Genomic DNA, 66,649 nt, shown 5'->3' with positions numbered 1-66,649 from the left:
TAAATTTGATATTATACTACTGTCTACTAACAGTCTGTGATTTTTTTTTTTTTTTTCAAATATTATTTGAATTGTTATTAGGTAAATTGTAGGTATATTGATGCTGCGCTGACATATAATGTTAATAAGATATACAACTATCTTATTAATGACGGTTTCATGACTTCCAAGATAACTTCATTTAAATCCCCATTAATCTGTTCCTTTTTTGGTAAGCATCTTTTACTTCACCCAGGAATGTCTGCTCAAGAATATCTGTAGGTATGCCTAATTAGCTCGAAATAACGATCCATAACAACTAGATTCTTCAAATGACAAATCTTTTTCATAAAAATAAATTACTTAATTATCAAATAGGCAAAAACTATGAAAAAGAAACAAATAAAATTGTTAGTAACCTTGGTGTTAGATCAAATGAAAATGGAATTATTCGATTTCTATAAACCCCAAATAAAGATTTAAGGAGGTCTCAAGAAGTTTTTAATTAAGAGGTGCATTCCAAAGAGTAATTTATTTCAATGACAGCTTTTTGAATTTAAAAATTGGGCCAGTATTACATAATTTAATTGACATTTTGAAAGTCAAATATTTTCATACTGACTCACCGGTACGTATTAGGTCTTTTCTCAAATTGTTTACAATAAATATGCAATGCTTTTTCATTAATTTTAATTATACAGTTTACAAATATGTAAAGCTATTCAGTTTACTCCAAATAGGTAAAAGTAAACAAACCCATTCCACACCTTCCTCAATTTCAATACCAATGTGGTTTTGGTAGTATTTTTGTTTCACACCGAAAAACAATGTAACCACACTAACCTAACCTAACCTTGTTTCGGTTACCGTCTTGTACCTCTATCTTATTTAGATTTATCTGCCATAAGTTTGACCTGTCTGACCAAAACATAATCTGAAACCCCACTGACCAATACTCTTCCCTTGTATATTATAGTTACTCCAAATAGGTAAAAGTAAACAAACCCATTCCACACCTTCCTCAATTTCAATACCAATGTGGTTTTGGTAGTATTTTTGGTTCACACCGAAAAACAATGTAACCACACTAACCTAACCTAACCTTGTTTCGGTTACCGTTACTCCAAATAGGTAAAAGTAAACAAACCCATTCCACACCTTCCTCAATTTCAATACCAATGTGGTTTTGGTAGTATTTTTGGTTCATACCCAAAAACAATGTAACCATACTAACCTAACCTAACCTTGTTTCGGTTACCGTCTTGTACCTCTATCTTATTAAGATTTATCTGCCATAAGTTTGACCTGTCTGACCAAAACAGAATCTGAAACCCCACTGAAAGATAATCTGAAACTCGCTAGCTTAGTGTGAAGATATATTTTTGTATATAAAATATGAATAAAGACCAAAAAAATGCAAAAAATGTACATAAAACTAAAACAGTTCAGTGTTTTATTCTTTTTCCCTCTTTTTTCGCCTTTGAAACCGTCTAAAATAAATGAGTGGTCCGGTGCCAGACTTTGCCTAACCCACAAATTTGAAAATTTCGAGCTACCTTCATTAGGAGGAAGTACTAAAAAAGATCTGTTCCCAGCATCGACAACTATGTTTCCAAATGTCTGATGACATGAAATACTATGTTGCTGGAATACTACATTTGAGGGTTTTAAAATTTGGCCCAACTTTAGGTCTCATTATCTCAATTTGAAGAAACTGAGGGTTAGGTAAGTCTGGCACCGGACCACTCAAATGTCTATTTGACTAGTATGAGGTGATGAAGTCATACCTACGAATATGAAGTGATAAATGGTCCATTGGGTCGGTTACATCATGTACGGCCCAACTTTAGGTCTCATTATCTCAATTTGAAGAAACTGAGGGTTAGGTAAGTCTGGCACCGGACCACTCAAATGTCTATTTGACTGTTATGAGGTGATGAAGTCATACCTACGAATATGAAGTGATAAATGGTCCATTGGGTCGGTTACATCATGTAATTTGTCTCACATTGTGATCCTTTAGTTTAGAATAAGTAGGTACCTACCTGTACTGGGAAGAATAGCGAAAAAATTAGCTTGTCAATTTAATGGGTCCACATTTCACACATTGGCTATTGACATTTGCTGAATTGTCCAGTTTGTGGGTACTCAAAAGAACAAAGTTGTTCTCTATTACACCAATAACTGGGTAACCAGCTAATTGGATTTTAATAATATGTGAATGGTAGAAAATTTGCTGAATTGTCCAGTTTGTGGGTACTCAAAAGAACAAAGTTGTTCTCTATTACACCAATAACTGGGTAACCAGCTAATTGGATTGTAATATTATGTGAATGGTAGAAAAAAATAGCAGTGGGTGTTAATTTGCTGATTATCTTCGGAGATCTTGATCGATAAGAGAAGAACAGCACATAAAAAAGAAGACATACAAAAATCTCTAGCAAATAATGTAACTTTTATCAAAAATCAAACTGAACTTTGATAAAATCCATCTGACAAAGAATGAACTTAGATAATAATAATAAATAATAATAATATGAATAGCAGTGGGTGTTAATTTGCTGATTATCTTCGGAGATCTTGATCGATAAGAGAAGAACAGCACATAAAAAAGAAGACATACAAAAAATCTCTAGCAAATAATGTAACTTTTATCAAAAATCAAACTGAACTTTGATAAAATCCATCTGACAAAGAATGAACTTAGATAGTGTATCTGATCTTCTAAATATTTACCTATTGATTACATACAACTTCCAAAATCTCTAGCAAATAATGTAACTTTTATCAAAAATCAAACTGAACTTTGATAAAATCCATCTGACAAAGAATGAACTTAGATAGTGCATCTGATCTTCTAAATATTTACCTATTGATTACATATAACTTCATGTTCTAATAACTAAAATCAATTACTATCGTAAAAGACAACTTTAATTTATTTATTTACATACCTACTTAGAAAATAACTGTAGAACTCAATTCAATTTAATTGAACTTAGATAGAGTACCTACTTATCTGATCTTCTAAATATTTACCTATTGATTACATACAACTTCAATTGAGATTATTGAATAATAGCAACCAGTAATAGCCAAAGTTCAATCAAAAGGATTACACCAGTATTTAGGTAAGATTAGTAAATCGTATAGTACCTACCTACCAAGTATAACTTCAATTTAGATTATTGAATAATAGCAACCAGTAATATCCAAAGTTCAATCAAGAGGATTACACCAGTATTTAGGTAAGATTAGTAAATCGTATAGTACCTACCAACTGGTATATATTTCGATTTTCAAAGAGATGCCTAAATTGAAATTGAACTATGAAATTAAGATCATACTCTGACAATTTCTTTCATTATTGTCCTCAATATCAGCTGGATTAGCTAGGCCATTACTCCTTTGCAGTCACACTGGGTAAAACTAAACACCTATATGCACTTAATGCAGTTAGGTAAAACTAGACAAGAGGTTGTAGTGTAGCGCGTCTGCCTTGTAAGCGCTAAGTCAAGGGTTCGATTCCCGTCCAGGGCGTACTCTGACAATTTCTTTCATTATTGTCCTCAATATCAGCTGGATTAGCTAGGCCATTACTCCTTTGCAGTCACACTGGGTAAAACTATACACGTATATGCACTTAATGCAGTTAGATAAAACTAGACAAGAGGTTGTAGTGTAGCGCGACTGCCTTGTAAGCGCTAAGTCACGGGTTCGATTCCCGTCCAGGGCGGCTTTTATCTTTAACAGATGATAAGGTCTGTTCTCGGACCTTGGAAGTTACAGATCCATATATCAAACCACCTTTTTTAACAAAAAGAAAACTTAGACCATCAATTGGCAAAACCAAACTTACTCTATCTGTGAATCACTGTGGACGGATCCGGCGCTGCGGAAGCATGGGCACTGTTCTTGGAGTTGGAAACAAATCTCTATGGATATGATTTATGGTACGAAAAATTCGGAAGCAACATAACCAAAGTATTACATAATTTAATTGACATTTTGAAAGTCAAATATTTTCATACTGACTCACCGGTACGTATTAGGTCTTTTCTCAAATTGTTTACAATAAATATGCAATGCTTTTTCATTAATTTTAATTATACAGTTTACAAATATGTAAAGCTATTCAGTTTACTCCAAATAGGTAAAAGTAAACAAACCCATTCCACACCTTCCTCAATTTCAATACCAATGTGGTTTTGGTAGTATTTTTGGTTCATACCCAAAAACAATGTAACCATACTAACCTAACCTAACCTTGTTTCGGTTACCGTCTTGTACCTCTATCTTATTAAGATTTATCTGCCATAAGTTTGACCTGTCTGACCAAAACAGAATCTGAAACCCCACTGAAAGATAATCTGAAACTCGATGACCAACATACCAACATTCCTCCTAAGATGATTGTGTCCTTGTAAATTTTGCATGCATTTGAATAGTGTAGGTGGGTAATTGTTACTATTTAGTCCGTAGCCTTCGCAAAGTTAATGAGGCTTTGAAAGCTTTCATAGTCGATACGAACAATATGAATATTAAATTGGAGATTCTTCAAGCATCGGTTCAAGTGTAAGCGAGACCTTTACTATTCTTGTGAAAGGTTAAAAGTTAGGTGTAATAAAAATAAGGATCAGTTTCGAAGTATGTAACATTATGAATCATGTTTTACATTATTATTGATTGATATTATTGACTGCTTGTTAGCAAAGCACAAGAAAAGAAGATCTTGCAAGGTTGGATTTATGATTTACCTCTAGACAGATTGAGCAAATTGTCAGACAAAATAGAACGGATTGTAAAGTAAGAAATGCTACCGAAGTTATGAAATTAAAATCGGTAATAACTCCTTTTATTATTATTATTTACCAATTTTTCCATTTTTTTCAAATTTTTATTGACTGCTTGTTAGCAAAGCACAAGAAAAGAAGATCTTGCAAGGTTGGATTTATGATTTACCTCTAGACAGATTGAGCAAATTGCCAGACAAAATAGAACGGATTGTACTCGTAAAGTAAGAAATGCTACCGAAGTTATGAAATTAAAATCGGTAATAACTCCAATAGGTATATCCTTTTATTATTATTATTTACCAATTTTCCCTTTTTTTTCAAATTCGAGTTTTAAATTTTCATTGTCATTGGTACATTATCTACTGTTCAGTTAACAGTTCAGAGGTTAACAAAGATTTTAACATGAGATTTGTAGACTCGGATATTAATAATTCTAGAATTATTCTAGATAGAATATTAAATTTGTACCGTGTGGTTCTTGAAATCAATTTTTCAAAGATATCAAATCTAGGGTACCTACCTTGGAAAATGGCGAGTTTCGTAACTCACACAACTCGGACATTTTGGCAATCAAAGTTCACCTCTTCAACCTCAATTCGGTTCCTTCAGTTAACAGTTCAGAGGTTAACAAAGATTTTAACATGAGATTTGTAGACTCGGATATTAATTCTAGATAGAATATTAAATTTGTAACGTGTGGTTCTTGAAATCAATTTTTCAAAGATATCAAATCTAGGGTAGGTACCTACCTTGGAAAATGGCGAGTTTCGTAACTCACACAACTCGGACATTTTGGCAATCAAAGTTCACCTCTTCAACCTCAATTCGTAAAAATATCCGTAAGGTTTTCATTGAGGTTGAACCTCAAAAGTTATATGCGTTAAATTCAGTTTGCATAACTTTTTCAAACACAAAAAGCCCACTCCGAGGCTTAGGTGTAGGGGCAAACAGCCCTAAAGGATGGGTTAAGCTTATACGAATCTACGAATCTCTTCTCCTCCTCCTCCTTCTTCGTCGTCATCTTATCCTCCTCCTCCTTCTTCTTCTTCTTCGTCATCTTCATCTGCTTATCCTCCTCCTCCTTCGTCATCTCCATCTGCTTATCCATAACTTTTTGTGGTTTTTGTGCCAATTGAATTTAAAATTGTTTATTTAAAATCTAATATATAAAATTGAATATTTGTTTGTGTGTGTGTGTGTGTGTTTGTTTGTTCGAACTTTATGCCTGGCCAAACCGCTCATCCGATTGCTATGAAACTTTGTGAACTTATTGCTTGCACTCTCGTGAAGGTTATAGACTATTTTCCGGTTCGTTTTTGTTAAGCTACGCCGAGCAAGACCACTAAATGGATAAGTGACATGAACGGCCATAATAAATTTGACTAGATTTACCCTTGTCTCGACTGTTTGTACCATTCCTAAACAATGAAATTGTGTCGATAATAATTATTACAATCTCATGAAAGTACCCCAGTAGGCACGCGTCCTACACGCAGAAATTGATGGAAGGATTAATTTACAACACTTTTCTTCGTAAGAATTTGACGCATCCACTAAATCACCAAAAACGCCATTTACTGTAATGATTATACCTTATACCTGAAAGTAGTATCATGAACGGAAAATAGAAGTATCAAAGTTTATTTCATGTTTCAACACATTGGGTTGTTAACATACATCAGTAGGTATAGGTATACAGTAAAAAAACAAAACAAAGCAAAGAATGAGACGATAGGTAGGTACATCAGGAAACCTTTGCTTTGATAGGACCAAGGGAAAATAGCAAAGGATAGACCTACCAATATTTCCTTTCATATAGAAATAGGTCATGGGTTTGTAGGTATTTCCAGACAAAGTAAGAAAAAGTGTTCAAAATACCGGTTCAATTTGAACATTTCTTTTAAATAATGTTCAATAAATCCACCAGATGCCAGTAGTTGCTGTAGAACCACGGAAGTAAATGAATGAATTTATTCTTGAATGTGAATCTTGTTTGGTTAAATGTATGCCACAGAGCATATTCTTCAGTTTCGCGGCGTTTTATAGACATTAATATTTAGGACTTAACTCCCCCATCTTTAAATTTATGCGTTTGAAATATGAGTAGACACTAAACTAGAATCCTGATAATATGAAGAGTTAATAAAACATAGCTCCCAGAAAGAAGATTAATGAATACAATTTACGACCAAAAGTTCATTTGGGAACTAATTGATTTGATTTGCCGATTTTAAGTGTGTCCATCGAAAAATTTCAAGGTGCGTTTCAGCTAAAGGTATTTAAAATTTCAAGCCAGACACCTTTCACTTTAAGCGATCATCTTCCAATCGATACCCCGATTTTAAGTGTGTCCATCGAAAAATTTCAAGGTGCGTTTCAGCTAAAGGTATTTAAAATTTCAAGCCAGACACCTTTCACTTTAATCAAGCGATCATCTTCCAATCGATACTAAATTCTGACAGTAGGTCAGTCAGATGATATTCGTGTTTATTGGTAGCTACTTTGTTAACAATAATATTTCCAAATGGTCTGATTCTAAAATCACGTTGCACTTAGTGTTAAATCGATACCTACTAAATTCTGACAGTAGGTCAGTCAGATGATATTCGTGTTTATTGGTAGCTACTTTTGTTAACAATAATATTTCCAAATGGTCTGATTCTAAAATCACGTTGCACTTAGTGTTCCTTAAAATTACGAGGATCCTTTAAATTTTTCAATAGCCAGATTATGTCAAGGAAATTTTTATTGAATTATTTTTTGAGGAAATGTTAAAATGATTTACCGATTTTGGGAGTAGGTCTACCTTGCTCTATCACGTAGGTATTCAAGAATTCAAGTAGCGTAATTCAAGAAAGCAAGAAAAAAATGATTCAAAAGGCACCAAGCTCACTCACAGACAGCAAGAAATCCAACAACAGTAGATACATTCCTAGCCAGAGTATTAACAGTAGCTGTGAGCCGAGAGGAATTGTAAGTCACAAGTCCTTTACAATATAGTATTCAATCTTATCTAAGTACAAGTAGGTATCTAATTCCGATAAGAATAAGACGACGCAGCGTCAGTAAAAGGGTCAATATGATTATCATATCAAACATCAAGGTCCAAGGTCGATCAAGACCACGATTTCAAAGCTTAAAATTACGAGGATCCTTTAAATTTTTCAATAGCCAGATTATGTCAAGGAAATTTTTATTGAATTATTTTTTGAGGAAATGTTAAGGAGATTTACCGATTTTCACGTAGGTATTCAAGAATTCAAGTAGCGTAATTCAAGACTTCAACTATACACGTCATACTTACCTACTTCAGTTGAAACTCTGTGTAGGTATAGGTAAAGCTGTGTCTACACACAGTCGACGGTCGATCGATGTCGACTGAAACCGTCCACACTGCCTTGACAACATAGATTCACCTCGTCGCCATCAACTATGTGCGGACACAGCTTTACATCAGAAGAAGAAGTCTTCTGAGTGCATCTACAGAAACAGCAATTTATTAAGATTTAAATGTTCGCCTGGGACTCGAGCCCTAGACCTCCAGATTACAAATTCGACATTTTAGCTATGAGGTACTGCGGCTGGTTAATTTAGAAATAATAAAAACAAAACATTAGCAAACACTTTTGTTCAAAGCATTTACCAAACGTCCTAGACAATAATGTACGTATGAAATCCTACAAGTACCTACCCCAAATTCGACATTTTAGCTATGAGGTACTGCGGCTGGTTAATTTAGAAATAATAAAAACAAAACATTAGCTAACACTTTTGTTCAAAGCATTTACCAAACGTCCTAGACAAGAATGTACGTATGAAATCCTACAAGTACCTACCTCTTAGTGTTATGAAGATTGTTCACTGGTTAATAATTTGAAGTTTGGAAATTCAATTATTTATCCTAGCTAAAAAATTACTCTAAATACAGTTCCAAGAACAGAAACCTGAGATATAGTTACCTACATTTGTTTATTAAAATTACGTAAATTGGAGTACTGGGCAAAGAAATTATGAAACTTGGTAACGATGAACATGAAGAATGAGATGACCAAGAAGATTTTTTAAGAAGGTTGAATACAGAGCTCTGATCTTAATGTAGATGATTCTACACGTGACTTGAATATTGAACTTGGGTGATTTGTAATTAGTAGAATATTGATAGATAACTCTTTATAATTATTACTTATGTATTTAGAAGCTTTGGTCTTTCTTAGGTACGTATCTGTGAAAAGGCTCTCTGTTATAAGTAGGAACCTACTCAGAAATAGATGTGGTATTCTCCTTTGAATATCTTCCTATGGAAGTCAAAACATCTGAAACCAATTTTGGTTGGAATAAGCATTTATTATTATTATTATTATTTTTTCTATGAAATTTTAGATAGATAAACCTGCTCTTGGTCCACTGGAATATCTACTTATTCCTAGACTTCACAATGTCATTTTATCAAAGTATGTTATTTATAGTTATCTTTTCCAAATTGAACATTTTTGTTGAGAATTTATTCAAAAACACCTTCCAAGACATCAACTGGTTCAAATTTATGTTACTGAATTTTTTTAAATCTTTGGCCGATGAACGACAAAATGTTGACCTCCAAAATCTATTCTCTATGTTCTATTTGAACAGAAACTAATGGATATTTTTCTCAAGCTTTAAGATAAATACCTATAAATATTGTGATTTCTGTGACTTCTAACTCTACGGATGAGAAAATTGTTTTAAGAAACTACAGAAGAAACTTATAAATTAAAGAAAATAATGAAGATGTTTTTCGTAAACTTTGAACCCTGGAGAGTAATTTTACAATCAAGTAGGAGGGTATTTGTAAACTAAAAAAATAGCTTGAGGATAATTTGAAAACCTTTTATAGTTCTAAAAACCATAGTTTACACTTTAAGAACCTACCGAAGTATACAAATTTTTGCCACATACGAGTAAGTATAGGTACATAATTCATTTTAATTTGTCAAGAATACATGCTGATTTCAAGTCTTTGCTCTCATAAAAGTGTGGAATATCATTATTTATTTCTATTAAATCTGATAGTGTTGAGTGTCATTTTTAGAAAATCTTTCCCACTCATAAACAATGGTCAAAGTCTGAAGGCGGGCTCACGACATGAACATGAAAAGATCTAGATTTCGCCTGATGTCTTCTTTTGCCGGTCGCATTTGTGTGTTTTTCAATGAAGTTGTTATCTTGCAAAAAAATGGAAATTATTTTAACTGGAACTTCATATTATTTTAACTGGAATGCCCAACGTCCTAAATTTAGGACATTGTTTTTGTAGTCCTAAAGGCCCACGCTATTTTGGATGTTTGTAGTCAACAAGGCCCAGTGTCCTAAATTTAGGACACTCTCTTTGTAGGCCTAAAAGCCCAAGATTTTTTTATTTTTGAAACTTAGTTTTTTCAATAAAACTTGAAAAAAGAGGTGTTTTGAACCATTGACTCAAAACTCATTTTCTTCTATTTTCATTAGTTATGTCTATTTCATTAGCTCAAAGATTGTTCCAAATTTAGGACACTGGGCCTTTAAGCGTACAAAAAATTCTATTTTGAACAGAAAATTTGTAGTCACCAATTACTACCTATATTTTGCTTTATGCTTGTTTTTATTGTTCACTCTTACTTCTTTTCATTGGGAACATTAGATTCTATCTACATAAATATAGACCTGACTTTAGGAAAAACAATATCACATTTAATTAAAAGAAAATCAGTTCTTTATTGAAGAAAAATAAAATAAAAATGAACGCTTCTTATCACAACAAATTAATCACAGTGAAAATTCTATATAGAAAAAAATGTTTCATATTCTCACAACAGATCCATTATTCATGGAAGAATTTGAAACAGTTGTTGTTTTTATTCAGACATAAAACAACATTACACTTAGTGTAGATAATTCTGCTGCATGAGGACTATCAGGTTCAAGTAGTGATCTTGAATTTGAGGCTTGGTCACTAAGTATTGAAACTGGTTCAATAAATTCATCATCACTATCATTGAAGTCACTCAAATTGCCATTTTCTATCATATTTCAATTTTATCTGCACTAAGATGCTGTCTTTCAGCCATGATTAAACTCTGGAACAAAAGAAAATAAGAAAGATTTTATCCAAGTGACAAGTACAGTGAACATTGACATTTTCAATTAACCTTGACTCTAAATTATTTTCCCCCAAAGTTTTATCATTGTGAACTTCACAGGGGGAAAAGATGAGACTTCGGCATAACTTGAAATAGTTTCAGAATCATATCGTTCGTTGGGGTTTTATTTGCAATAAAGAATACCCAGTGGTGTATGATGTGGTTGATTGGACGTTTTTAAATCTTCATAATATGAAACAGTGAAACACCGCACAATCCTGGTTCAATTGGACAGCATAAAGCAGAAAATAACCATCCATATAAGGTAAATCTCCTTCCCCTTATGGATGGTTCTTTTCGGCCTAATTTTGTCCAATTTTCGAACTAATACAAGAGACCTCAATTATTTCTTTTTCTCCTGCATCAAGACCACGATTTCAAAACATAAAATTACGGGGATCCTTCTTCATCATTTCTATCTGCTTATCCTCCTCCTCCTCCTCCTTCTTCTTCTTCTTCCTCTTCTCCTTCTCCTCCTCCTCCTTCTTCTTCTTCGTCGTCATCTTCATCTGCTTATCCACCTCCTACTTCTTCTTTTCTCCTGCATCAAGACCACGATTTCAAAGCATAAAATTACGGGGATCCTTCTTCATCATCTCTATCTGCTTATCCTCCTCCTCCTCCTCCTTCTTCTTCTTCTTCTTCCTCTTCTCCTTCTCCTCCTCCTCCTTCTTCTTCGTCATCTTCATCTGCTTATCCTCCTCCTCCTTCGTCATCTTCATCTGCTTATCCTCCTCCTTCTTCTTTTTCTTCGTCATCTTCATCTGCTTATCCTCCTCCTTCTTCTTTTTCTTCGTCATCTTCATCTGCTTATCCTCCTCCTCCTTCGTCATCTTCATCTGCTTATCCTCCTCCTCCTTCGTCTTCTTCTTCGTCTTCACTCATGGTAACCGAGTATCTTGCCACACGGCCGCCATTCAAAGAATGCGGGAGTCCAAAGTTATTCCTTGATGTAATTAATGATATTTCGTGAATAAGCGAAGTGAGAGGCTGGAAAATCAATCAATTAATATAACTCATGGTAACCGAGTATCTTGCCACACGGCCGCCATTCAAAGAATGCGGGAGTCCAAAGTTATTCCTTGATGTAATTAATGATATTACGTGAATAAGCGAAGTGAGAGGCTGGAAAATCAATCAATTAATATGAATAATTAGGCACCTACATTATTTTTCTGAAAGAGTCGTTAGAGTCGGATTACAAGATTCTAGCATCTCAGCATGAGGCGCTAAGAAATGTAGTGGTTTTGAATCTGATGATCCTAATAAGCTTACTGATAATTCATTAGCTTGAAGCTCTATGACCTTATAACCTGAAACCCTTTTATTTCCTGATCACACATTATTATTGAAAATGTAGAAAATTAAGGAAAATATCTTCAAATACTTCTTCTCCAGCATTGACACAGTAAGACTTTTGTACACTTCACTGGTGCGGAGCAATCTAGAATATTATGCTTCTGTTATCTGGGCACCACAAGCTCAGGTTTACGTGTCGATGCTGGAGAGAATTCAAGCAAGATTTATAAGGTCTCTTAAGACTTTTGTACACTTCACTGGTGCGGAGCAATCTAGAATATGCTTCTGTTATCTGGGCACCACAAGCTCAGGTTTACGTGTCGATGAGGAATTGTAAGTCACAAGTCCTTTACAATAGTATTCGATCTTATCTAAGTACAAGTAAATGGATTTTATCCGGCTTATCCCAATGCCATCTCATATGCAATGCTGCGGGAGAGCCTGGTAATGGAAACATTGGAGAGCAGACGGAAGTATAATTACATAATCTTGTTATATAACATCCTGAACAACCGTATTGACATCCCGTCTGCTCTACAGCACATTTCAATAAAAGTCCCTATACCTGGACTACGGAGAAGAGAGGACCCTTCAATCTTTTCCTCAGGTGATATTCGTGGATCTGCATACTCCAAATCAACACTGCCCATTGCCATGGACATATTCAATAAACATGCCTCGGCCCTGGACATTGCTGACAATATGGGGGTTTTCAAAGAGAAAACCAAAGCTATCCGGCTTATCCCAATGCCATCTCATATGCAATGCTGCGGGAGAGCCTGGTAATGGAAACATTGGAGAGCAGACGGGAGTATAATTTGTAATTTGTAATAATGGCTTTTTATTTTTAACATTGTAGTTTTATAATAGTTGTACAAGTAGGTAAAATAATATCTAATAATAATTACACAATGTTGTTATATAACATCCTGAACAACCGTATTGACATCCCGTCTGCTCTACAGCACATTTCAATAAAAGTCCCTATACTTGGACTACGGAGAAGAGAGGACCCTTCAATCTTTTCCTCAGGTGATATTCGTGGACCTGCATACTCCAAATCAACACTGCCCATTGCCATGGACATATTCAATAAACATGCCTCGGCCCTGGACATTGCTAACAATATGGGGGTTTTCAAAGAGAAAACCAAAGGAATTCTCTACATCTGAGCAATACTCGAGATAAATGTATTATAACTTTATAACATAGTTAAATTATTGTAAAGTCATAAGTTAATTATTACCTAATACCTATTGTAATTTTCATTCTAAATTTTAGTATGTAATCTTCATTGACTTTGTAATTGCCTTGAAAGGGCGTGGAATCAATTATTAAAAAAAAATCTATCTAGAAAACATCTAAGGGGGGAAAAAACACAAATTAGAATGATATGGAATTCAAAAGGCAGCAAGAAAAAAATGATTCAAAAGGCACCAAGCTCACTCACAGACAGCAAGAAATCCAACAACAGTAGATACATTCCTAGCCAGAGTAGTAACAGTAGCTGTGAGCCGAGAGGAATTGTAAGTCACAAGTCCTTTACAATAGTATTCGATCTTATCTAAGTACAAGTAGGTATCTAATTCCGATAAGAATAAGACGGTTGTTTTCAAAAACTACAGAAGAAACTTATAAATTAAAGAAAATAATGAAGATGTTTTTCGTAAACTTTGAACCCTGGAGAGTAATTTTACAATCAAGTAGGAGGGTATTTGTAAACTAAAAAAATAGCTTGAGGATAATTTGAAAACCTTTTATAGTTCTAAAAACCATAGTTTACACTTTAAGAACCTACCGAAGTATACAAATTTTTGCCACATACGAGTAAGTATAGGTACATAATTCATTTTAATTTGTCAAGAATACATGCTGATTTCAAGTCTTTGCTCTCATAAAAGTGTGGAATATCATTATTTATTTCTATTAAATCTGATAGTGTTGAGTGTCATTTTTAGAAAATCTTTCCCACTCATAAACAATGGTCAAAGTCTGAAGGCGGGCTCACGACATGAACATGAAAAGATCTAGATTTCGCCTGATGTCTTCTTTTGCCGGTCGCACGGGCTCACGACATGAACATGAAAAGATCTAGATTTCGCCTGATGTCTTCTTTTGCCGGTCGCATTTGTGTGTTTTTCAATGAAGTTGTTATCTTGCAAAAAAATGGAAATTATTTTAACTGGAACTTCATATTATTTTAACTGGAATATACCTACTAATCTCTTCTCTATCTCTCATATCCTTAGAAAAGCGAATATAACGTTGAGTAGTTTGGCACATCCACTAAATTGAGTAGGCATCTTGCCTCCTGAAATACAGTTAATCATCTCTAAAAGTTACAATAGGTAATGGTGATCTCACTCTTTTAGACCATTTTGTCTTAGACCAGTTTGTTTTAGAGGTTGCTAACTTCAGAGTCAACCACCTCGCATAACGTTGAGTAGTTTGGCACATCCACTAAATTGAGTAGGCATCTTGCCTCCTGAAATACAGTTAATCATCTCTAAAAGTTACAATAATAGTGATCTCACTCTTTTAGACCATTTTGTCTTAGACCAGTTTGTTTTAGAGGTTGCTAACTTCAGAGTCAACCACCTCGGTCAAATGTTATCTTCATGAAAGACATCTGTATCGCAAGAGACACTGTCTTGTATCTTGCTGGTTGCTTGGATCATTATATCGACAAGGTCCTTTGGTCGATCCTGACTCCTGAGATTCTTGGTGACTTCCTTGCTCCTTAAAGCTGGTCAGGCTTTGTGAGCGGTGTGGAAAAATAATCAAAAGTGAGAGCTCATAAAGTGGGATATGAATTTGTAATTAGGATTAAAATTTCGCCCAAGGAACGGAATTTTATTCCTATTGTTAATCTCCACTCTGGTCGGGATTCCCAACTGGATTAAGAGATAATACTCCGCGTCGTGGGGGTGACGAAAAATTTCCTGCCATATGCCGTGACAGTCACCCATTTCTAACCCCTCTCAACGGTATTTAACTCCATTTTCCGAGAGGTTTACTCAGCGTCGCGTCGTAAAAAGTCGCTCACTGATTCTGAGACTTCTACCCTTGAACTTAAATGTAACACTGTCAATCACGTTTAGCGTTGCACCGGTTGTGAACTTGAAGATCACCGCTATATCTGGTACACAAATTTGTTCTGAAGATAGAAATCGTGTAACATAATAGGCAAGAATCACTCTCACTTTCCCGCGTCGTGGGGGTGACGAAAAATTTCCTGCCATATGCCGTGACAGTCACCCATTTCTAACCCCTCTCAACGGTGTTTAACTCCATTTTCCGAGAGGTTTACTCAGTGTCGCGTCGTAAAAAGTCGCTCACTGATTCTGAGACTTCTACCCTTGAACTTAAATGTAACTCTGTCAATCACGTTTAGCGTTGCACCGGTTTTGAACTTGAAGATCACCGCTATATCTGGTACACAAGTTTGTTCTGAAGATAGAACTCGTGTAACATAATAGGCAAGAATCACTCTCACTTTTGATCCTATAAGTACCAGTTTTATAAGCCATAATAATTATGTAATACCAAACTTGAACTATGCACTTGTGTTGAACTATCTTCCTTTTTTTCGAAATCGAGAATACAAGTTCAAGTTCAGGACCATCGGATCAGGTTATTACGAATCCTTGAAATGAATCTGATGAAGATTCTGTACAGGATGCGACGGAAATATTTGTACCAGGATGTATTGCTCTTAGGGGGCACTACTGATTTAATAAAGGGACACTTTAGGCCTCTTCGAGCGGAATAAAAAACAAGCACTGTTTAGAATAGGCTATGTAAAACTTTTAGGTCACTATTGTTATAACCTCTAAAGGCCCAACGTCCTAAATTTAGGACATTGTTTTTGTAGTCCTAAAGGCCCGCGCTATTTTGGATGTTTGTAGTCAACAAGGCCCAGTGTCCTAAATTTAGGACACTCTCTTTGTAGGCCTAAAAGCCCAAGATTTTTTTATTTTTGAAACTTAGTTTTTTCAATAAAACTTGAAAAAAGAGGTGTTTTGAACCATTGACTCAAAACTCATTTTCTTCTATTTTCATTGGTTATGTCTATTTCATTAGCTCAAAGATTGTTCCAAATTTAGGACACTGGGCCTTTAAGCATACAAAAAATTCTATTTTGAACAGAAAATTTGTAGTCACCAATTACTACCTATATTTCGCTTTATGCTTGTTTTTATTGTTCACTCTTACTTCTTTTCATTGAGAACATTAGATTCTATCTACATAAATATAGACCTGACTTTAGGAAAAACAATATCACATTTAATTAAAAGAAAATCAGTTCTTTATTGAAGAAAAATAAAATAAAAATGAACACTTGTTATCACAACAAATTAATCACAGTGAAAATTCTATATAGAAAAAAATGTTTCATATTCTCACAACAGATCCATTATTCATGGAAGAATTTGAAACAGTTGTTGTTTTTATTCAGACATAAAACAACATTGCACTTAGTGCAGATAATTCTGCTGCATGAGGACTATCAGGTTCAAGTAGTGATCTTGAATTTGAGGCTTGGTCACTAAGTATTGAAACTGGTTCAATAAATTCATCATCACTATCATTGAAGTCACTCAAATTGCCATTTTCTATCATATTTCAATTTTATCTGCACTAAGATGCTGTCTTTCAGCCATGATTAAACTCTGGAACAAAAGAAAATAAGAAAGATTTTATCCAAGTGACAAGTACAGTGAACATTGACATTTTCAATTTTTTTTGTCTGGATAAAGTCCCAGAGTCCTAAATTTAGGACAATGTTTAATGGCATGGTACACAAGTCCAACTTTCCAAACAAAGGTCAACCTACCACCCAAAAGCTTCAAAAGGTTCTTTATTTAATTAAAATAACAAGGGATACAATAATTTTTAAAAATTAATTCAAATAAAACTTACCCAAAATGTCCCATTCAGCAAACAACAGTCTTCTCTGATGAAAATTGAGAAAAAATATTGTTATGATTTACAAAATTTGAAAATTCCCTCCTAAAATATTAACAACAATGTTACCAACCTGAGGAAACAAAAAACATTTTTAAAAAAATTAATTCAAATAAAACTTACCCAAAATGTCCCATTCAGCAAACAACAGTCTTCTCTGATGAAAATTGAGAAAAAAATATTGTTATGATTTACAAAATTTGAAAATTCCCTCCTAAAATATTAACAACAATGTTACCAACCTGCTCTGATGAAATTGAGAAAAAAATATTGTTATGATTTACAAAATTTGAAAATTCCCTCCTAAAATATTAACAACAATGTTACCAACCTTAGGAAACAAAAAAAAATGCACCACTGCGAAGCCAGCACCATCTAGAATAATAAAAACGTGACAACTTCGAATGTCCTAATTTTAGGACGCTGGGACGTTAAGCATACAAACTCCAAAATATGGCTGGGCTTTTAAGCCTACAAACCCAATGTCCTAAATTTAGGACACTGGGCCTTTATGACTACAAAGTATAAAAACTGCTTGGGCCCTTAGAGGATAATATCTAACGGTCGCTATTATTATATTTATTTATTTCATGGTGCTAACGTTCATTGTTTAAAAGTTTTAGGTACACATCCTATTCTGTTAAGAGCATATTTATATTTAAACGAATGATGGAATCTTTTGAAAATGATCTACATCTGAGGCGAATAAGTCCTTCTCGAGTCCTAAAGGACAAACATTTTTCACAAACTTTGAATATTACTGTAGATTAGTAAGGATATGCGACAGCTTTCTATCAATATTGTCTGATATTGAGTAGCTACTGCAAGTTTACCATAGATCCCAAAACTTTCTTGCTGACAATTGAATGGCAAAACCTTAAAGTGTGTCCTGGGGCACTACTGATTTAATAAAGGGACACTTTAGGCCTCTTCGAACGGAATAAAAAACAAGCACTGTTTAGAATAGGCTATGTAAAACTTTTTAGTCACTATTGTTATAATAACGGTCGCTATTATTATATTTATTTATTTCATGAAGCTAACGTTGATTGTTTAAAAGTTTTAGGTAGGTACACATCCTATTCTGTTAAGAGCATATTTATATTTAAACGAATAAGGGAATCTTTTGAAAATGATCTACATCTGAAGCGAATAAGTCCTTCTCGAGTCCTAAAGGACAAACATTTTCACAAACTTTGAATATTACTGTAGATTAGTAAGGATATGCGACAGCTTTCTATCAGTATTGTCTGATATTGAGTAGCTACTGCATGTTTACCATAGATCCCAAAACTTTCTTGCTGACAATTGAATGGCAAAACCTTAAAGCGTGTCCACACATAGTTGACGGCCGTCGATCGATGTGAATTTATTGTGAATCGATGTGGATGGTCGTCGATCGACGGCCGGTCGACCATGTTTGGACACACCTTGAGGATCTTTTTTCAAACCCTGTAACCCAAGAAGATGCGTGTGGACCAGTGTGCGTATAGGTGCGTGGGGGATTCGGGATGCACTTTTTAGTGCACTTATAAAACGCATTCATTTACATCGGTCTGGATTAGTTGCTGTGGTGTTCTATCTTCGACATGAAAGTGGTAAGTGTCCTCTGAAAGTTTCGAATTTTGGTGATTTTTTCTCAGTTTTTTTTTTTTCGGTCTGGATTAGTTGCTGTGGTGTTCTATCTTCGACATGAAAGTGGTAAGTGTCCTCTGAAAGTTTCGAATTTTGGTGATTTTTTCAGTTTTTTTTTAAAATTTAATTCCTAAAAGTTAACCAATATTTAGCTAACCAACAAAATTCAATGCAATAATAAATTTTGAACTAAGTCTAATGTCTTTAAAAAATGAACTTTTATTTCCAACGCCTTTAACAAAGGACTTTTTATTTGTAAGATAAAATTAACTTATTTGACTCAATTTCATAGAGTGATTATAACTTTAATAACATATGATTAGCATTTCACTGAGTGAATGACTAAAATAATATTTTTAGCCAACATTAACAATACAATCTTTTTATTTTGGGACAAAATCTGTGCAACTTTTTTTTTTCGGCTGAAAATCGTAGCGTAGAGCTTAGTTTGATCCTTTGTGAATACGAAAACCTGATGAGCCACAAAGTGTTCACATCTCTTTGGTGTTTGGTTGCTTTAAAATTATCTTTAATACAAAATTAATCAGTGTGCAATACATATCTAGATATTATTACATTTATTACAAAATAAAATGGCCTTTAAACTCCTAGCCATTGTGTTCAAAATCTTCCAATATCTCAATCCCTCTTGCATTGCTACAAAACTCTCTGGAAAATTCTTCAGTGCACTTAGTACATCAACCAAAACTAACCCCGGTTTTTCTTGCACACGCAAATTCCTGGGACCGGGCTCTAGTCTTGATTTTAAATCAATACATGAAAGTAAAATTAAAAAATCAAATCAAGAATAATAATAAACTGAATATTAAACAAATAAGTGCTAACAGCCAGTTAAGTTCCATTTAATTTGTATTGGCTTAACAGGGCTGTTAAGCTAACGGGCTGTTTGAGGCTGGAAAGACAGTTGGTGAAATCCACCATAAGGGTTTCATTTTTCAATTTCCTCTAGCACACAGTCTTCGGACTGTAAAAAAATCTTAAAAACTATTCATGTGAATTGTTCCCTTGTGTTGCAGTTTATTGTGACTTTTGCTCTGGTGGGTGTCGCCCTCTGTAGACCACAGAATGAAGCATCCCCAACTCCCATTCCCATCCTGTCATTCGTCAATGAGCAAACTCCAGAAGGTGGATATTCTTACAGGTAAAGTACCTAGTGTTTTATGTTTATACGGATTATGTGTACGACACGCTAAGGAACTACTGTGTACCTATACCATTTCATTATTATCATATTCTTGATCTTTTTCTTCTTTTCAATCTTTCAAAGTTAGCTTCTATCTAGCTATTAACCCAAGTACATCTAACTCATCATATAATCGAGATCATTTCGTTACAAGTGAATGGTAAATGGCTGGGAAATGGATTTTCTTGTTTCTGGTTTTTGCCTTCAAATACCAAACTTAATTACCGTAATTTCACATCACATCAATCTTCAGATTTAAGCAAGAGGATTGAAAGTTTAAATAAATATACACTTCTGGCGTTCAGCTATGTTAGGTACGAGTATATAACATTGATAAGTCGATGTACCATAATTATCTATTCTCAATTGTTTCAGTTACCAATCCGCCGACGGGTCTTTCAGAGAAGAATACGCCACACCTGTGAAAGTTGATGCCGAGAACGTCACGTATGAAATCCGCGGCTCTTACAGCTACGTCGCTCCCGATGGCACTCCTATCAAAGTTGTCTACACTTCCGGTCGCGAAGGATTCAAGGCTGAAGGAGCACACTTCCCAACCCCTCCTGCCCCACTTGAGCCCTCTTTCTACTACACCGACAGACAAGGTTTGAGACAAAAGCAATACAATCAAGAACTGTTCTCTTCCCGTAACTCAGCTTCAAATATCGGCTCAGTGTTCGAATCTCACAAAACTGGTGTGAGTGACTTGAAGACATCGTCTGCTTACAACGCAGCACAGAGCGCTGGATTCAACAGTGAAGCTTACAAGGCATTTGGTCAGTCAAATGTTAACAATGTCGCGTCTAACTTGGCCTACTCAGGTGCTAACTCTGGGGCATACAACGGACAACAGGCCGTTAGTGGAGCAAATTCTTTCAACTCTGGAGCGTATAACTCTGGAGCTTACAACACAGGAGCATACAAATCTGTTGTTTCTAACACTGCAGCCTCAAATGCTGCCGCTTATAATGAAGCTTACAAGTCAACGTCTGCCAACAACGCTGCTTTCAACACTGGTGCTTACAACGAAGCCTACAAAACCGCTGCCTTGAACACTGCCGCCTCTAACACTGGAGCTTACAACGAAGCTTACAAAACCGCTGCCGTAAATACTGCTGCTAATACTGGGGCTTACAACGAAGCCTACAAAACCGCTGCTGTAAATACTGCCGCTGCTAACACTGCAGCTTACTATGCCGCTACTAACGCTGGAGCCTACAACACTGGTGCTTACAATGAAGCTTACAAAACCGCTGCTAACACTGGAGCTTACAACGAAGCTTACAAAACCGCTGCCGTGAAGAAGTGTAAAAACGAGAGTCTGTTTTAAATTATGAGCTTTCAGTATTTAAGATTAATTTTGATTCTTAAACATTGCTCGATGAAGAATAGTCGGTAGGTATTTGGATGGTTTAAGTTAATTTGTTAAATTATTGTTATTTATAACTGATACATTGAAAATTATGTATTTTGCATTTTAGCAGTCGTCAGGTGTTATTTTTCAAAGTACATTACCTAGGTAAGTATAACTGCCATGCCGCCATGCCAAGGTGGTGAATGACGCTTAGAGATAAGTGAGTTCCTTTTACTAAGGTCTCTGTTAATTTAACATCATCATCAAATCAATTTGTTTACCTAGCTAGATACCAATTTTCTTTATTGAATTCTAATGTCTTTATTAATGTAGATAGTGACGTAAAAGTAAAAAGAAGTAATCAATTTCCCGCTTTAATACCAACATATCCAAGATTTTCTCTTAAAGAAAATAAATACAAATTCGACATTTTAGCTATGAGGTACTGCGGCTGGTTAATTTAGAAATAATAAAAACAAAACATTAGCTAACACTTTTGTTCAAAGAATTTACCAAACGTCCTAGACAAGAATGTACGTATGAAATCCTACAAGTACCTACCTACCTATACAACAAGCACTCACTCGATGGCCCATGTCAGACAATCCATACATAACAAACGTACGTGATAATCTGAGTCATCAATATCACGTGTCTAAAGTTCACACTAGTCCTGGCTAGGTTAGACCATGGCTAGGCTAGAACAATGAACTTGCGACTTGCCTAGATTCTCTCGTCTAGGAAATCTTACATAACTCTCTTCGGCGTAATTAATCAACTTCTCAATTACTCAAGAGACGAGCGTACAATGAAGCCTACAAAACCGCTGCCATAAATACTGCCGCTGCTAACACTGGAGCTTACAACGAAGCTTACAAAACCGCTGCCTTAAACACTGCCGCTGCTAACGCTGGAGCTTACAACACAGGCGCATACAACGAAGCTTATAAAACCGCTGCCCTGAATACTGCCGCCTCAAACACTGGTGCTTACAATGAAGCCTACAAGGCCGCTGCTGCAAATACTGGAGCTTACAACACTGCAGCTTACTCTGCTTCTTCTACAGCTGGAGCTTACAATGACGCCTATAAATCTGCCTCCGTCAATATTGTAGCCTCAAACAATGATGCCTTCAAATCATCATCAGCCCAAACTGGGGCTTACAATGGAGCTTACAAATCTGCTGATGCCAACACAGCAACCTCAAACTTTGGAGCTTTTAATGAAGGTTACAAATCTGCTGCTATTAATGCCGCTGGATCCAACTCTGCTTCCCAAAGCTCGGTGAACATTGCAACATCAAACAGTGGAGCTTACAGTGACTCTTACAAAGCTGCAAACACTGAAGCATCCGCTTTGAATTCAGGAGCATACAAATTAGGAGCCGCTTTCAATCAGAACCCAGTTAATACAAATGCGGCTCAATCAAGTTTTTCCGCTCAAAGTTCCAGTGAGGCAGAAAAGTCAGCATCTCAGGTGCAACAAGGATTTGTCCGTAACGTTGTGAGCAGTGGTTCCGTAGGATCAAACCTTGGTAGTGGACGTGCAGTAAGCAGTGTCTCAGTCAGCCACGATTCCACCAAGTCTGGTGGTGTAGCCAGTGGTTTCAAGTCAGAAGTTGTTCACCAAACTGGATCTCAACCAGGTGGAGAATTCAAAACCGAAATTTTCACCCCAGGTGCCAAATCTGAAATAGTCGGTCATGACAGTCTGAGATCCTTAGGTCAGAACGAACATGTAGTCCTTGCTGATCAGTCAAGTAAAGTCAGTTCAGGAATTGTGAATAATCAGTTCTCATCTGTTAACAGTGCAAGTGTTGGTTCCCAGGCATCTAGTGTTAGCAACCAGGCTGCTTTCAATGTAGCTAGTGACCAAGCTGCAGGACAGTTTGCTCAGCAATACCCCGGTGCTCCTGTCCTCTCATCACAATACTCCCCTGTGTACTCTATTTACTACAAGGATTTCAACCCTGCTGGTGCTATGCCATATGCTTCATACCCTGTGTACGGTATGAGACCCGTAGAACCACCAGTACATGTTCTGCCACCATCCGTCTACCAATATGACCACAACAAAGTCTAATATTATTAGACTTCGTCAGGAACTTTACCACTCATTATCTGATCCATTTACTATACAATTTTAAGCTGCCTGAAGTAGAGTACAAAATAATGTTGCAAATGAATTCATGAAAAGATTTCATTTGCATTCTTTTATATTACAGTAGGTACCTCTAGACTAGAATTTCAAAGACTGTTTCAAATGTATTGACTGAAGCTCTAAGACTGTATTAGATTATAAGCCTGTTTTTTCTCATATTTATTTACAAACTCTGAAATTATTTATTTTCATATGAATAAATTAAAAAATGTGTCTTTACTTACTTTTTGAAAAATGTGCAACTGTGGCTTTACTTGTTTTCTTTTTCAGACCAAAGTAAGGACAGATGAAGCATTATGTGACTTTCAAAGGGAAAATAATAGGTAGAAATTCCGGATTCCTTTTCTTGACGTCTGAATTGAAAATAAATTTCTCTGTTCAAATTTTAAAGAATAAAGTTTAAAATGAGTCACTCAGCAGATTTTAAAACAATGGGAAGATGTTTTACCTGCAAAGGAAAATACGAGCATCTATCGATAATAAACAAGATCTTCAGTATTGGTGAATCTAAAAAGCAAAACAATAAAATGTTGTTTTCTGTCAATTAAAACAAATTCTTGAAAATCAAGTGGGCTACAACATCAACAATGTATCAGAGTATCAAAACAGAGAAACTGGTTCCAAACATGGACCTAATCCTCCTACACAGTATGTGGATGCCGCCACTGTCCATCCAAACTAACCAATCTGAAGATCTGAAACTTTTTTTCACTAAATTAAAAAAAAAAGTGAATCTTGAATGTTCAACCTGCACGTGGAAGAAGAAGATCAAGGCCAGTCAGTTTTGAATTTTTTCAAATGTCAACGGAACATCTATTATTTTTACCTTGGTTTGCATATCATCAAACTTACCCTTTTCAATAACAAGCAGTGCAGCTGCCAGACAAAAAAGAAGGCAGTTGGGCAGAATATATCGGACACACCTATTTAGTGCTAAAACCTAAAACAGAAAGGAGTTCAGCACTGACGTAAATTCAGTTTGTTTTCCGATTTCTGAGTCCACTTTGATACGTAGAGCATGTAGTAACAGTTCTTACTGATAACAGATAACAATGTTCAATTTATGAAAATCCAAATATGTACCTTTATCGAACTAAAAGCATGAACCTTTTGCACATTTTCATCTTCATACAGTGCTTATTTATCAAACTTGTCTGAGAATCAAGATTTGAGTAAGATTTGTGAATGATAGAAGACTTTATTAGGTTCGTATTCTCTCGAGGCTTGAGGCTAGAGATGTCTTGGTTAAGTATTTCCCACTTATTCACAACTCTTGGGGCACATTTCATCAACCCTTTTAAGGACTTTATTAGTCTTGGACCTTTTCCAGATTCTTTGCATTCTTTGGGCTATGGCAATTCATTTGAAATTGGTTGTTTTTATTGACATCTTTGTAGTCATCATAACAAATATATTTCTTAGTGGATTTATTGAAAGATCAATTTTATACATACAAGAAGTCAATTCATAATGATACATCTTGCCTCTCTTAGAGTTAGGAGCGGTTAGTGGATTTATTGAAAGATCAATTTTATACATACAAGAAGTCAATTCATAATGATACATCTTGCCTCTCTTAGAGTTAGGAGCGGATTTTTCTGTCTAAATATTATGAATAATTTAAGAAATAGGTACCAACTTGAGCTTTAAAATTTACCTGTTTTTGTTCGAACAAATTGAGACTATACAATATCCTTCAATTATGCTTGTAGAGAATCGTAATCTCTTAATTAACAGATCCGAATTTCTTTGTTTCATAAGGTTCGTACATGAGACTGAAGACATCAAAATAAATACGTAAAGGTAAAAATATGTGTCCTTAGTCCTTATGCTTGCCGTTTAGGAAAATATTATAATACCTATCTAATTGGTATTATGCAATAGGATTTACTTAGTCCTAGGACGATACGTACTTAGTGCACTAGCAATAAGGTAATTGTAATTGAAATTGGAAGGTACTAAAACCATGTAAAAACGCAATTTTCATTGAAATTCCATGCACTGACCTGAATTATAGATGCCGTGATGTATGCAACCACAAAGTAAACATTCAGTCTAGCATGAGAATCGGCTTGTATACAGCCCAGTACATAAAGGAAGCTCAACTGCCCAAACACCAACAAAGTCAGAAGCACTCTTGCCGCAAGAGCATCGTTTGCTGAAATAAAGGATTTATTGCCTACTTTAAAACAACTTGAAAAGAAAGAAGAAAAAAAAAACCTCTCTCACTGCACATTTCAAACATATCAGGAATATTCATACAAAATTTCAGCTTTCTAGTTGTTGGAATTCTGGAGATACAGCGATCAGTAATGCTGGGGTTTACCAACTCGGGATTGGGGTGAAACGAGATTTCCTTATAATACCTGGTCTGCCTGGGCATTAAGATGCTCAGGGCAACCTCGGATTGAACTCAATCCTGAGACAATCCGCGGTGGTAAAACTAGATCTAAGTGAATGAGGGAATGGATTCTGCTTTTAGGTTGCATCCACTGTTTACTAGGAGTAAAGGTTTTTTTATTGCGTAAAGAGGAAGGTTTCAAGAAGTTTTGAAAATGTCGATCAGAATCGGGACTAAATGACAAATTTAGAATTAATTTAAAATGGAACGAGGAACTCAGTTGATTTTTAAAATCAAATTTGAATCAAATGAGACATCCATCACTAATAAAATCAAAACCATAGAAAGCACAATAACTATTTTCTACTTCTCATCGTAAACTCAGATACAATGGCTCTTAAAAGTCCCGATTTTCATTTTGATGAAGGCGAAGAAGAAATGCCCAACAAACTACCATTGCAAAGAAACATCAATTCGAAAGCAGTTCAAAAACAAGCTTTGGGTTAAACACCAAGTATTGTGTACTGTTTTATTTGTTCTTCAATACTAAAATTTAAAAGGAACTCGTAGACCTAGGAACATTAAAATCAATCTAGAAATACTCCTACGAATGTAGGAAACTGATAAAGTGGAAATTTCCATCATTCCCAATTCGACATTTGTATTTATTTTACACATTTACAACATTTCTACGAACTTTAGGACTAAAAGGTTATCTCAACTTGGAGACAGGCATCCATCTTGTGTCTCTGTTTACTTTTAAAATAATACTAGTAGCTATAAAAGTACTATTCAGATATCAACGAGCATTATTTTAGAAGAACTTTACATTCACACACTGTGTGATATACATAATAGATAATTATTATGAGTATCTAATACCTACTATTCAGATATCAACGAGCATTATATTAGAAGAACTTTACATTTACACACTGTGTGATATACATAATAGATATTATGAGTATCTAATATGAGGAAAATATACAATTCGTAAACATACAAGAGAGCTCCAAAAATAAATCCTTTCCTAGTTTCCTCTGAATTGCCGTAGAGATGGATTACTATTAAGTTAAAGGTACTTGAAAAAAATGTTAAAATTAGGAAGTTATCTTAGGGAGCTACGAAAAGGATCTTTTGTTATCCCGTTTCTTTTAGATTTTACGAGATCACACTTTCCTTCTTTCGATTCATATTGTTGTCACTGGTGATATATTTTTCAAAAGATGTTTTTTTTTATTGTTAACTGTGTTAATGGTAAGTATTGTTTTTGGGGTCAAAAATTAATAGAAATATCCAAAACTTGTATTAGAAAACACAAGTGTTGTTATGGAACGTGGACAGAAACTTCTTCTCAAGTTGAGAGTTAACCAAAAGAACTAGTGAATCCTTTATTGTTGCTAATGAAATTTAGTTAGTTAAGTTTTAATTTAGGAAACACTATGAATAATTGATTGCTGAAGAGGTCTTTATTATAACTCGTAAAACACATGCTCAACAATTTTGTTAGAATTAGGTTCAGCTACAACCACTGTCAGAAAAATCTTTAGATTGAAAAACCGATGTGGTGTTGAGTGGAGATAAAAATAAATATCCTTTTGAGTGTGATGTAAAATGATTTTATTTGGGTTTTTGCAATTTTTGTAGGCGACTTCGCGACTTTTGGGATGAAACGTGTTGAGAAAATAATAAAAATAAACTAGCTGTAGTAATAAATAATAGTAATGTCACTAATTAGCTGTGTTGTTTTGTTAGCCTATTCCATATTACTCTGTCACCTGTTGTTACTATTTCAAATTTCCACTCAATGGTTTTTGATACAGGTAAAGTACCTAGTGTTTTATGTTTATACGGATTATGTGTACGACACGCTAAGGAACTACTGTGTACCTATACCATTTCATTATTATCATATTAATAATATGAAAAGCAACCCAATATAATTCTGGTTGAAAAAACAATAGAATAGGTAGGTAAAGGTAAAGGAACGGATTCCGCACTTACCAAAAATCCAATTTTTCGCCCTCATAATAACATTCGTAATGTTTACAAATCATAGCATCCTTTCACAAGTGCATACTACTGATGGTAGTTGGTACGTTGGTAGTAGCTTTTAGTACCCATTTGTCATGATTAATAGATAATACCTATAATGGACCGACCTATTATAGTATGATATGCTATGTTTTGCTCTATGTTTATTTATGGTCGAAGCTTCATAATTTATTGCCATGTACCTACATAGATTCACAACATAGTTATGAATATGTTGTATCGTCATGTTTGTAGCTCTTCATATTCAAATGGTTTTCGGACTTTTTAGTTGTATAAACTTTGATAAAACGACACCCCATAACCCATTCACTAGACACACAGAGGTCAACAGTTCTCAATATCTTTTAAAAAGAGTATTTAGTTCTTACTTAACACAGGTAAGTTTGTATGAATATGTAATGATTTATTGCACTTAACCTTTGGAAATAGAAAGAATGGCTGCTAATTATTCATTCTTTACCGATGTCAAAGTTTAACCTGGTGAAAAGAAATCATGTCGCTTCTTCCATTGATTGGGAAGATTTATTTCCAAATTCATTTATGGAAACGTGAATAAATAAATTGAAATTCATTTAGAATAAACACCAGTCTGAACATAGAACATAGCATATCATACTATAATAGGTCGGTCCATTATAGGTATTATCTATTAATCATGACAAATGGGTACTAAAAGCTACTACCAACTACCATCAGTGGTATGCACTTGTGAAAGGATGCTATGATTTGTAAACATTACGAATGTTATTATGAGGGCGAAAAATTGGATTTTTGGTAAGTGCGGAAATAATCCTATTACCTACTTAAAAGACACACCTACCTACTAAGGTATACGGACGATCCATTTAATCCTAAGTGTGATACCTACCTACATATATTAATTAAGCAATCATGAATGTGCCAATAAATGGATGGGTGACTTGCACACTATATTGGGAATAAAGGGAGAACGGGCTCTAGTTCATTTTATCCTCTTGGAAGAAAAAATTTACCAAACAAGGAACAAAATAAAATGATAAATTCATAAAGAAGTGTAAAAACGAGAGTCTGTTTTAAATTATGAGCTTTCAGTATTTAAGATGAATTTTGATTTCTTAAACATTGCTCGATGAAGAATAGTCGGCAGGTATTTGGATGGTTGAAGTTAATTTGTTAAATTATTGTTATTTTTAACTGATACATTGAAAATTATGTATTTTGCATTTTAGCAGTCGTCAGGTGTTATTTTTCAAAATACATTACCTAGGTAAGTATAACTGCCATGCCAAGGTGGTGAATGACGCTTAGAGATAAGAGATAAGTGAGTTCCTTTTACTAATGTCTCTGTTAATTTAACATCATCATCAAATCAATTTGTTGACCTAGCTAGATACCAATTTTCTTTATTGAATTCTAATGTCTTTATTAATGTAGATAGTGACGCAAAAGTAAAAAGAAGTAATCAATTTTACGCTTTAATACCAACATATCCAAGATTTTCTCTTAAAGAAAATAAATGAAAAACCAGTTTTAGGCCAATCAAAAGAATAAAAACTAGGTATCTTTATTACTTTATTAACATGATTATTACAATCTAATACAATAAATATAATTCTCGGGGTTTTTCTTCCTCTAAAGCAAATCGTTTAAAACATGAAAATAATATTCCTATTCTAAACATAATAATATACCTACGTACATCAATCTTGTTATCACTAACATTACTATCGGTTGAAATTTTTGGCATAATATTCCTATTCTAAACATAATAATATACCTACGTACATCAATCTTGTTATCACTAACATTACTATCGGTTGAAATTTTTGGCACTGCATATTTTGACATAAAATGCACCCCAAATAAAGAAATAAACTTTTTCCAACGTTCATGGACTTCAACATAAAATGAATAAAGCATTGTACCTAAATAACATTTAACACTTGTCGGAAAAAGAGTCAATTATACTACTACTTTTAAAGGGAGGAAAATCTTTACCATATAGGCAAAACTCCTTCTAATAGATAAATAATAAATAAATACATAGCTTGGGAAATAATAAATGAGAGTCAATTATACTACTACTTTTAAAGGGAGGAAAATCTTTACCATATAGGCAAAACTCCTTCTAATAGATAAATAATAAATAAATAGCTTGGGAAATAATAAATATTATGAAAATCCAAATATGTACCTTTATCGAACTAAAAGCATGAACCTTTTGCACATTTTCATCTTCATACAGTGCTTATTTATCAAATTTGTCTGAGAATCAAGATTTGAGTAAGATTTGTGAATGATAGAAGACTTTATTAGGTTCGTATTCTCTCGAGGCTTGAGCCTACCTATCAATTAATAAAAACAATAATATCCCTACAGTATAAAAATATTATTGTGAATATTTGAATTCTTCGTATTGCTTTCATTTATCAATTCAATAAATAAAATAAAAAAGAAAAACCCAAGACTCCATTTTCGAAGAAATAGGATAATAAATATTTGTAGAAAAAAAAATGCACAGATAAATAAAATTATAACATATTACGACGACAAAATATTACACTAGTATACAAACACTGAATGTGGTATGCTAATATAATTCCAATTAAATTATTTGACCTCTTCCCTCTTTTCTTTGACTTTAAATAAAATAAATGAGAAAAAATAATATCTTAGATTCAAGTTGACTATGCCGAACCACCCATATCAACAATACTGAAAACAAAGGTGATACAAAAACAAGGGACTATGAATATTAACATAATTCTAGATAATATCATTGATGTTCTTAAGTCTAAAGCTAAAAAAAAAACAAAGGTGATACAAAAACAAGGGACTATGAATATTAACATAAATCTAGATAATATCATTGATGTTCTTAAGTCTAAAGCTAAAACTATTGTAGAGGTACTATAGTTCTAAATATTTTCTTATTGTCATGAAGTTTTCTTAATGTTGTTTAAAGGAAACGAAAGAATTATTTGAATACGACGAGATCAGATGGAAAGTTCGAAAGTTGACTTACCTAACAGCCCAAAAAATATAAGGGAACCAAACACATGGAATGTTAAAAAATGTCGAAATTAATTTATGGTAATTCAATAGATTGGTAAGCCATTGCATTAGTTGAAGAAATGGAGGTTCTTAATGGAAGACTATTGAGACTAGAGTTATAATTTATGGTAATTCAATAGATTGGTAAGCCATTGCATTAGTTGAAGAAATGGAGGTTCTTAATGGAAGACTATTGAGACTAGAGTTCAAAAAAATGCAGCGACTTTATTCAATAGGAACTTGAGGGTATTAAATCGTTTCGGGAAAGATAAAAGTGATCGATTTAGTACAAGTTTAAAAAAATTATCAACTCTACCTACTTACGGCCCTTGGCTAGGGGGCTAGGTTGTTTACTTGGTCTTTTTGCCAGCCTAGTTAGCTTAGTTGGTAGGATAAAATCCGCCCGGGCGGATTTTATCCTACCAACTAAGCTGATGGGATAATGTTCGTTCTCGGAACGGCTGGGTTTCTCCTATCCTGTCTTCCTTCTCTCTTCGGTTTCGGGACGATAAGACCATAGCAGTTACAGTTCCCTCTGTCAAACCTCTTAAAAAAAAAAAAAACACGACCCCTGCTTAAAGTTGTGACTTTGCCCAGAAATGAATAGCTCATCTCTAAAGGGAATTTAGCTAAAAATCCAGCTACATAAGTGTATTCGTAGGTACCTATTTATTAAATTCAAAATACTTAAGTTTATCTCTTTGTCTGTGTCCGGTAGGTATATATATAGTTAAAGGAACTTTTCAGCCCTATGCTGTCAGAATAAACAAGGTGTACAAATGAAGTCAAATCTAGTACCTAATAATTATGGTCATTTGGTCATAGGGTCACAACGAAAAGGGACTTTTCAGTCTCATCCTGGCTGTATAAACGAGGTACATATATTCCATTCTATTGGTACTTGTCTACTTGTTAAGTCTCGACCTAATTTACACCAACTTACTTTTTCCGCAGAATGTTGTGCACACACTGGGTACAATTTTACGTTTCGGTGGTAAAGTACCAAGATCGGCTTCGATGTGAAGAGACGTCGAAATTCTGCTCGACTGAATGGAAACCAAATTTCCGCCCACTCCATTGATCAAAGGTTGGAACATGGCAAGCGTGTTGTAATTCTTCACCATTTGGTCAAATATCAAACCGCCCACCCTGAAAAGATCGAGGAAGTTCCAATTTTACTTATAATCTCGATGGTGAGGCTTTTCTAAGAATGCTAAGAGCGACGAGATGTTTTTGGTGTGAAAAGATCGAGGAAGTTCCAATTTTACTTATAATCTCGATGGTGAGGCTTTTCTAAGAATGCTAAGAGCGACGAGATATTTTTGGTTGATGTGCTAAAGATAGCCGCTAGCTGGTCGACTATGTTTGGAAAAATGGACACACCTTGAAACCTAAGAGATATTACGGGGATATAGGGACTTTTCTATGCAAGTATCAACACTTTCAACAGTTCAAGACATTTTTAGGAGTATCAACAGATCATAATCACCTATTTTCCTAGTTATGCTTATTACTATTCTGAAGGGCTATACATACTAAATAGATTTCATTTAATCATACTTGTTCGTCTATTTTTGGTGGATGTGCTAAAATTACCTAATTTTCGAATGCAAGAGCAAAGGGAAAGAAGAGTTCATATAATTATGTTTAGGAATATCCAAATATGTACATAGATATTTATACTATTAGCATTTAAACTGAAGAGCCTTTCTTTAATTCTTGGAGAGTTGTTACTATGTTTAGTGGATTTGCCAAAACACAAAATTTTCTATTGCAGGACTCTGCTTTTTTTTCAAGTTTTTTGTTCTTTTCTAGTAAAGTATTATTCAAGTTATACTTACGAGCTAATACCCATTGCGATGAGGACTGGAAACCAACCATGGTAGAGGACAGACTGGGTATACTTATTTCTATACGCTAATGTAAACCAAATAGGCAACAGGATTAAAAAAAATATCACAAGGCAAATACACACTTGCTCCATTTGGGGAATGTCTGGAAAAAGAAAGCACAAAACGGGAATTAGTAATTTCAAAGTCTAAGACAATATTATTTTAATAAATGAGGGTAGGACGGTATAATTAGTAGGGTGCTTGGAAAATCGTTGAGAATTCATAGCAATTCTCAACTTATCTACTCATTTGAAATTGGCAAAGTAATAAATGATCCCCCGAAGAAAAGGAAAACATGTAGGCAACAGGATTAAAAAAAATATCACAAGGCAAATACACACTTGCTCCATTTGGGGAATGTCTGGAAAAAGAAAGCACAAAACGGGTTAATTAGTAATTTCAAAGTCTAAGACAATATTATTTTAATAAATGAGGGTAGGACGGTGTAATTAGTAGGGTACTTGGAAAATCATTGAGAGTTCATAGCAATTCTCAACTTATCTACTCATTTGAAATTGGCAAAGTAATAAATGATCCCCCGAAGAAAAGCAAAACATGTTGTTCAGGAACTACGAACGGACAACAAAAAAGTAGGAGTTTTGAAATCCCCTTCAAAAGGTTAAACCCTTTCTTACCATCAGGATTATAGAGCAGTGATGCAATATTAGACAGCAGAGTTAGAGACACCAAATCTCCCAAAGTGGCAGAAATGGGCGTGGCAATATTGTCTGGATTGATACCAATCATTCTGGAAGAGACTGCCACAAAGCACGTGACAAAACCTGGAAAAATATTGACAAAGTTATGAATTTATTTGGTTTCTTTAACAAAGTCTTACACTTGGTCATACAAACTCGTATTAAGTGATTGTTAATTTTTGAGAATACTCGGAGTCTCGGAGACTATTGGGGCACAGTCTGCGAGCTTGCTCAAAAGTTACACTTTAACATGAGCTTGTATAACGGGTATTGTTTTGCAAATAAATCAAAGTATGTACATCTAAATCTAGCTAAAATTTATACAAGTCATGAAAACTCTAACAAAGGTCTTGGACAAGCTATGGCTCTAAAGCTGAACTATAGCTAAAATTGACCTAAAAGGAGTATTAACTAAAACTGAACTAGTTTTGGGCTTACCTAAAAGTGAACCAGCTTTGGGCTTACATAAAAGTAAACTAGCTTTGGGCTTACCTAAAAGTGAACTAGTTTTGGGCTTACCTAAAAGTGAACTAGTTTTGGGCTTACCTAAAAGTGAACTATTTTTTGGCTTACCTAAAAGTGAACTTAGTTTTGGGCTTACCTAAAAGTGAACTAGTTTTGGGTTTACCTAAAAGTGAACTAGTTTTTGACTTACCTAAAAGTGAACTTAGTTTTGGGCTTACCTAAAAGTGAACTAGCTATAGCAGCCGTACACAAACTGCTAGCTAATAGCAGAATGTTGTGACTGAAAATGAATTCTTGTCGGACCAACAAGATAACCATGATGGCTCCTGATGCTGACATGAATCCAACTACAAGAGACTGGCACTGAAAGAGAAATAAATTTGGTTATCAGAAAACAAATAAATATATTTCGAATGAATTTATATCATTATGCTAAGCCGTCAATATCATTAGGCAGGTGGTTGCTGAGAATACGAGTATAGAACATGTTGGAAAATCTTCAAGAGACTTTTGTGCAACAGTTGGAAATCATGGTTACCACTTATGACGATGCTTCTATCCTTGTTGTTGTTGTTGTTGTTGTTGTTGTTGTTGTTGTTGTTGTTGTTGTTGTTGTTGTTGTTGTTGTACTTGTACAACAACAACACCAACACCAACAACAACAACAACAACAACAACAACAACAACAACAACAACAACAACATGATTTTATCCTATTTTATGCACACATAGACTTGAATACTATGAAGGGTTTCAATATGAGCATATTTTAAAATTTCTGCATTTGTTAGGAAAGGTCAGTTTTAAATGCAACAAAAATGATGACCCGTATCGACAGGTGAGAATATCAATTTTATTCGCACTGGTGACCAAGTTCAATATTTTATGAAAACAAGTAAAGTATTTAAAGTAAAATGATGAATAATTTATTCTACATAAGAAAGACAACCGAGGCATCAATTAGTCGGAGATGCATAAAATTCCTTATTTGCTCAAAAACCTATTAAATTATGTAAAGAGGAACTCATGTCTACCTAGAAATTGGTAGGATCATTAACATAAACTGCACTGGAGATATTCAATTTTAAACAAAAATTGGCAAACTCTACTTTTACAACCGTTATACAACAGGTTATCCTTCATAATGTGGTATGCAGTAAAAGATCTTAAGCATAGTGAGTATCTGGGATTTTGTGTCAGAGGTACATAGGTACTTGACAATGATATCAGAAAAAAAATCAAAGATGAGCAGGTAGGGTGCCTGGTTGTACCTTGGCCCCCAAAATCACTTTTTGATTTTTTTAATATACTAGGATGAGTCTAGTCCATTTACCCCCGCAGTGTAAATAAGATCTTATTTATTACGAATATACACGTTATAGCATACAATGTACAGTTGTACATACATAATACGTATGAAATTGTTATAGGTTAAGATGAACTTTTGGGCACGGTGCCAGATAATAAACAAAGTAAGCTCAGAAAATTATTTCGACTTCTTGGGCAAAACTGCTGACATGAATCCAACTACAAGAGACTGGCACTGAAAGAGAAATAAATTTGGTTATCAGAAAACAAATAAATATATTTCGAATGAAGTATTGAGACTAGAGTTCAAAAAAATGCAGCGACTTTATTCAATAGGAACTTGAGGGTATTAAATCGTTTCGGGAAAGATAAAAGTGATAGTACAAGTTTAAAAAAATTATCAACAGAACTTGAAAACATGAAACCATTAGGAGAGGAATAGAGGATTGGGAATAAAGAGCACAAAAATATTGTATCTTTTTTGTTTGAACTTGATACCTAAAGATATCTACCACAGACAGTGTGGACATTTTAGAAAAAATAGAGGATTGGGAATAAAGAGCACAAAAATATTGTATCTTTTTTGTTTGAACTTGATAAAGATATCTACCACAGACAGTGTGGACATGTTAGAAAAATCTGACAATACTAAAGATATCTACCACAGACAGTGTGGACATTTTAGAAAAATCTGACAATTCTTTATTTACAAGTGTAAAACATCAAGTGTCCAAAACACGCAAGCGAGGCACATTATCCCTAAGAGATCTCCTAACGCAGTCAGCACAGGAATGATAGCATTATCTGGATTAATCTTCTTCAACCAGGCAATGTGAGTGAAGATTGGAGCTAAGTAGAGTAGAATGAGAAGCTGAAAACAAATGGAAAAGTATTGATTTAGATAAAGTAAAAGGGGCAGAGAAAATTATTAGAAATAAAATCAAGTGAAAGTGACACAAGCATTTGCGCCAATTTCACACAAGGTAGCGTCCCCCTTACAGTAATAAATAATTTAAGTAATAGGTACCAACTTGAGCTTTAAAATTTACCTGTTTTTGTTCGAACAAATTGAGACTATACAATAGCCTTCAATTATGGTTGTAGAGAATCGTAATCTCTTAATTAACAGATCCGAATTCCTTTGTTTCATAAGGTTCGCACATGAGACTGAAGACATCAAAATAAATACGTAAAGGTAAAAAGATGTGTCCTTAGTCCTTATCCTTGCCGTTTAGGAAAATACTCGTACAGTAATAAATAATTTAAGTAATAGGTACCAACTTGAGCTTTAAAATTTACCTGTTTTTGTTCGAACAAATTGAGACTATACAATAGCCTTCAATTATGGTTGTAGAGAATCGTAATCTCTTAATTAACAGATCCGAATTCCTTTGTTTCATAAGGTTCGCACATGAGACTGAAGACATCAAAATAAATACGTAAAGGTAAAAAGATGTGTCCTTAGTCCTTATCCTTGCCGTTTAGGAAAATATTATAATACCTATCTAATTGCATGTCCGACATGGTCTTTGGAGTATTTAGTAGGAATTGAGGTGAATGTTACGATTTTGACATTCAAGTTAATCGTACCACGGTTTAGGATCGATGCAATTTTTCGCATCATTATGATAGTTAGTATTAATTTCAGACAAATGAAGAACTTGTCTGAGTCGGTTCCTATTCTCGTATTACAAATAGGTTCAAGACACTGACTAATGATTTCACATGAGAAGTTTACCAGTAGAGCGGTCTCTTGACTATAAAATAATGAGCGAGTTGTTCTTAATTATTTTTTGACTGGAGGAATTCAACTAATGTAGGTAACTACGATTAAGTACCTAAATATGTATAGGCCTAGGGAGGTTATGTACGTGCCTATTGGTAAAAGGTAAAAATATGTAGATATGACTAGGATGGATTGCCAAAATGGGTGGGAGCGTAGATTGATTGATCACATCAGTAGTTTTTGTATTTTCTTCACTAGAATTTTCTTCACTAGAACACAAGAACCAATCACTAGAACCAAATCACTAGAACCACAAGAACCAAACCACACACAACCACACAAAAAATGACTCAGTCAACGAGATCATGCAAAGCACGGGTCTACGGGAGGCAGATTGGGAAGACAGGACCATTTGGAGGAGGAAGCTTGTCGAGGCAATGGATCAACTCCGGTCTGAGATGCCACGGCAGTAAGTAAGTAAGTAAATGTACGTATAAACTACGATTAAGTACCTAAATATGTATAGGCCTAGGGAGGTTATGTACGTGCCTATTGGTAAAAGGTAAAAATATGTAGATATGACTAGGATGGATTGCCAAAATGGGTGGGAGCGTAGATTGATTGATCACATCAGTAGTTTTTGTATTTTCTTCACTAGAACCAAATTCAAAATGGTTCAATTATTTCTATTTCGGGCAAAGAGCTTTTCTTTCTTAATATAATAATATTGTGTACATACTAAAATGTACCAATTATTACACCATAACATATATCTAGATTGATTAAGCTTACCTGTACATTATGAAGATATAACCCTGCGAACACCATCCCTACTCCTGCCACCATGTACGGGAACACCACCTGACTAGCTATGGAGAAATAGGTGTCATTTTTGACGGTTCTTTTCTTCGGTGGCTCCACTTGATTACTTCCAGCGCCAGCGGTGCCATTCTCAACGTTGACCGAAATGTTGTTGTTATTGGGGAGACTGTTATTGTTGTTGTGCACAGGTACCAGGGTGCCTTGGGCTGGGGCCCACTTGATTACTTCCAGCGCCAGCGGTGCCATTCTCAACGTTGACCGAAATGTTGTTGTTATTGGGGAGACTGTTATTGTTGTTGTGGACAGGTACCAGGGTGCCTTGGGCTGGGTGCTCTTCATCCAACTTGTCGGCATCTTCATCTTCCAGAATAGATTTGTACACACTAACATCATCTACGACTGGAAAGAAAGAGGGAAATTGATAAATTGATTAGTTACGGACTTTTTGAGAAAGATTTTCAATGCGAAGGGAGGTTCTTTGAAATGACTACAGACTGCTGAATCAATAAATAAGCATTTTCTGTCGAAATTTTGCCATGTTTTCTCCGTTTTCTTATGTATGGATTTTATGAACCTTTATATGGAATCCCGATTTTATGAATTACCCTTGGTCCCAATCTCCAGAACCATTAGTTCATAAAATCGGGGTTCTACTGTATATCTATTATTATTCAAATATATTAGGAAGGTTCATTGTCTGCATTAACAATGGGCCTGTTTTCTTATCTGAGAACACACGGAGAAATGATACGTGATGGCAGAGGTTAACTTTCATTGACGTTGTTCACTTGACCCCCTCATATCTCAAAAATTTGCATTATCAATTTGTGCCCCTACGGATTCCTGATTGCCTATTCATTAACAAGAGTGATACTGCTCTAGAGACTCTAGACGATTATAAAGAATACTGATGCAATACTGGCCACTGAAGGAGTCATGAAAAATCTTCATCGAGGAAGGGAGTGCAGAGACTAAACCAAGTCCTAGACACACTTTGAAGAAATAGGGAACGTGTAATCCTAGGTAAGAAAGAAGAAAATAATTAACCTAAATTCATCAATGAAGCTTTTTCATTACAGCCCACTATTTTGTCAATCTAAATATTATAACCTTTATAAAAATATCTTACTTTGAATCAGAACATCTCTTAGTTTCTCAACAGATTCCAAATTTTTGGACAACATGATTGCCAAATCCACAAGACAAAGTTGTCACCATTGAAAAGAAGATTGGCCTCAGTTTTTCCAGGGTGAAAAACAAGTCGTACCAATAGATTGCGTTTTGAACACTCGATTGTAATTAGGGTAAAATAGATATTTACATCAATAGGTGAAAAAACGGCAATGTTCGTTTACACTGAATTCAATGTTCATTTACATAAAATTCTTGTCGCTCAGTACAATGAAGTGCAGCTTGGCTCGGGTGTTTTCATAGACGTACATTATTTGTACATCCGGACGTGGGATTACGTGAGAATGTTGGATTTTATACATCTGCGGGATTGTTGTCTTTGGATTCATTAAAAGTAGGTTTTAACAAGGATTTTAACTTGATGAGTCTTTGAGATATCTCTGAGAGACAAAATTTCAATACTTATTTGATAGTTCTATGAAAACAAACTAATAAATTCATGATTATCTGTAACAATGTGTGAGTTATATAGAAAGAAAGAATATCGAATTTAACGAGCCCTGAAAAGAAAACCTTGAAAAGTTGTACGACGAAAAAGAAATAGATTGACAGTGAAAACTTAAAATTTTACAAAAGATTTGTTATTTATTTATACTTAAACTAATGATGAAACTTTTAACAAAATAGCGTCGTATTGTTCAGCAAAAACTCTTACTTTAGGAAAACAATGGAAAATGCGCACAGGTAAATTTAGATCACTTGGAAACTTTTCGACAGTTACTTGATTGACGGAAAACTGATTTACAATGAACTAAAACGAATATATCACGAATATTTGAAAAATCTAATCTAATCGTTCATGGGGGTATGCTTGATCAAAGTTTCATTATTTGATATGGACAGTGGCGGAAATCTAAAAGGGGGTAGGGTCTTGCCCATTGCATGTGATTGAAACCATGATGGGTTGAAGACTTGCACTACACAAACTTTAGCACCGAAAAAATTGAAAAATCTAATCTAATCGTTCATGGGGGTATGCTTGATCAAAGTTTCATTATTTGATATGGACAGTGGCGGAAATCTAAAAGGGGATAGGGTCTTGCCCATTGCATGTGATTGGAACCATGATGGGTTGAAGACTTGCACTACACAAACTTTAGCACCGAAAAACCAATCGAAAAACAACATTTGCTACAAGCTACCAGCCTTAACGTCAATTAATTTCCTGTTTCCCCTATCATGCTTATCTCACGTGGTCGCCACTGATGTTATTGTTGATACACTTTTAATTTTTGATAAGAAACATCATACCTCTGAATAGGATGATAAAATTGGAACGTACCTTCACGTCTTGGCTAAGGTTGCATCCACTGTTTACTAGGAGTAAAGGTTTTTTTATTGCGTAAAGAGGAAGGTTTCAAGAAGTTTTGAAAATGTCGATCAGAATTGGGACTAAATGACAAATTTAGAATTAATTTAAAATGGAACGAGGAACTCAGTTAATTTTTAATATCATGCTTATCTCACGTGGTCGCCACTGATGTTATTGTTGATACACTTTTAATTTTTGATAAGAAACATCATACCTCTGAATAGGAAGATAAAATTGGAACGTACCTTCACGTCTTGGCTAAGGTTGCATCCACTGTTTACTAGGAGTAAATGTTTTTTTATTGCGTAAAGAGGAAGGTTTCAAGAAGTTTTGAAAATGTCGATCAGAATTGGGACTAAATGACAAATTTAGAATTAATTTAAAATGTAACGAGGAACTCAGTTAATTTTTAAAATCAAATTTGAATCAAATGAGAGCCGTACACATACATCCATCACTAAAATCAAAACCATAGAAAGCACAATAACTATTTTCTACTTCTCATCGTAAACTCAGATACAATGGCTCTTAAAAGTCCCGATTTTCATTTTGATGAAAGCGAAGAAGAAATGCCCAACAAACTACTATTGCAAAGAAACATCAATTCGAAAGCAGTTCAAAAACAAGCTTTGGGTTAGACACCAAGTATTGTGTACTGTTTTATTTGTTCTTCAATACTAAAATTTAAAAGGAACTCGTAGACCTAGGAACATCAAAATAAATCTAGAAATACTCCAACGAATGTAGGAAACTGATAAAGTGGAAATTTCCATCATTCCCAATTCGACATTTGTATTTATTTTACACATTTACAACAATTCTACGAACTTTAGGACTAAAAGGTTATCTCAACTTGGAGACAAGGCATCCATCTTGTGTCTCTGTTTACTTTTAAAATAATACTAGTAGCTATAAAAGTACTATTCAGATATCAACGAGCATTATATTAGAAGAACTTTACATTTACACACTGTGTGATATACATAATAGATATTATGAGTATCTATATAATATGAGGAAAATATACAATTCGTAAACATACAAGAGAGCTCTATAGGAACAAAACCCCTGTATACTTCAGGCCATTAACAACTACAGCAATATTTTGAAAATTAAAAGCAAATAAAACATATATTTCTATTTTACCATTATATTTGGTTGTTCTTCAAAACAATATAAATCTAATACACAAACTGTGGATCTAGGAGGTTTTTAGAGAGTTAGAGTTAGAAAACGTTAGAAAGAATAATGAAAAATAACTCAAAGTAAATAGAAAAAACTAACCAAATCACAACAGTTTGATTCAAGTTTACAATAAGCATTATTTATTAATATTTAGGTAAGTTTCAAAGTTCTGTACCTTCTTCAGTTTGAGATTCCACACCTCAAGATTAACGATAAATTTTATAATGAGTATATTTTGTCTCCCTGAAACAGTAATGTGTCGAAATTTCACATAAACATACAGATTTGCATTGAAAGATACTTTTACCTAATTATTCCGTAGAAATAAAAAGATATACCTACCCAACACTCTTACATCAGCTGCATGATTTGGCAAATAACAGACATAGTAGACATACCTACAACCACGTTTGGTAGGTACAACCACGTTTGGTTGATAGATAGTTGAGCGACTTTACCAAAAAACACAATTTAAAAAATAAAATAATAAAACTACCAAGTGTTTAATTTGATTTATAGAGGTTTTTTTGGTTATAGGTACGTACATACCTAAGAGAGTATCTATGTAATAGGGTACATCAATTAGGTCTATTCCTTCCGCCATTCTAGGTACCCACTATCTATAATGATTATTTATCTACCATACAGATTATGTACAAAACTAACACAAAATTTACTTAGGTTTTGTATATTCTACCTATTCTATCTCCCACCCCTGTCATTTTGGTTATAGGTACGTACATACCTAAGAGAGTATCTATGTAATAGGGTACATCAATTAGGTCTATTCCTTCCGCCATTCTAGGTACCTACTATCTATAATGATTATTTATCTACCATACAGATTATGTACACAACTAACACAAAATTTACTTAGGTTTTGTATATTGTACCTATTCTATCTCCCACCCCTGTGACCTAGTCGGAAAATTTTGAGTTCGAATCCAAATAAGGGCGGGAAAATTCTGACCGAAACTCCCATTTTCGGATAGACATCTCGGTTGTATGTAAAAGGATGTACCCGCAAATAATGCGAAAGTGTACTGCTCGAATAGGATCAAAGAACAAAACCAAGAGCCGAAGAAGAATACGAAGTAATACCTATTTGCTTAGAATATTTGCTCACTGACAACATTCTATTTGTATGATAACAATGTCATTGTATTTTTATTTCATTTAGTCACGAGATGTCTCAATAGTTCTTCCGATAAGCTACCGTACTACCTGGTACCTACGTATTTTCGTTTTGCCGAAGGAAAGACGAACTTTCTTTTTATATTTCTTTGATAGATAACAATGTCATTGTATTTTTATTTCATTTAGTCACGAGATGTCTCAATAGTTCTTCCGATAAGCTACCGTACTAACTGGTACCTACGTATTTTCGTTTTGCCGAAGGAAAGACGAACTTTCTTTTTATATTTCTTTGATGAACCAAGTACCTAAACCTTTAAGTCTAAATGCATTAAATGGTGGAACAACACTCACCTGTGAATTTGAGAGAGTAATTATTTATTAATGCAATTATAGCAATGTCCACATTGACAATATTGCTGGAGACTTTTTGCACAATAAGACTCTTTAACCTCAGCCGACTAGCACAAAACGTTTTAATTAGTCATTTCAAAGTCTAAGACAATATTATTTTAATAAATGAGGGTAGGACGGTGTAATTAGTAGGGTACTTGGAAAATCGTTGAGAGTTCATAGCAATTCTCAACTTATCTACTCATTTGAAATCGGCAAAGTAATAAATTAAGAAAAGCAAAACATTTTGTTCAGGAACTACGAACGGACAACAAAAAAGTAGGAGTTTTGAAATCTCCTTCAAAAGATTAAACCCTTTCTTACCATCAGGATTATAGAGCAGTGATGCAATATTAGACAGCAGAGTTAAAGACACCAAATCTCCCAAAGTGGCAGAAATGGGCGTGGCAATATTGTCTGGATTGATACCAATCATTCTGGAAGAGACTGCCACAAAGCACGTGACAAAACCTGGAAAAATATTGACAAAGTTATGAATTTGTTTGGTTTCTTTAACAAAGTCTTACACTTGGTCATACAAACTCGTATTAAGTGATTGTTAATTTTTGAGAATACTCGGAGACTATTGGGGCATCTTCAAAAGGTTAAACCCTTTCTTACCATCAGGATTATAGAGCAGTGATGCAATATTAGACAGCAGAGTTAGAGACACCAAATCTCCCAAAGTAGCAGAAATGGGCGTGGCAATATTGTCTGGATTGATACCAATCATTCTGGAAGAGACTGCCACAAAGCACGTGACAAAACCTGGAAAAATATTGACAAAGTTATGAATTTGTTTGGTTTCTTAAACAAAGTCTTACACTTGGTCATACAAACTCGTATTAAGTGATTGTTGATTTTTGAGAATACTCGAAGACCATTGGGGCATAGTCTGCGAGCTTGCTCAAAGGTTCCACTTTAACATGAGCTTGTATAACGGGTATTGTTTTGCAAATAAATCAAAGTATGTACATCTAAATCTAGCTAAAATTTATACAAGTTATGAAAACTCTTACAAAGGTCTTGGACAAGCTATGGCTCTAAAGCTGAAGTAGGGTATTGTTTTGCAAATAAATCAAAGTATGTACATCTAAATCTAGCTAAAATTTATACAAGTCATGAAAACTCTAACAAAGGTCTTGGATAAGCTATGGCTCTAAAGCTGAACTATAGCTAAAATTGACCTAAAAGGAGTATTGACTAAAACTGAACTAGTTTTGGGCTTACCTAAAAGTGAACCAGCTTTGGGCTTACATAAAAGTGAACTAGCTTTGGGCTTACCTAAAAGTAAACTAGCTTTGGGCTTACCTAAAAGTGAACTAGTTTTGGGCTTACCTAAAAGTGAACTAGTTTTGGGCTTACCTAAAAGTTAACTTAGTTTTGGACTTACCTAAAAGTGAACTAGCTATAGCAGCCGTACACAAACTGCTAGCTAATAGCAGAATGTTGTGACTGAAAATGAATTCTTGTCGGACCAACAAGATAACCATGATGGCTCCTGATGCTGACATGAATCCAACTACAAGAGACTGGCACTGAAAGAGAAATAAATTTGGTTATCAGAAAACAAATAAATATATTTCGAATGAATTTATATCATTATGCTAAGCCGTCAATATCATTAGGCAGGTGGTTGCTGAGAATACGAGTATAGAACATGTTGGAAAATCTTCAAGAGACTTTTGTGCAACAGTGGGAAATCATGGTTACCACTTATGACGATGATTCTATCCTTATTGTTGTTGTTGTTGTTGTTGTTGTTGTTGTTGTTGTTGTTGTTGTTGTTGTTGTTGTTGTTGTTGTTGGTGTTTTTGTTGTTGGTTGTTGTTGTTGTTGTTGTTGTTGTTGTTGTTGTTGTTGTTGTTGTTGTTGTTGTTGTTGTTGTTGGTGTTGTTGTTGAACAACAACAACAACAACAACAACATGATTCTATCCTATTTTATGCACACATAGACTTGAATACTATGAAGGGTTTCAATATCAGCATATTTTAAAATTTCTGCATTTTGTTAGGAAAGGTCAGTTTTAAATGCAACAAAAATGATGACCCTTATCGACAGGTGGGAATATCAATTTTACACGCACTGGTGACCAAGTTCAATATTTTATGAAAACAAGTAAAGTATTTAAAGTAAAATGATGAATAATTTATTCTACATAAAAAAGACAACCGAGGCATCAATTAGTCGGAGATGCATAAAATTCCTTATTTGCTCAACTACCTATTAAATTATGTAAAGAGGAACTCATGTCTACCTAGAAATTGGTAGGATCATTAACATAAACTGCACTGGAGATATTCAATTTTAAACAAAAATTGGCAAACTCTATTTTTACAACCGTTATACAACAGGTTATCCTTCATGAAGAGATGATCTCTGAACATCTTTCATAATGTGAATGGACCATCCATAACACCAATATGGATGACGATATTTTCCTCTACCAAGACATGTCTGGTTTGCCTTTCATTTTTTTTTTTTACGTATTGATATGAGGAATCTTCATCAACAAGAGCACCTGGCTAGAATTCCATGAGCTAATCGACTTATGTCCTACTCCTACCAGTCTTATCGGTAGAGAGGTACTCAAAACTTATCGACTTATCTCGAACAAGTTAAAAGTTTAACGAGCTGATCTTTTACAGACACGGAAAACCTTGTGAAGAAGAGGCTTTGAATAGTTCGATGCTGACATAATACTGTGGAATTTTTGTGATTCATGAGACCAAACATGGATGGAAAACTTGGGCAGGAAGATGAGAGAGAAGATGGGTATAGACCTGGCTGGTTCTTGTCCAAGAGACACTTACTCGCAGACACGGAAAACCTTGTGAAGAAGAGGCTTTGAATAGTTCGATGCTGACATAATACTGTGGAATTTTTGTGATTCATGAGACCAAATATGGATGGAAAACTTGGGCAGGAAGATGAGAGAGAAGATGGGTATAGACCTGGCTGGTTCTTGTCCAAGAGACACTTACTGTGGAATTTTTGTGATTCATGAGACCAAACATGGATGGAAAACTTGGGCAGGAAGATGAGAGAGAAGATGGGTATAGACCTGGCCACCTGGCTGGTTCTTGTCCAAGAGACACTTAATAATCAGTCCATACATAGAGACCACCGTATATGTCGACCCTAACTTGAATCGCGTAAAAATAGAAAAACGAAGAAGAGGAAATTTATGATTCTTGGAAACTAAGGATAATGATCACCTTATCGACAGAGTTATGAAGATGCCAATATTTATGCGTGTTCTCTTAGAAGTTTATAATATAATAAATTATTTTACTTATTAAGATAATACCCTTTTCCATGCATGCCATCTTGGTATTGTTCATGTTCAACACAAATAACCTAGCTCAGTCAACTGTAGATCTTGTTTAGAAAAGGGCCTAATGGGGCCCTTTTGTAAGAAAAGTACTTGAGACCTCTTGCAGAACAGACAAACTAAATCTAAAATTGTATTGGTAAGTAGCCCTTTTCCATGCATGCCATCTTGGTATTGTTCATGTTCAGCACAAATAACCTATCTCAGTCAACTGTAGATCTTGTTTAGAAAAGGGCCTAATGGGGCCCTTTTGTATGAAAATTACTTGAGACCTCTTGCAGAACAGACAAACTAAATCTAAAATTGTATTGGTAAGTAGGTACGAGTATGTACTAAGTAAATCTTGGAAAGCACGTTTTCCGTTCGAAAATTCAAATTAAATTTGGGATTAATGTAACACTTTTCTCTATTCGTGCTAATCTAGTTTCTCAACGACTTCAACTTATTATGTACATACCTACTTGTAATGTATGCGTACTGTACCTTATCTAACTAGTCCTAACTCTAAACTATTTAACTAATTTAATTAACTTATTATGTACATACCTACTTGTAATGTATGCGTACTGTACCTTATCTAACTAGTCCTAACTCTAAACTATTTAACTAATTTAATTGTTTCTTTGATAACGATTTGATTGTTTCTAAGGTGGAATGACCCCATGTGGGTTATCGCAAAAAGTACACGTAAGTACTAGCAGATTGCCCGTGCTTAGCCACGGAAAACTGACCATAAATTGAGAACAGTTTGGATTTGTTTCTTTGATAACGATTTGATTGTTTCTAAGGTGGAATGACCCCATGTGGGTTATCGCAAAAAGTACACGTAAGTAAGTATACTAGCAGATTGCCCGTGCTTAGCCACGGAAAACTGACCATAAATTGAGAATAGTTTGGATTTCGGTAAAATCCTCTCTCACTGCACATTTCAAACATATCAGGAATATTCATACAAAATTTCAGCTTTCTAGTTGTTGGAATTCTGGAGATACAGCGATAAGTAATGCTGGGGTTTACCAACTCGGGATTGGGGTGAAACGAGATTTCCTTATAAGACCTGGTCTGCCTGGGCATTAAGATGCTCAGGGCAACCTCGGATTGAACTCAATCCTGAGACAATCCGCGGTGGTAAAACTAGATCTAAGTGAATGAGGGAATGGATTCTGCTTTTATTTGTAAATGCAGTTTCTTTGTGTTATTATGTCACAACTTTGGTACTCACTGCAGCATTGTAGGATTTTCCCAATATCTCAATAATCCTAAAATCCAATGTTTACGTAACATGCTGGCACCGGTCGCTATGCGCATTTATATGTCATAGCTACTCATTTTCCTCACGAGGCTGAGTGGCCCCGCAACAGCCAGTCACGGAATCAATCATTTGGATGATACAAATTTCTTGACCCCGCCGGGAATCGAAGCCGGGTCTCCCGCGTGCAATGTGAGCGCAGTGACCACTACGCCATGGGAGCTGACTTCTGCTTTTATTTTATAATACATACCTACTAAAGATAAAAAAGAGAAGAATATTACCTGAACTAAAGCTAAATTTCCAAGAATGATGTAAATCGCCTTCCTGGGTTCGTCCATATTTCCCAAGTTGGACTGGGTGGAAAGTCTTGAGGCGAGGGTCATATCGAGGTTTCCCTTGAGACCCAACAGAGCTGGCACCAATATCATGATCTCCGAGACACCGTGATAGACTGGAGTGTCCTGGAAATCAAAAGGGAGGGGTGAGAATCCTGAGGGAATATACGTAAAGGTGTATTCACACATAGTCGACCGGCCAACGATCTACTGACACGTGACTGGAGTGTCCTGGAAATCAAAAGGGAGGGGTGAGAATCCTGAGGGAATATACGTAAAGGTGTATTCACACATAGTCGACCGGCCATCGATCTACTGACACGTCCACATCCCTTGAGACCCAACAGAGCTGGCACCAATATCATGATCTCCGAGACACCGTGATAGACTGGAGTGTCCTGGAAATCAAAAGGGAGGGGTGAGAATCCTGAGGGAATATACGTAAAGGTGTATTCACACATAGTCGACCGGCCAACGATCTACTGACACGTCTGCCTCAACAACATGGATTCACCTCGTCGATAGATAGCCGCTAGCTGGTCGACTATGTTTGGAAAAATGGACACACCTTGAAACCTAAGAGATATTACGGGGATATAGGGACTTTTCTATGCAAGTATCAACACTTTCAACAGTTCAAGACATTTCTAGGAGTATCAACAGATCATAATCACCTAGTTTCCTAGTTATGCTTATTACTATTCTGAAGGGCTATACATACTAAATAGATTTCATTTAATCATACTTGTTCGTCTAAAAACGACGTTTACAGGTCTTGCAGAAATGGAATAGGTCCATTTAGACGCCACAGACAAATTGATCTGACCAAACACTGTCTTAGCAGGGAGCTACCTTCCTTATTAATATGTCCGACATGGTCTTTGGAGTATTTAGTAGGAATTGAGGTGAATGTTACGATTTTGACATTCAAGTTAATCGTACCACGGTTTAGGATCGATGCAATTTTTCGCATCATTATGATAGTTAGTATTAATTTCAGACAAATGAAGAACTTGTCTGAGTCGGTTCCTATTCTCGTATTACAAATAGGTTCAAGACACTGACTAATGATTTCACATGAGAAGTTTACCAGTAGAGCGGTCTCTTGACTATAAAATAATGAGCGAGTTGTTCTTAATTATTTTTTGACTGGAGGAATTCAACTAATGTACGTATAAACTACGATTAAGTACCTAAATATGTATAGGCCTAGGGAGGTTATGTACGTGCCTATTGGTAAAAGGTAAAAATATGTAGATATGACTAGGATGGATTGCCAAAATGGGTGGGAGCGTAGATTGATTGATCACATCAGTAGTTTTTGTATTTTCTTCACTAGAACCAAATTCAAAATGGTTCAATTATTTCTATTTCGGGCAAAGAGCTTTTCTTTCTTAATATAATAATATTGTGTACATACTAAAATGTACCAATTATTACACCATAACATATATCTAGATTGATTAAGCTTACCTGTACATTATGAAGATATAACCCTGCGAACACCATCCCTACTCCTGCCACCATGTACGGGAACACCACCTGACTAGCTATGGAGAAATAGGTGTCATTTTTGACGGTTCTTTTCTTCGGTGGCTCCACTTGATTACTTCCAGCGCCAGCGGTGCCATTCTCAACGTTGACCGAAATGTTGTTGTTATTGGGGAGACTGTTATTGTTGTTGTGCACAGGTACCAGGGTGCCTTGGGCTGGGGCCTCTTCATCCAACTTGTCGGCATCTTCATCTTCCAGAATAGATTTGTACACACTAACATCATCTACGACTGGAAAGAAAGAGGGAAATTGATAAATTGATTAGTTACGGACTTTTTGAGAAAGATTTTCAATGCGAAGGGAGGTTCTTTGAAATGACTACAGACTGCTGAATCAATAAATAAGCATTTTCTGTCGAAATTTTGCCATGTTTTCTCCGTTTTCTTATGTATCCCCGATTTTATGAACTTTTATATGGAATCCCGATTTTATGAATTACCCTTGGTCCCAATCTCCAGAACCATTAGTTCATAAAATCGGGGTTCTACTGTATATCTATTATTATTCAAATATATTAGGAAGGTTCATTGTCTGCATTAACAATGGGCCTGTTTTCTTATCTGAGAACATACGGAGAAATGATACGTGATGGCAGAGGTTAACTTTCATTGACGTTGTTCACTTGACCCCCTCATATCTCAAAAATTTGCATTATCAATTTGTGCCCCTACGGATTCCTGATTGCCTATTCATTAACAAGAGTGATACTGCCTCATATCTCAAAAATTTGCATTATCAATTTGTGCCCCTACGGATTCCTGATTGCCTATTCATTAACAAGAGTGATACTGCTCTAGAGACTCTAGACGATTATAAAGAATACTGATGCAATACTGGCCACTGAAGGAGTCATGAAAAATCTTCATCGAGGAAGGGAGTGCAGAGACTAAACCAAGTCCTAGACACACTTTGAAGAAATAGGGAACGTGTAATCCTAGGTAAGAAAGAAGAAAATAATTAACCTAAATTCATCAATGAAGCTTTTTCATTACAGCCCACTATTTTGTCAATCTAAATATTATAATCTTTATAAAAATATCTTACTTTGAATCAGAACATCTCTTAGTTTCTCAACAGATTCCAAATTTTTGGACAACATGATTGCCAAATCCACAAGACAAAGTTGTCACCATTGAAAAGAAGATTGGCCTCAGTTTTTCCAGGGTGAAAAACAAGTCGTACCAATAGATTGCGTTTTGAACACTCGATTGTAATTAGGGTAAAATAGATATTTACATCAATAGGTGAAAAAACGGCAATGTTCGTTTACACTGAATTCAATGTTCATTTACATAAAATTCTTGTCGCTCAGTACAATGAAGTGCAGCTTGGCTCGGGTGTTTTCATAGACGTACATTATTTGTACATCCGGACGTGGGATTACGAGAGAATGTTGGATTTTATACATCTGCGGGATTGTTGTCTTTGGATTCATTAAAAGTAGGTTTTAGAGAATAAGTAGGATATATATATTATTATTATTATTTTTTATTTTTTTTTTTATAGCAATCGAGAAACACTCTTTTCTTCACATATCTATCCAAGGAAGAATGAAAATGTTTTATACCTACCTACCTGACACGATAAAGGATAAAGGACTGAAGTATAAAAAAAAAAACTGCCTCATTTAGAAAATTCCTAACCTAGGTTTACGTAAGACATGTGGGGCAAAAAATATCAGTCAAGATTTGTAACTCAATAGTTCTATTAGTATAATTATTTTCAACGCCTAATAAATGTTAGCACTTACAATGAGTACAATAAATTCATTATACTATCGAAGGTAATAAAGTTATAGGTAATTTAACCATTTGAAGGCTAGATACTTAAGTAGCTAACTGCAAGGAGCTATACAAATTTAAGACAGTTAAAACAACGTGTTCAGAGAGCTCACTGCTTTTCTGTACTTACTTCTCTGTTGACAAGAATGAGATGAATTTGACACGGTTATTTTGAATGCTTCTGATATCCAACTTCACTAGATTTCAAAAAGCCTCCCAAGAGAACTTTGTCAACCTTTTGGCGACTTTGATATTTGAAATAATTTAAAAAACACGAGAAAAATTTAGCCCATAGTAGAAGTCCTGAGATGTACCGGTCGTAAAGTAACGTTTTTGAGTGTCTGGAAATGTGAATGCAAGGGGTATTGATTTTCACAACCCCGCAAGCGCCGAAGAAAATTCCATGGAATTTTCATTGAGGTATCTATTTTCTTCATGAATGTTCTATGCGCTTATCTCGATTGTTCTATTTGTTTACAACTTGTTTTTTTAAAGTACGATCTTGATTTAATTATCTTACACTACATCACTTGATGACATGGTTGTTATCTTATTGTTTATCATTGTTCAATGTTCATGTTGCGCCGAAGAAAATTCCATGGAATTTTCATTGAGGTATCTATTTTCTTCATGAATGTTCTATGCGCTTATCTCGATTGTTCTATTTGTATACAACTTGTTTTTTTAAAGTAGGATCTTGATTTAATTATCTTACACTACATCACTTGATGACATGATTATTATCTTATTGTTTATCATTGTTCAATGTTCATTGTTCATGTTGTCTGTTGAGGAAATGCAATTTTCAAATTCTCTTTTTTTTTTTTTTTTACGAGCTCTTATGAAATCTCCGACGGTTAGAATCCTTGCCCCTTTGCACTTTCTCTAGTAGGAACTGTTACTATCATACGGACACTAATGAAAACTGTTGATGAAATGAGACAATTTATTTCTTCTTCAAATGACATTCAAAGATTTAGACATTGAGTGATGGTTGTGAGTGGTCAGTACCCAAAATAGGTCAGCAATCAATTTCTTTTATTCTGATTTTCCTCAGTTTTCTCTAAGAGAGGGCATTAGTCAAAATGTCATGTAAAGTGAAACAAATCCGCTATTACATGGGTCTGACATTGGCAGTTTATACTCTGAAATATTTGATGTTATTTGACCAAAATGCTCTGAAGGACAAATGGAAAATAGGTGATGAATGTTTTTTCGAAATTTAAAGCATTGAAGGAACGCGTGTTCGATTATTATTATTCGTCCAGAATCGATAAGTACTTATACGTACTTTGTTCTAAGCTTTCTTGCCTTACTTTATTCTTTTATTTCCGTCCAATTAAAAAAAAAGGATTCTGGTCTTTTCAAATTTCTCTTTCCTTTTTTTTTTTTTTTTACGAGCTCTTATGAAATCTCGGATGGTTAGAATCCTTGCCCCTTTGCACTTTCTCTAGTAGGAACTGTTACTATCATACGGACACTAATGAAAACTGTTAATGAAATGAGACCATTTATTTCTTCTTCAAATGACATTCAAAGATTTAGACATTGAGTGATGGTTGTGAGTGATCAGTACCCAAAACAGGTCAGCAATCAATTTCTTTTATTCTGATTTTCCTCAGTTTTCTCAAAGAGAGGGCATTAGTCAAAATGTCATGTAAAGTGAAACAAATCCGCTATTACATGGGTCTGACATTGGCAGTTTATACTCTGAAATATTTGATGTCATTTGACCAAAAGGATGGAAGGACAAATGGAAAAATACCTAGGTGATGAATGTTTTTTGAACTTTATAGCATTGAAGGAACGCGTGTTCGATTATTATTATTCGATCCAGAATCGATAAGTACTTATACGTATGTCATGTAAAGTGAAACAAATCCGCTATTACATGGGTCTGACATTGGCAGTTTATACTCTGAAATATTTGATGTCATTTGACCAAAATGATGGAAGGACAAATGGAAAAATAGGTGATGAATGTTTTTTGAACTTTAAAGCATTGAAGGAACGCGTGTTCGATTATTATAATTCGATCCAGAATCGATAAGTACTTATACGTACTTTGTTCTAAGCTTTCTTGCCTTACTTTTACTTCCTTCTTTATTCTTTTATTTCCGTCCCATTAAAAAAAAGGAGTCTGGTGAAATGGACAGGACAAGGACAACATCCTAGATAAGTAGGTACTTACATTTAGACTCATCTGATCTGAAAATCTTTTGCCATACCATGAGGATTTGCTCACTCATGGTAATTTCAGGAAAGAGCTCGGAATTAACGGGTGAGCATGTCTCCAGGATTTGAAATAGTTCGAAACAGTCACAAATTACACATTTGTCAGTTTAGCATTACGAGAATTATAGAGAAATTTTGCAATTATGAACAGATATGAAGTTTTTAAGATATGAAGATTGTTTTTATATTGCTCTTGTGTTCTATTTACCATTCAGGTTTGAAAAACGATCTCCACACACGCGAAATTGATGGCAGTGTTAAATAAGAGATTTCTGCTCCCTCAAAAAACGCACTTTGTTAGTTAGAAAAATATGTACAAGATTGATCAAATTTTCCTCAGGAACAAAACCCCTGTATACTTCAGGCCATTAACAACTACAGCAATATTTTGAAAATTAAAAGCAAATAAAACATATATTTCTATTTCACCATTATATTTGGTTGTTTATTTGGTTGTTCTTCAAAACAATATAAATCTAATACACAAACTGTTTAGGCAAAAGTGGATCTAGTAGGTTTTTAGAGAGTTAGAGCCAGTGAACAAAATATACCTAGGCATACTTAGGCCCCTAAATTCACTTAAGCACATTAGAAAACGTTAGAAAGAATAATGAAAAATAACTCAAACTAAATAGAAACAACTAACTAAACCACAACAGTTTAATTCAAGTTTACATTGTTTACAATAAGCATTATTTAATAATATTTAGGTAAGTTTCAAAGTTCTGTACCTTCTTCAGTTTGAGATTCCACACCTCAAGATTAACGATAAATTTTATAATGAGTATATTTTGTCTCCCTGAAACAGTAATGTGTCGAAATTTCACATAAACATACAGATTTGCATTGAAAGATACTTTTACCTAATTATTCCGTAGAAATAAAAAGATATACCTACCCAACACTCTTACATCAGCTGCATGATTTGGCAAATAACAGACATAGTAGACATACCTACAACCACGTTTGGTAGGTACAACCACGTTTGGTTGATAGATAGTTGAGCGACTTTACCAAAAAACACAATTTAAAAAATAAAATAATAAAACTACCAAGTGTTTAATTTGATTTATAGAGGTTTTTTTGGTCATACCTCGTCGATAGATAGCCGCTAGCTGGTCGACTATGTTTGGAAAAATGGACACACCTTGAAACCTAAGAGATATTAGGGGGATATAGGGACTTTTCTATGCAAGTATCAACACTTTCAACAGTTCAAGACATTTCTAGGAGTATCAACAGATCATAATCACCTAGTTTCCTAGTTATGCTTATTACTATTCTGAAGGGCTATACATACTAAATGGATTTCATTTAATCATACTTGTTCGTCTAAAAAACGACGTTTACAGGTCTTGCAGAAATGGAATAGGTCCATTTAGACGCCACAGACAAATTGATCTGACCAAACACTGTCTTAGCAGGGAGCTACCTTCCTTATTAATATGTCCGACATGGTCTTTGGAGTATTTAGTAGGAATTGAGGTGAATGTTACGATTTTGACATTCAAGTTAATCGTACCACGGTTTAGGTTCGATGCAATTTTTCGCATCATTATGATAGTTAGTATCATTATGATAGTTAGTATTAATTTCAGACAAAATGAAGAACTTGTCTGAGTCGGTTCCTATTCTCGTATTACAAATAGGTTCAAGACACTGACTAATGATTTCACATGAGAAGTTTACCAGTAGAGCGGTCTCTTGACTATAAAATAATGAGCGAGTTGTTCTTAATTATTTTTTGACTGGAGGAATTCAACTAATGTACGTATAGGTGGAACAACACTCACCTGTGAATTTGAGAGAGTAATTATTTATTAATGCAATTATAGCAATGTCCACATTGACAATATTGCTGGAGGCTTTTTGCACAATAAAAGACTCTTTAACCTCAGCCGACCGTATGAATAGGGTATATCAAATTATAATATCAATTAATATTTTCATTTTCTTATAAGTGCCAATGACTATAAATTCAGCGATTCAGCCCCTGTAATCAGATCATTGAGCTTGGACTTTTTCAAGACCACTAAACCAGAGTAACCCAAAGTGAACACACGGTAATCTCTTCCAACAATCAGGCTCGTCCATTACATAACAAGACGAATTGATATTAAATTACATATATCAAAACAAAGAACACCTAGTGAAGCAATAGTTGGGCAATCAACTGCAGTTGGGCAATGTAGTGTTCGGCCCCTCAAGGTTAAGGTTTGAGGTCCATTAACTCCTTAACACATGCATTATCCAAAAAAAACTCGGTAACAGGACGAATTGATATTAAATTACATATATCAAAACAAAGAACACCTAGTGAAGCAATAGTTGGGCAATCAACTGCAGTTGGGCAATATAGTGTTCGGCCCCTCAAGGTTAAGGTTTGAGGTCCATTAACTCCTTAACACATGCATTATCCCAAAAAAACTCGGTGTGCCCCGAAATTCATGAAAATTATCGGGTATCGTGTCTAATAACCCCCGTAAATTATTTATCAATACTTTTGTCAATACTGACAAAAATTGATAGTTCGTGAGGCGTATTGACAATACTTTTTCATAGGAGAGATATTTGTACTGACAAAAGTTTGACGCTTTACTTATAAGTTTGAAATTCTGAATTGGTCCATTGTTTTGAATCCTCTTGTAGTTGGCATTGATGAGGGTCCTAATTTTATATTTTATGAGAAGAAAAAAGAGATCTATTTGACTCCTATAGTCCTGAAATTTCCTGTTATTTATAATTGCAGATTTTACAGCTTGATTCCAGCTCACAAACAAACGCTTCAGTTTAAATCTCGGGATTTCATATTCTTCGACCATAATGTTAAGACGATAAAATCTAGGTCCTAATAGTAACATTTTATTGACATAGTGCTGGTAGGTACCTTCTTATTTGTGCTATCAATTGGCACCTAGGCCCAAAAAAACTCGGTGTGCCCCGAAATTCATGAAAATTATCGGGTATCGTGTCTAATAACCCCCGTAAATTATTTATCAATACTTTTTTCAATACTGACAAACATTGATAGTTCATGAAGCGTATTGACAATACTTTTTCATAGGAGAGATATTTGTATTGACAAAAATATTGATAAAGAATGTGCGGGTAGTATAAAAGTAAAAAGAAATTAGATATTTTACTCATTTAATTCATACATGCTCATAATTAAAATTCATAAATTTGAATCCCTATTGGTTTCTCCTTTCCTTCTGTACTCTGGAAGGAAGAGTTCGATAATGGGTATCGAACACGGAGAAACGATATTTCATAGAACTTTTTAATCAGTTCTAGGGTAGATACGTGAATTTATATCTAGTTAGAAACATTTAAAATTTTCTCAAGACTAGACCATGGGTATGAACTCCTTATTTATAATACTCTGTACTCTGGAAGGAAGAGTTCGATAATGGGTATCGAACACGGAGAAACGATATTTCATAGAACTTTTTAATCAGTTCTAGGGTAGGTACGTGAATTTATACCCAAGTTAGAAACATTGAAATTTTTCTCAAGACTAGACCATGGGTATATATTCCTTATTTATAGCGATAGGATGAGTCTAGTCACTCTAGTCCATTTACCCCCGCAGTGTAAATAAGATCTTATTTATTACGAATATACACGTTATAGCATACAATGTACAATTGTACATACATAATACGTATGAAATTGTCATAGGTTAAGATGAACTTTTGGGCACGGTGCCAGATAATATAGGTACAAAGTAAATGAAAAACTGAACGGGACGCCGGGACACCCCCTGAAATTCGGGACTGTCCCGGTCAATTCGGGACGTTTGGCAAGCCTACTAATAGTAACATTTTATTGACATAGTGGTACCTTCTTATTTGTGCTATCAATTGGCACCTAGTTAAATTCGGGACGTTTGGCAAGCCTACTAATAGTAACATTTTATTGACATAGTGGTACCTTCTTATTTGTGCTATCAATTGGCACCTAGTACCTATATTGAAGTGCGAGTAGGTGGAATGTACAATGTTCTGAGTCTTCTGCTCAGCACTAGACATGTAACTTGACAAGTTAGAAGATGCTTTGAACTTAATCCCTGTAGCAACTCTTGGCACCTCCTAGACATTATATTTCAACGAAACCATATCGTGTGGGCACATTATGTATACAAAGTAGAAAATGATTACATAGCAATGTAATTCTTTAAATACCAAACTTTATTATACGAACTTTGTAATCATATTATGTAGGTAAGGATCATAATTGATAGAACATAACTAGCTATCCCAGGATCGTCCAAGTTTATTATGCTACAGTAATTCTAAGTGTTAAGTTGCATAACTTTGGGATAGTTCAAGATATCAAATTTAATACAATACTTTTTATTTCTAGTACAAGTATGTAGGTGGGCACTTGTAGATCGATCCCAGGAACCTAAGTGACCAAAATGGCTGCAAATATTACAGATCAAGCTATAACAATGAGAAAAAAATGGATTCGATACTTTGGCCATAAATAGCGGCCGAACCTTACATTTCTCGAACTTCTCCCAGGGACACTTTTGATCTACATTTTATAATGAACTCCTAATGAAAAGTTTGAGTAATCATATTATGTAGGTAAGGATCATAATTGATAGAACATAACTAGCTATCCCAGGATCGTCCAAGTTTATTATGCTACAGTAATTCCAAGTGTTAAGTTGCATAACTTTGGGATAGTTCAAGACATCAAATTTAATACAATACTTTTTATTTCTAGTACAAGTATGTAGGTGGGCACTTGTAGATCGATCCCAGGAACCTAAGTGACCAAAATGGCTGCAGATATTACAGATCAAGCTATAACAATGAGAAAAAAATGGATTCGATACTTTGGCCATAAATAGCGGCCGAACCTTACATGTCTCGAACTTCTCCCAGGGACACTTTTGATCTAGGTACATTTTATAATGAACTCCTAATGAAAAGTTTGAACTACCTGGCCCGAAAGGTAAAGTCCACAAAAGGCTGAACTCTTTTCGGACAAGCGAAATCTTTTTCTGGGTTCTAAGAAGAGTTATAGATTGGTATGCACGCATCCATGTGTTGCTAGTACTATCAGGTCTATTATCCTTATGTGCGTGTTTAAAGAATTCGGTAGGTACCAAAATAGGACTCGTCACCCGTCAGAGAAAATCAGATCTGCTGAGTAAAGCATAAAAAATTAATTTTGTATATAAGATACTGAATATTAGTTTATGATGTAATTAGAATCAGGTACACACATACTGGTGGTCATTCGCGTCCTAGTCGGAATTTCGTGGACTGAAAATGAGATTCACTAAGGCACGAAGTGAAATAAGTCCTTGAGTCGCCCGTTCAGTCATCACCGATTACTAGATTTTCCTGGAACCCATTCCTTCGCATGGAGGTGCTTTACAAATGATCCTAAAAATGGCGGATCGCACCAACAGACAAAGACATAAAAAGTACGTGGCTGAACAGCGGAGCTATTTGACGTTGTTTTGTTCCCAGCATGGTTTCTTCCATTGAATTACATATCTACTCGGTCTATTCAGCTGGCATAAACAAGAGGATAAGTCATAAGGACCAGCCATGTTAACAGAACAGTTTAAGGCAATCAAACCTAATTAGATTCTAGCAGTTACATTCTTCGCCGATGCTATAAACAAGATCTTCCTGACAAAGGAAAGGGTACTCATAAATTCTTGTACTATTAATTTTCTCACTATTACCTATTTCATTCATAGCACAATACCCGAATGCAAGTCAATAGGGATAAATGTATGGGCAATCAGCCATTACTATTAGATGAACTAGATGTTACGATACTTTGTAGTCAGCAGATATACCATAATTACAGCCTAAATGTTTTTACCCTTGTATTGCCACTACAGGTAGCGGTTTGCCTACTTTACACTAACTGATCGTACTTACTTTTACTAATGTTTAAATATCTGTTTATATTGTATTCAATTTATTGAGGCATTCAGGAATCTATGGTGCGAAGGCTATTAAACATGAATCCGAAGTCAGTTCAGAATTTAAAAATAAAAGCTAACAGGAATTGTTAATTCTGTTAAGGCATATATAAATGATTTGACAGCTAACATCAGTATTACCCGATTATTTCACTACTACAGGTAAATTTCTCAACATGACTTGGATCGTACCACCAACTTCCAGATTTCAAATGTCCAACTCGTTAACTACTGCACCACTGATGTTGGATTTGCACACTGATCGTAAAGTTTTTTAAAATAAATGAAAATAATTATTCAGATAAGAATCTTCACAAATTAAAATAAAAATTAAAAAGACAGTTGAGATTCAATAAGACATTCAACAAAGAAAGTTTGGTGAGCTTTGGGGAATACTCAGATTCCCATCATCAGACCAAAAAGACGCGAGAGAGGGAGGTGTTTACTCTCTCGCGTCTTTTTGGTCTGATGATGTCTTGTTGAATCTCAACTGTCTTTTTAATTTTTAGTTAAAATTTAATTTATTACAAACTTTTTTATTTCCTTTTTTATATTTATTTTGCGATCCTCATTTTGTTTTTTATAAGCCTGAATTATTGAGAATGATTGCCTTTTCACCCATTTAGTACACTTGAATGTTTCACAATTGAAGCTCATGCGTTGTCAAATATTCTTCTTCAAATTTTATTTTGTGAACATAGAGAGTGTCTTGAATTTTGATAAGTGGTTTCATCACCAGTTGTTTCCCATCTGAAGCGTCTCACATTCCTCTTTGGTCAACCAAAATTATGGACAACAACCGTCATATACCACCACCCCGATTTGGATTGCTATTTTATAAAAACCCATCGTGTAGTTACAAAATACAAATGGAATGGCCAAAATTTACGAGCGAAATTTAAAATGTCAAAGGACCACAAATAAGCCAACGAACCCATTTAGGTCTTGTTTATGGCAGGACGAAAAATAATAATAATAATAAAAAAAAAAAACATGCCGCATCAGCGTATCATGTTACAGACTTTGAAAATCGGTCCAAAATCTAACCTTGAGTTCGGTACAGTTTAACCCATAATGTTTGAATTGCTTGGCGATTTGGCCTTAGTCCGTTGGGGTTTTTGTCCTCCTGTAACCAGAACATTGTCCTGTTTTTGACTTCATTAGGTGCCATTCCATCCGTTACACTGAAATCCGTTGAAAGTTCTATTAAAGTTAAAAGTTTGACTACAGATCGGTACAGTTTAACCCATAATGTTTGAATTGCTTGGCGATTTGGCCTTAGTCCGTTGGGGTTTTTGTCCTCCTGTAACCAGAACATTGCCCTGTTTTTGACTTCATTAGGTGCCATTCCATCCGTTACACTGAAATCCGTTGAAAGTTCTATTAAAGTTAAAAGTTCGACTACAGATACTACATTTCATCTCCAATCCAGCACAATAAATTGGCAAGTGCCATAAACTGAAAAGCTATCCGCTGCACATGTTTTATCAAAAGATTACTGAAGCTACTCGTACCTATTTATGTTATCAGAAGATTCTATCACCTTAAATAAACTTCGTTCAAGTTTCCTAAGATACCTACTTGTTCAGATTAGCCCAAGACCTCCTGATGCTTGCACTTTGATTAATCTTATCAAGTTTCCTAAGATACCTACTTGTTCAGATTAGCCCAAGACCTCCTGATGCTTGCACTTTGATTAATCTTAAATCATACATCATACCTACGTCAAAAACATCCCAACACTTGATTTAAATGTTGAAACCGTAAATTTTACTGTTTAATATTGATAATGATAACCCTTATGAGGATTTTTCTAACCTCTAGTTTGCTTTCTCCGTTTTTCATTTATCCTCTACTTAAATTTCACCTTCTCTTTCACACTTCATTTATTCTATTTCAATGTTAAACATACCTAAACATTTATAAGCTCAGGCAGACAAGTGGTTCTAGGATAGAATTCTCAACCTTAGAACTTCTAGGTATCATAAATAAATGGATAATTTGATGTCACCTTTAGAAGTGCTTTTTGCTAATACCTAAACATTTATAAGCTCAGGCAGACAAGTGGTTCTAGGATAGAATTCTCAACCTTAGAACTTCTAGGTATCATAAATAAATGGGTAATTTGATGTCACCTTTAGAAGTGCTTTTTGCTCAAGTGCTAGAAGTCAAGTAGGTGTCAAGGTACTACCAATAATGATGATTACAAAACAAATACCTACGTCCACGATTAAAGATGATTGTAAAAAATCTGACAGCCATCACTATCAATGAGCACTCAGGCATAAACTCTTACTTGTATGCGATTTTAATCTCTTCATTATATTTCATTAGGAAGATGGAACACTCTCGATATAAATCTTAAATTTTGAGGCCTCTCTAAACTTGTTAATCGAATTGGGTAATATAGTCAGCACCTTCACAAAATTTATGGATTTTTGTGAGCATAACATGTTAATTTGGAAGCATTGGAAAGTGTAGGTATACCTACCCATCATTTTATTAAATTTAATATTCTTTTCAAACAATCTAAATTATTTGTAATCTTGATTGTAGTTGACGAGGTGTTACAGAGGTACGGTACTTAAAAATGCGTTTGGTTTTATCAGTAAAATAATATCAGGAGAATCTGGTGTTTGTACGTATCATACTTTGAAGAATATTCCAAAAAATGAATTAACTTCCGTATTTTTCATTATGATTAACACCAAATTAATTTAATATTACACTAAACATAATTGTAATGCTCCCATACTTTTGTGGAATCAGAATTGTAGACACTTAATTAACAATATGTACAGAAATGACGAAATCTTCTGCTGAAATCATGATTATTTTTTATTCGTTTAGGAGAGTAGGTGAGATACTTTGAAGAATATTCCAAAAAATGAATTAACTTCCGTATTTTTCATTATGATTAACACCAAATTTAACATTACACTAAACATAATTGTAATGCTCCCATACTTTTGTGGAATTAGAATTGTAGACACTTAATTAACAATTATGTACAGAAATGACGAAATCTTCTGCTGAAATCGTGATTATTTTTTATTCGTTTAGGAGAGTAGGTGAGCACAGACTGTTTAAGACTTGGAGCCTTAATTATGTACTATAAAGTTTCTACTGGGAGTAAGTCATTTGCTAAGCGGGACTAAAGCCAACTAGTCATTTCACTTGGATTTACAACAACTCTTCAATAATTGTCTTCATGAGGTTGAGGGCACTGAGATAATGCCAGCAGCAACTAATTTGTCAGGATGGTCACCCATTCAGCTACCTACCACGCACGACGTTGATTAACATTAGTGGTCTATTGGGAACTGGTGAATTCAACATGGTAAAAGAGTTGTAAGTACCTAACTAGTTAGGGTTGTGCTTCATTTAGTTGGTCACATATGTATATACATATGTATGGCAAGTAGTCCCATTATTTCACCAGCTTAGAGTTTTAGCTGTTTTCAAATATAAAACAAAAAACCTTTACTTTAGAGTCTATGCTAAGAAGATTTGAAATTTTAAGAAATATAAAACAAAAAACCTTTACTTTAGACTCATAAGTAGAATATGCTAAGAAGATTTGAAATTTTAAGCTTTGTATCCACTTCCAAATTTGAATTGTTTATAATTATCTTAACATCTTCTGAGCAGTCTGAATCAATAGGCAAGGTGAACAGGCAATCTGGATCTTGAGTAATAGCTTCATGTTAGGAGGTAGGTAACCTACGTGTAGAAATTTGGGATTTTTTTTTTTATTTTTATTCAAGAATTAACCCAATAAACGTGACTTGTACGTGCTCTTATAGATAATTTATTCTTAATGGCTGTTTTTGACTTCATTAGGTGCCATTCCATCCGTTACACTGAAATCCGTTGAAAGTTCTATTAAAGTTAAAAGTTTGACTACAGATACTACATTTCATCTCTGAAATCGTCCGTCATTCTTAACTCTTTCCAGGGATAAAGTTGTCATTATGAAGTTTCTCAGGACTTCTGGTTAATTTTCTTGGGACTTCTGGTGGTGGTTCGGGGACGCCCAACTGATTCAGCCAAATCTGACTCCCACTGTGAGTGACTCTGTGATTCAAGATGCTGTCAATTTCCATGATCTCGAATGAGTGTCTTCTTGTTTATTTGGTCCATAAGTTAGTAAGATATACGGTGCGTCCAGTCATAAATTTTAAGTCTTACGACATAGTTTACTTGTGTGCCTTGACATTTTTTTTTTTACAGGGTCAATCCCCTGCAAATTCCTGTAATACCGTTGCAACTTCTTTAACAGGATAGCAGTGGACAGTTAGTTTCGGGGGTGGGTAAAGCGGGACATTTTTTCAATTCCAAATTCTTAGCTTGACCTTTACTCATAGAAAGAATCCTTTGATTCCTATCTCAGAAAAGTAGAGGACTGTGACAAGGTACTCTTGAAATTTGGAATCAGTTATAACATATTTGATTTTGATGATATTCCAACCCCTCGTTACAACGGTTCTTGATTTTGTAAAGCGGGACATTTTTTCAACTCCAAATTCTTAGCTTGACCTTTACTCATAGAAAGAATCCTTTGATTCCTATCTCAGAAAAGAAGAGGACTGTGACAAGGTACTCTTGAAATTTGGAATCAGTTATAACATATTTGATTTTGATGATATTCCAATTAATTGTTTGCATGATATTCTTATTTGAACCATTTTTTTTTACCCCTCGTTACAACGGTTCTTGATTTTAATTTTGATGATATTCCAATTAATTGTTTGCATGATATTCTTATTTGAACCATTTTTTTTTACCCCTCGTTACAACGGTTCTTGATTTTTTTTATCTGATTCCTCCATTTTAGATTTTACTAGACTTAAATTACCTATGAAATTCACCTATTTTATCAAGTTGATGGTCATAGTGGTGGGAAATATTAGGAGGTACTTAAATATGCACTTGAGATGGGATTTCCCATTCACATTTTAATTGCTCAATTATGTTCATACTTGAAGTTTTTTTTTTATCTCTATAAATGAAATTAGGGAAGTATGGACTATTGAGCAAAATATGATTATGTGGTTTGAGGTTTAGGAGGTACTTAAATATGCACTTGAGATGGGATTTCCCATTCACATTTTAATTGCTCAATTATGTTCATACTTGAAGTTTTTTTTTATCTCTATAAATGAAATTAGGGAAGTATGAACTATTGAGCAAAATATGATTATGTAGTTTGAGGTATTTGTTTTTCTAATAGGTGCTCCCCCATAGCCCATAGCGTCTCTTTACGGTTTCATTACTGTCATGTTGACTATAACTAGCTGAGACAACATTTTGGTGAAATCAATCAAGATAATCATAAAATTTGCAATTGAAACACATCGGTACATTGCTTGTTTTATTTTTCACTTAAAATGGCACATGGTAACATAATTGATTCTGAGAAAGAAAACAACTTGAATTGTTTTTAAGAATTTTTTTGTGGTTTTTTGTTTATTTTTTGTTTTTTATATCACATTTAGTTTAGGTACTTATTTCTTTCCAAATCTGAATGGAGCGGCGGTCGTTGGGGAGTAGTATTGTGGGGCTGGGCTGGGGGTGTAGTATTGTGGGACGACTGGGGCGGCGTAGGCAACTGGTTGCTCTTCAACCAACTTGGGGAGGGTGGCGATGGCTCTGGCGATTTCAGCGGGGATGGGAGGAGGGGTTGGCAGATGGTCTCCGACAGCGTGGTAGCCGGTCTCGTCAGCGTACCATTGGATGGAGATGGGGACTCCTTCTGGGGAGGTGTAGGCAGAGGCACCTTGGGAGGCGACGGCTTCAGCGTCTTTTTGTCCAGCGTTCTTCAGTTGTCCTTGCTCTTGAACTTGGATGCCATTACCGGTTTCGAAACTGAAACATAAAGGAGCAAACAATTGCTATTAGTATACAGAAATGGAGAAATTGGAAATCCTCAGCAAAATGTAAAGTTGCTTCAAGGAAAAGAGCAGCGTCTTTTTGTCCAGCGTTCTTCAGTTGTCCTTGCTCTTGAACTTGGATGCCATTACCGGTTTCGAAACTGAAACATATAGGAGCAAACAATTGCTATTAGTATACAGAAATGGAGAAATTGAAAATCCTCAGCAAAATGTAAAGTTGCTTCAAGAAAAAGAGGAGATTATGCCATGGTCTATTTCTATTAGCTGTGGGGAAAGATTCAAGAATAGGATTTTTCGATATCTATACATAATGGAAAGATATGAAAACGATCTCGGTGTACTTACGCGAAACTGTAGGCTCCGTTGACTGGTGGGTTGTTTTCGTATCTGACGATTGGGATGAATTTGGGGTCCTGGTTGACGTAGGCTGGGGCTGGGGCGTACACCTGGGGTCTAGCAGAGACGATGACTAGGGTGGCGGCAAAAGCCAAACTGCACAGGAACTGGGGAGGAAAAACAATGACGAAAATTATTTTAATTATTCACGGAGAGAAGAAATGAGGAGAGAAGAAAAAAAGTCTGAAAATGGAAAATTTGCGATTTGTATTTCGGGATTTGTGCAAATTCTGGCATAGTTAATTTGATCGAAAACTTGGTTAAAATTTTGAAGGAAATAAAAAGGGAGGAAAAGTCTACGAAGGCATTGATTGACTTCAGATTCAGAGTTAATTGGAAATTTCAGTTTCACTGGGAAGAGGTTTCCTTTTTTAACCTGGGGTCTAGCAGAGACGATGACTAGGGTGGCGGCAAAAGCCAAACTGCACAGGAACTGGGGAGGAAAAACAATGACGAAAATTAGACGTTAATTATTCACGGAGAGAAGAAATGGGGAGAGAAGAAATGAAGAAAAAAAGTCTGAAAATGGAAAATTCGCGATTTGTATTTCGGATTTCGGGATTTGTGCAAAATTCTGGCATAGTTAATTTAATCGAAAACTTGGTTAAAATTTTGAAGGGAAAAAAAAGGAAGGAAAAGTCTACGAAGGCATTGATTGACTTCAGATTCAGAGTTACAGGTTTTTTGCCTCTCCTGGAAATTTCAGTTTTACTGGGAAGAGGTTTCCTTTTTTACTATTATATCTCGTAAAACACATGCTCAACAATTTTGTTAGAATTAGGTTCAGCTACAACCACTGTCAGAA

The 66,649-nt window shown here is 34.9% G+C and overlaps 4 protein-coding genes and 3 long non-coding RNA genes across 9 annotated transcripts in view; 3 read left to right on the top strand and 4 right to left on the bottom strand.

Moving 5' to 3' along the window:
* Window positions 1-16,749: 16,749 nt before the first annotated feature.
* On the bottom strand, window positions 16,750-17,429 carry LOC113468649. 2 transcript variants are annotated; one of them, XR_003392320.1, is made up of 2 exons: window positions 17,321-17,429; window positions 16,750-16,902 (listed from the first exon to the last, which is right to left on the bottom strand). It is a non-coding gene; the product is annotated as an uncharacterized LOC113468649 (long non-coding RNA). The 2 variants fall into 2 exon arrangements; XR_003392319.1 differs by lacking the exon at window positions 17,321-17,429 and adding an exon at window positions 17,153-17,280.
* A 1,436-nt stretch (window positions 17,430-18,865) lies between these two features.
* Window positions 18,866-21,366, top strand: LOC103512175 (uncharacterized PPE family protein PPE62). Its single transcript, XM_017445297.1, has 3 exons — window positions 18,866-18,898; window positions 19,870-19,994; window positions 20,412-21,366. The coding sequence occupies exons 1-3, from the start codon at window positions 18,890-18,892 to the stop codon at window positions 21,364-21,366; spliced, it is 1,089 nt and encodes a 362-aa protein (XP_017300786.1). The 5' UTR covers window positions 18,866-18,889.
* Window positions 21,367-21,593: 227 nt separating this feature from the next.
* LOC103512174 (uncharacterized transmembrane protein DDB_G0289901-like) lies at window positions 21,594-23,675 on the top strand. The gene is made up of 2 exons (XM_008476930.3): window positions 21,594-21,610; window positions 22,188-23,675. Exons 1-2 carry the CDS (start codon window positions 21,594-21,596, stop codon window positions 23,470-23,472), a joined length of 1,302 nt encoding a protein of 433 aa, XP_008475152.1. The 3' UTR covers window positions 23,473-23,675.
* On the bottom strand, window positions 23,533-53,923 carry LOC103512173 (solute carrier family 41 member 1). Its single transcript, XM_026825734.1, has 16 exons — window positions 53,555-53,923; window positions 49,502-49,812; window positions 47,975-48,154; window positions 44,499-44,643; window positions 43,727-43,873; window positions 43,430-43,576; window positions 38,108-38,289; window positions 37,861-38,019; window positions 36,095-36,213; window positions 34,253-34,413; window positions 33,507-33,653; window positions 32,821-32,974; window positions 31,923-32,128; window positions 25,557-25,708; window positions 24,377-24,490; window positions 23,533-23,541 (listed from the first exon to the last, which is right to left on the bottom strand). Exons 1-16 carry the CDS (start codon window positions 53,610-53,612, stop codon window positions 23,533-23,535), a joined length of 2,391 nt encoding a protein of 796 aa, XP_026681535.1. The 5' UTR covers window positions 53,613-53,923.
* Window positions 29,553-29,984, bottom strand: LOC113468652. The gene is made up of 2 exons (XR_003392322.1): window positions 29,703-29,984; window positions 29,553-29,616 (listed from the first exon to the last, which is right to left on the bottom strand). It is a non-coding gene; the product is annotated as an uncharacterized LOC113468652 (long non-coding RNA).
* LOC108252752 lies at window positions 30,271-31,097 on the top strand. Its single transcript, XR_001809578.1, has 2 exons — window positions 30,271-30,652; window positions 30,743-31,097. It is a non-coding gene; the product is annotated as an uncharacterized LOC108252752 (long non-coding RNA).
* An 11,068-nt stretch (window positions 53,924-64,991) lies between the features above and the next one.
* The window catches only part of LOC103512170 (endocuticle structural glycoprotein SgAbd-2-like), a 2,345-nt gene continuing 687 nt past the window's right edge, over window positions 64,992-66,649 (bottom strand). The window contains exons 2-4 of one of the 2 annotated variants that reach the window (XM_008476926.3): window positions 66,221-66,277; window positions 65,794-65,894; window positions 64,992-65,422 (exon numbers count right to left, since the gene is read on the bottom strand). In XM_008476926.3, coding sequence (XP_008475148.1) covers window positions 65,062-65,422; window positions 65,794-65,894; window positions 66,221-66,277 — 519 coding nt within the window. In that variant the 3' untranslated portion in view covers window positions 64,992-65,061. Of the gene's footprint in view, window positions 65,423-65,793; window positions 65,952-66,220; window positions 66,278-66,649 lie in introns of both variants that reach the window. The other variant, XM_017445298.2, reaches the window with a different exon arrangement.

This window comes from Diaphorina citri, unplaced genomic scaffold (assembly GCF_000475195.1).
Source record: "Diaphorina citri unplaced genomic scaffold, Diaci psyllid genome assembly version 1.1 scaffold804, whole genome shotgun sequence".
Classification (NCBI taxonomy): Eukaryota; Metazoa; Arthropoda; class Insecta; order Hemiptera; family Psyllidae; genus Diaphorina; species Diaphorina citri.
Note: the sequence above shows the minus strand (reverse complement) of the source record. Positions and strands in the feature narration are given on the sequence as shown.

Bases quoted from the DNA above. Each gene is read 5' to 3' on its own strand.
- LOC103512175 (XM_017445297.1), top strand. The intron at 19,995-20,411 runs GTAAAGTACCTA...CAATTGTTTCAG, and splicing joins GAAGGTGGATATTCTTACAG to TTACCAATCCGCCGACGGGT.
- LOC103512173 (XM_026825734.1), bottom strand. From the start codon at position 53,612: ATGAGTGAGCAAATCCTCATGGTATGGCAAAAGATTTTCAGATCAGAT. The intron at 36,214-37,860 runs GTAAGCTTAATC...ATTTGTTTTCAG, and splicing joins TATATCTTCATAATGTACAG to CTTCTCATTCTACTCTACTT. The intron at 32,975-33,506 runs GTAAGAAAGGGT...TTCTTTTTCCAG, and splicing joins ACTGCTCTATAATCCTGATG to ACATTCCCCAAATGGAGCAA.